The sequence below is a fragment of the Oreochromis niloticus genome, linkage group LG20 (genome assembly GCF_001858045.2).
Source record: "Oreochromis niloticus isolate F11D_XX linkage group LG20, O_niloticus_UMD_NMBU, whole genome shotgun sequence".
Taxonomy (NCBI): Eukaryota; Metazoa; Chordata; class Actinopteri; order Cichliformes; family Cichlidae; genus Oreochromis; species Oreochromis niloticus.
The window spans coordinates 18482818-18552592 of NC_031984.2; the positions used below are offsets into that span (position 1 = coordinate 18482818).

The 69775-nt window shown below is 39.8% G+C and overlaps 7 protein-coding genes across 16 annotated transcripts in view; 2 read left to right on the forward strand and 5 right to left on the reverse strand.

Moving 5' to 3' along the window:
- Positions 1 to 1829: 1829 nt before the first annotated feature.
- tead3a (TEA domain family member 3 a) lies at positions 1830 to 21821 on the forward strand (the record flags this gene model as incomplete). The annotated part of the gene is made up of 13 exons (XM_005478143.2): positions 1830 to 2143; positions 7102 to 7349; positions 13108 to 13172; positions 13496 to 13558; positions 16184 to 16195; positions 16615 to 16725; positions 16825 to 16868; positions 16981 to 17042; positions 17125 to 17258; positions 17365 to 17535; positions 18048 to 18188; positions 18341 to 18493; positions 20067 to 21821. Coding segments are annotated over 13 exons (1632 nt in total), but the record flags the coding sequence as incomplete, so codon positions are not given.
- Positions 21822 to 25178: 3357 nt separating this feature from the next.
- On the forward strand, positions 25179 to 38342 carry pkp1a (plakophilin 1a). Its single transcript, XM_003448269.5, has 15 exons — positions 25179 to 25674; positions 26453 to 26574; positions 29606 to 29779; positions 29873 to 30057; positions 30208 to 30337; positions 30878 to 31085; positions 31630 to 31798; positions 31985 to 32102; positions 33513 to 33674; positions 33756 to 33920; positions 34981 to 35134; positions 35236 to 35422; positions 35524 to 35608; positions 36231 to 36330; positions 36486 to 38342. The coding sequence occupies exons 2-14, from the start codon at positions 26551 to 26553 to the stop codon at positions 36300 to 36302; spliced, it is 1833 nt and encodes a 610-aa protein (XP_003448317.4). The 5' UTR covers positions 25179 to 25674; positions 26453 to 26550; the 3' UTR covers positions 36303 to 36330; positions 36486 to 38342.
- An 863-nt stretch (positions 38343 to 39205) lies between these two features.
- On the reverse strand, positions 39206 to 46438 carry tnnt2a (troponin T type 2a (cardiac)). Of its 9 annotated transcripts, none has more exons than XM_025901491.1 (16): positions 46311 to 46438; positions 46089 to 46165; positions 45903 to 45913; positions 45179 to 45193; positions 44764 to 44814; positions 44353 to 44409; positions 43281 to 43310; positions 42994 to 43021; positions 41766 to 41829; positions 41434 to 41550; positions 41248 to 41325; positions 41056 to 41166; positions 40862 to 40971; positions 40314 to 40404; positions 40187 to 40227; positions 39206 to 39453 (listed from the first exon to the last, which is right to left on the reverse strand). In XM_025901491.1, exons 2-16 carry the CDS (start codon positions 46124 to 46126, stop codon positions 39420 to 39422), a joined length of 876 nt encoding a protein of 291 aa, XP_025757276.1. In that variant the 5' UTR covers positions 46127 to 46165; positions 46311 to 46438; the 3' UTR covers positions 39206 to 39419. The 9 variants fall into 9 exon arrangements, with proteins under 9 accessions (XP_025757276.1, XP_019205340.1, XP_025757277.1 ...); XM_019349795.2 differs by having other exon boundaries at positions 45179 to 45196; XM_025901492.1 differs by having other exon boundaries at positions 46089 to 46158; positions 46311 to 46416.
- Positions 46439 to 46803: 365 nt separating this feature from the next.
- On the reverse strand, positions 46804 to 53518 carry lad1 (ladinin). Its single transcript, XM_003448268.5, has 14 exons — positions 53313 to 53518; positions 52443 to 52634; positions 51748 to 52021; positions 50841 to 50914; positions 50269 to 50440; positions 49887 to 49976; positions 49457 to 49500; positions 49332 to 49374; positions 49085 to 49131; positions 48912 to 48978; positions 48668 to 48802; positions 48485 to 48574; positions 47509 to 47633; positions 46804 to 47323 (listed from the first exon to the last, which is right to left on the reverse strand). Exons 1-13 carry the CDS (start codon positions 53348 to 53350, stop codon positions 47541 to 47543), a joined length of 1359 nt encoding a protein of 452 aa, XP_003448316.1. The 5' UTR covers positions 53351 to 53518; the 3' UTR covers positions 46804 to 47323; positions 47509 to 47540.
- Positions 53519 to 54834: 1316 nt separating this feature from the next.
- On the reverse strand, positions 54835 to 59383 carry tnni1a (troponin I type 1a (skeletal, slow)). Of its 2 annotated transcripts, none has more exons than XM_003448200.5 (8): positions 59290 to 59383; positions 57465 to 57496; positions 57354 to 57360; positions 57188 to 57229; positions 56856 to 56987; positions 56577 to 56666; positions 56245 to 56421; positions 54835 to 55651 (listed from the first exon to the last, which is right to left on the reverse strand). In XM_003448200.5, the coding sequence occupies exons 2-8, from the start codon at positions 57476 to 57478 to the stop codon at positions 55547 to 55549; spliced, it is 567 nt and encodes a 188-aa protein (XP_003448248.1). In that variant the 5' UTR covers positions 57479 to 57496; positions 59290 to 59383; the 3' UTR covers positions 54835 to 55546. The 2 variants fall into 2 exon arrangements, with proteins under 2 accessions (XP_003448248.1, XP_005478072.1); XM_005478015.3 differs by having other exon boundaries at positions 57465 to 57492; positions 59290 to 59363.
- A 6616-nt stretch (positions 59384 to 65999) lies between these two features.
- Positions 66000 to 68153, reverse strand: phlda3 (pleckstrin homology-like domain, family A, member 3). Its single transcript, XM_005478017.4, has 2 exons — positions 67317 to 68153; positions 66000 to 66213 (listed from the first exon to the last, which is right to left on the reverse strand). Exon 1 carries the CDS (start codon positions 67746 to 67748, stop codon positions 67326 to 67328), a length of 423 nt encoding a protein of 140 aa, XP_005478074.1. The 5' UTR covers positions 67749 to 68153; the 3' UTR covers positions 66000 to 66213; positions 67317 to 67325.
- Positions 68154 to 69352: 1199 nt separating this feature from the next.
- csrp1a (cysteine and glycine-rich protein 1a) overlaps positions 69353 to 69775 on the reverse strand; it is a 9168-nt gene continuing 8745 nt past the window's right edge. The window contains exon 6 of the mRNA XM_005478020.3: positions 69353 to 69775. This exon is cut by the window's right edge and continues 591 nt beyond it. The gene's annotated coding sequence lies outside the window, so the exon portion shown is untranslated.

Here is a 69775-nt window from a genome sequence, read left to right on the forward strand (position 1 = left end):
AACAGGTTGTGACTGGCTATTTAGCCTACTTGCAGTAACAGAATAGAAAATATAATCTTTTTAAAAATGGGGAACCTCTTCAAGGTTCATAATAGCTATCACTTTTGTTTTGAATTTTGTACCTCCATCTTTATGCTCAGTCACTCTGAAAGCTCAGTGAAAAATGAAATACCTGATCTCCACTTCAGCCGGAGACCTCACTGGGAAAGGATAGCACTTTGTAAAGGCAGGCTGAGATGCAGACATGTTTGCACATGTCAAAATTAAACCAGGGAAATTCAGCCGATGTTTTAAAAAGAATCTTCCTGCTGCTGTGTAGTTTTCTCTCTGGTGTCTATCACCAAGCAGCAAATGTTTCTAAGTCACTGTGACTTGCACAAATCATCCAGATCGGTTTTGAATTCTTAGATTTTTACCATCAGATTTCTGGTTAATGCCATTCTTCCTAATTCATCTACAACTAAAAGATCAAATGTATTCATGTGTTTCCTAAAATCAGAGGGCTAATTAAAAACAAAACAAACCCACAATTTGCCACTTATTTCTTTGGTCAATGCAACTGACAGCTGTCATCCTGTCCTTTTAAAATGCCCATGACTAAAGTGCTACTGCCCTCCAGTGGCCACATGAAAGGACAACCCCAGACCAAAATGCTGTCAAGGGGTTAAAAGTTCTCGTCCCTACTGGCCCTGTGCTTCTTCTTGTTCACCGTTCCTGGGAGTTTTGTTATGTGCAGCCTTTCCTTTTCTTATGTGACATTTCAGCCGTACATTTTAACATTAAAGAATCCAACCGGATACAGACAAGGCAGATAGGTCTTAGGGGGGCAGTTGGGGGTACTGTCCCAGAAATTTCTAAACACTGGGCACTTCATTTCCTGCCTTCTCCGGGGTTTTTGCACACCCATTTGTCCTGCCTCTGTTTTTCTCTAATCTAAGAAAAGCACAAAACACTGACACCAGGTGGCAGGGTAGTATATACTAAATATACTGCATTGGTGCCCCCAGGCACAAAAACCTTAAGAAATACACAAAACAAGGTGAGCCAATAGTTTCCTTAGGGCAAGGCACCTCATCAGATACCAAAATGAATACCAAGCTGCACAAAGCAGCATGCGTCTTCCAATTGTATATTGCGATTCAATTAAAATAGCTCATGTCACTTGTTATACGGGTACCCTCAGTGATCCTAAGGCAGATGCCCATTTGGACCTGGTTGCTAATTCAGTCTTAGTATCTATCTACATTACTTTACATCTTTTCATCATTCTGACTAAGTAACAGCATAGTGGTAAACCGTTTCCTCAAAACAAAAGGGCAACAATTTTGAACCTCCTGGTCAGCTGAAGCCTGGGTTTCCTTCAAAGACATTTTTGTTGTGTTAACTGATTATTCTGAACAAACCATAGGTGTAGATTTGGGAATGTGCCATTGTCTGTCTCTCTTTACTGGCCATGTGATTGACTGCTGACCTCGTCAGGGTGCCCACACTGTCTTTTCTCCAATGTCAGGTGGGGGCACAGTCTAGCTGGGTATATAGTACCTAAATTTGGCACAACAACTACAGAACACTGATAGGCAGACAGAACTGCCATTAATGATATTCAATACTGAAAAAGGTTAATAATATCATACGTGCAGATAATGCGTGTTCTCATATTCAGAATTAATCCTGAATGGAGTTTTATATATTAATGGTAGTGATTTCTCCTGCAGTAACCAAAGTATGAGGTCCGTGTAGACAGGAGGTGCATTAGCCAGGGGCAGACCTAAACCTTCAACCCCGATGGCACGCGATATGTAGTGATTTTTCCTAGACAAAAAAAGTGACATCACGACTACCACCTTCCTCATGTCTCCCAGCTATCCCACCAGGAGTCTGATGTCCGGGGAGGAGTTTGCCTTGGGACCCACAAAACTTTTGCGTGTGCGCGTTTCGACGCCACGCCTCTGCCTCCGTGCGTTTTCCTCCGCGCGTTGATTTCATACCAAACTCATACTTTGCATTCCGCCTTTTTCTGTCAAACGCAGCTGTTTTGCCCTGGAAATACTCCCGAATCACGAGGCTATTTTTCTATAGAAAAAAAGGGCACACAACAAGTAAGCGTGTGCCTGTACGAGCGGGGCAGGAGAGCCGTTGTGAGGTGAGTGTGCTCTCATATAGTTCTTTGTTGTGTGCAGCAACTTTTCATGCTGCAGCAGCTGCTTCGCTTCGAGTGTGCTGGAAGTTTTGGGATATTTGACATATTTCGCATTTTCCCGCTGTGCCTGTAGTGATTCGAGGACTCACGTGTTTAGCAGGGAATTCCTCTAATATTTACTCAAGTATTCGTTTTGTATTCGGCTCGATTAATGCGTCTCTCAGACTTAGTTTGCAGTTTATTGCAGTATTATTAGCTCCCAAGCTAGCCAACTAGCATGTCAGTTCGAGTGTGTTAGCGGTGAGTTGCTTGTTATATATCCACTGAAAAACAGAAAATAACATGTCGATAGCTTATAGTGACTACCACTGGAAGTGCTTGTGTGCGGTTTTAGGAACTTTTATGGATAGTTAGTTGGAAGTTTTTCCGCTTTTGGGATCAAAGGGATATTTTGCCAACTCACACTCGGCTATACCGCTTCCAAGCGTTCGCTGTGATTTCATTTTCCTTCTGCATGCTCGCAGATGGGACTAATTTCTTGCTGCTGTGAAAGTTTTATCAACACGTGAGACTAAGAGTTGTAGGAGTTTCAAAGGAAAGGCTATGGGACAATTTACAGCATATGTGTGTGCTCTGATTGGTTTGTTAAAATTGTGTAAGATGTGACCTTTAGGATCATGTTAAGGTTATCCGAGTGTTCAAAAGAGTCGATCGGTTTACGGTCTATATCCATAAAGGCTCTCGGTACTGTAGTAGTGAGTGTGCAAAGAGTTCATAGAAATCTGTGAAGTTTTGGTTATTCATAATGTCGACGGTGCTCCTCTGGGAGCAGTAGACAGCCCCTAATGTGCATGTCTTTTCAGTGTTCGCTGATCTCATAGCTTTATTTAGCTCAATGCTGTACTGGCCTCCTCATTGCACTAAAACACCTGACCTTTTGACCACGGGTGCTATATTGAAACTGGCAGAGCCAGCAACATATGTGCTCTGTAGCCAGTATCCCAACTTTGCATCACCGCTGCTCTTGACAAATCTGTGGCTATGACAGCTCATCAGATTTCGGAACTCCTAACCAAACTGCACAGCAATGCTCCCAGTGCTGGTAATGCAAGTCTGTGATTGTGGTGTATGTGTTACATCAGCACTAGGTTTGATTATTTAAGCCAAGTTTCCTCTTGGGATTTATTAAACTGGCTGTGAGCTCCCAGCACCATGCTAAAAAAGGTATTAGATGATTAACGCTCCCCCTTAATCAAATGCATAAACTAAGTTAATGTTAGAGTTAACTGTCGTAAACATCATTTTTGTCATTACACCAACTAAGGTCATACTTCATGTTGGATCAACACATTTAGACTTGTGTGAAAAATTTCCGTTTCAGATTATTACACTTGTATGCTGCTTATAACTTTGTATATAAAGAGTATCTATTTTTAAATGTATATTTAAATGTGTATTGCCTGGTAGCCTCACATCCTCCTACAGTACCTTAAACTTATGAAAAAAGTGAAAATGATGAGTAATATTTTTTGACATTCCATAAATGTATTTTACAAAGTAGTTAGATTTATTTATTTATTTAGTTTTAGCAGTTTAGTGGTATAGACACTTTACTAGGCAACACCATTTGCTTAGCTGTCTACTATGCCACATATGCTGCAATACTGACAGTATTTTCAATACTGCAGTCAAGTCATTCACATGGACAAACCATGACAAACCATTTGTAAAGTACCACAAGCCTTTTTTTCTGTATACTATGTGTTTTTATCAGTGCATTGGAGAACATAAGTCACTAACAATATGTCATGTTGATATCATGCTGATGTCATGTTTCTGTCATGCTCGTGCTGATATCATATATTGATAAGGCTCTACTATACAATTAGCTGACCTCAAATGTATATAACCTAAATCCCACTGAAGAATATCGGAAACTTCCTTCCTTCTGCCTTATATTTGGGATTGCATCATTAAGGGCATTCAACATAAAAATGACTCAAAATAAAACATGTGGACCTACCACTGTGGAGACCAATTGTGGCAAAAGGAATTGTGGCAGCCAAACGTGTCTTTTATATGTACTGTTACCGTGGTAGATGGTAACATTAAGCATGGCAAAAGTTTCAAATAATGAGAATTGCTTAGGTGTAAGTAATCGTAATCAACCACAAGCTTGGGTTTTAAACTGTTCTAAATGCTTGGTTTCAGACCTATTTCCCCCCCTAATTATGTTTGATTTATGTCAGGGAGAGGGGATATCTCTAATGTGGTCATCTCAAGGGCACAACTGGCTTAGAGCATGGGAGCCCCTCCTGCCTTCTGTTTGGATGGGAAAGCCAATCAGAATAGTTGGCTTAAATGGAGGGTGACCTAAAAGAGGAGAAGGTGGAGGTAGAAGGGCCTGCTTTAGACACGATGAGGGGATGGACTGAGGGGCTACACCAAGGCTCATTTTAAGATAAATAACAGTTGTTTTTCCAAATCATGAGTCATGCAAAGCTACTCTTGTTGTGGTCATTATAATCTTTGGTCTGTGATCATGAAAAGCAATATGACATCATGATGAATATGTTCCAGTCAGGACAAAGAAACACCTTCCCACTTGCAGACGTCCCAGAGTAGAGCTTTCAGGACAATCACATCCCACCTCCCTCGAATATCAAAATGTTCTTTTAGACTTTGCGCTTTCCTGACCACCCCACTAGGCCTTTCTGATCTCTATGGCAACAGCTCAGTCCAGTCAGTAGTGATTGAAACTGGGAAGGCCCTGCACACAGCGTGCAGAATAAACCCACCACAGCAGGGGAAGCTCAGCGACCACACTGATCCTCTGTGGTTCCTCTGTGGCAGGGACCATATTAACCACACTCTGGAAAACATTACACACCAGGCAACATTCATGTCGCATATGTGTGTCTGTGTTTGAAGAGACTTGGAGCATCTTCAACAATAACAAAAGAATGTGTAATTTCCTTATGTGGCCTACACAGGCAGTCGGAGTCTTCTAAAGTTTGTGTTGCTTTAGTATTGCTTTTTAGGCTAGTTTCTGTGTAATGAACAGCTAAGAAAAATGAATAGCTGGTCTCATCTTCACTAAGCGCAGTCAGTTAAATATTTAATGTATTACATCTTGTGATCTCATCTTAATAGTGACACATCCTGGTAGTGTCCTCCTTGACCCTGGATAGTGTCTTTAAACATTTATAAACCCTTAATATTTTAGCTTGTCACTTGTTAGGTCTCTGACCACGGGTGCCAGAACTATTAATACACACCGTACCCATGGACGCTGTAAACAGCTCAAAGTGAATCTGATCTCGCTCGTGGTGTGTAGACACTTATAGTCTGAGAAATCTGTCACTATTCTCAACAGCCGCAAAGTTGATCTCAGTTTCGTCCATCCATCATGATGTCAGTGATGTGGATTAACAAAACAAGGTGTGGGGTTTGATTTTCTTGAACTGCCAGTGTGCCTCAGATTCCTTGTGTTAAAAATAACAAGTTTAAAAAGTTTTTAGCAAAATGCTTTATGCACTGCTGATCTAACTTAAGTTTTGGGTTTTTATTCTGTTCACATGAAGGGATTAAGAGTAAGGAAATAAGCACTTAAACCTGTACTACATTTTAATATGTTATGGGAAAAGTGTCAAAACTTAAAGTTTTACTTGTTGTGGAAACCTTGTTACCCTTCTCTAGGCTACATCTAGAGATGTTCTGTGCTTTTAACTGCTTAGTGAGGTTGTCCACGTTTGGCTTTACAAAATAATGTACATGCATGGCGGCCACACTTAGGCTTGTTTAACTGCTCAGTAACAGAGCTATCTAATCAGGCAAGCGCATGGCAGTAATGCATTTAGGCAAGTAGAAATGGTAAAGATGACATGCTGAAGTTCAAAGGAAGTATTAGAATGGGGATGAAAGATGATTAAAGTGACTGTGAACAGACAGGCTTGTCTGAGGATTTCAGATACTGCAGATTATTGTCAGATAAAGGGAAAATGCCTTGTTGATGTCAGAGGCCAGAGGAGAATGGCCAGAGTGCTTTGAGCTGATAAGAAGGTAACAGTAACTCAAATAACCACTTGTTACAGCCAAGGTTTGCAGAACATCATCTCTGAACATGCAGCACATTGAACCTTAAAGAAGTTGGCCTACAATACCACTTTGAGTGTTTCTATTGGCTAAGAACAGGAAAGCAAGGCTAAAGTTTAACACAGACTCACGTAAACAACATGAAAGCATGGCTCCACCCTGCCTTGTAACAATTCATGGTGTAACAGTCTGGAGGGTGTTTTCTTAGCTCACTCTAGGCTTGAATGGGTGAATGAGGCAAGTTGCATAAAGCATTTCAAGTGCTCAGGTACAGAAGAAAAAGCACTCTATAAGAACCGATGTGATGCTTAAAATTTCCTTCACTGCAAAAATGAATTAGCTGTACACAGTTTACAGTTTGTACAAATGCTTTTTTTTGTATAGGACAAAAAACAGCTGCATCCGTTTCTCTAAATCTTGCTGTTTGCAGTGCAGTGTAGCTGTAAAAACAACAAATCTGTTTCCTAATCGTGTTATGGCTTTCAACATGGAAGAGAACATGTTAAAACCAGGGTTCAGGGTAAGTATTGTAACAAGTATTTGTATATTTTTGTTAATCCTGCATAAGGGCTTTTCCTCAGTTGCCTGTATTTCTGCCTATTGGTTTAAATTTTAAATTCAAGCTGAGTGTAATTGTGTGAATAGTTTAAAAGTGAAAGTGTGCAGAGATGCCAGTTTAACTTCTCTCTGTTGCTCTCTGGCCTCTTCATGTGTGAGGAGGGCAGACAGACAAAATGGAGAAACCTTCTTACAGCCACCACACCCCCCAAAAAGCATAACACTGTAACACGTAACACTAACGTGTCAGATCCAGTTTAGCATATCTGTTTCACATCTTAACATTTATCTTGTTTCGTGTGTTGTAGGTGTGTTGTAGCTGGAGCCGTCATCATTGCGTCGGAGTGGAGTTGCCGTGGCAGCCCTGATGGGGCGCAGGAGGAGGGTCCCAGTCCCACTGGAGAGGGACTGGGAGACGGGACGGACCGCGGATTGGACGGGGATCCTGAAGGGGTGTGGAGCCCAGACATTGAGCAGAGCTTTCAGGAAGCTTTGGCCATCTACCCTCCTTGTGGAAGGAGGAAGATCATACTGTCAGATGAGGGGAAGATGTATGGTGAGGAGCAGCAACTTTCTATCCCTTTCCCCCTCTAGTTTCTTCTTCGATATTGAAATCAAACAAAACATATTCAGAGAAGCTGTAATATATAACTGACTTGTTTGTAAAGGATTTGCCTTTAATTTGTCCGTTTCCTTTTTGGGTTTAAATAATTTTCTTTCGATGACTGCGTAAAATTGCAGATATTTAAATTTAAGAGTCAATAAACATAAACCAATGATTGTAGCAGCCAGTATTACAGAAATGTTTGATATCTGTAGGCACCCTTTGCTTGACCCAACTATTTCGGAATAAGTAAAAATAATAATAATACTAGTAAAGGCTTTACATGTATAAACACATTATTCCAGAAATTTAGTTCTTAGAAGAACCACACCAAAAAACCCACAAATTTTAATCAACTGCCTGCACTTTGGAACAGAGTTGGTTTTTGATCCTTCTGCAGAATCACCTTGCTTTATGAATAGGTGATCAGCTTGCAGGAATTTTCAACAGGCTACATAGTTTTTGGGTCAGAGGACAATCTGCAGTAATAAGGTTAAAGGAAGGAGCATGTTGACTTCTCATGTCAACTTGTAGTTAACTTCTGAATAACTTCTGGTGCTCTGCATAAATGGTCTGTGAAACACCAGGAACAGATTTGTTGCAAATGCACACAAGCAATGTTTCATGTGTTTGTTTTTTATTAGGATTGGTTTAAGATGCTGCCTGTGAAAAGAGCTTTGTATTTTGGCCTTTTTCTTACCTTATGAAAACCTTGTGATCCTTTTTTTTTTGGAAGGGGGGAGTTGAGTGTTTGCACTCTGAATCAGACTGTGAAGCATTTGTGTATTTGTAAGGGTGTTCAGCAGTGAGGGAAGCGGGATATATGATCCCAGGTGACAGAAAGGGAAAGTTTGTTTCAGCATTGTGGCATTTTCTCCTTTTGTGGAAGCGTGGGGCTCACTGTGTTGGTTGACCTTCCCTACTTCCCTCTCCTTTAACGAGGATTGTCCCGTTGATGTATGCTTACACTTACTAAAAAGCAACACTGAGCCTGAGCGTAATACCAGCTTTACAACACCAACCCCCAACCTTGCATCAGTGCTTCTTAATACTGTGAGCTACTAAGCATTTCAACTTTTGCATAATTAGTTGGAACTTTCCAATTTTACTGGAAAATCTGAATTAATTTGTGTTAAGATATTGTTTAATATAAATGATAAACCAGTTTAGAGGATATAAAATGAAAACCAAGGAGATTTGTCAGCTATTTTTCACCTATAGTCAGATGTGGACAGGTGTTCCAACATCACCCAATATTGCTAAATGAAAATACATCTCATGCCTTAAAGTGGTTTGTGTGCATAAACAGTCATACTAGTGTAAAGGAATTAAAACTACACAGTGCTCATTTAGCTTATTGGCACAAGTGTGAATCAACTATTAAACTGTTATGAACACAGCATTAAAATTATATACTGATTTTACAGTAACCTGAATCTCAGTGGGTGTTTGCTTTAATTAACCTTCTTGAGCTAAACTAGGCCAGTTGTAATTGATCCAGCCTCTGTGCTGTCTTTGGCGTCAGTCATATGTTACTACCATGATGTCACCCTGGATTATAGTGCCAAGCAAGTTTTTCTAAATAGGGATGATCAGCAGACTTGGTGACGCAGATAATGCAGCGTGTGTGTGTGTAACAGTAATTATGTTTTAATATTGGATTGATAATACATTTCAGTTTGTTGAAACGTAACACTCGGCTTCTTCATCATTTATCTCTTCATAATCATTTGGCAGTTAGATGGGTGCTGGGTAATTACTCTAATGATTTAATAAGTAATGCAGATGAAAAATAATATACTAACTTTGGCATCTACTCCTTTTAAATCACACCACACCTATATCCATCTTTATTAGACTTTGAAAAACATTTTCAGCAAACGGTAACAAATATCTTGGCTTTTACTTTAGTTTTTTTTTAAGACTGATATATGAATATTTGGTGTTTTTTAAAAATCCAGTGTATCTCACTTATTTATCTTTTCATTTCAGTCACGTGAAAAACTTTTTCTAACATCTGCCGTGTGTAGCGATGAATGAGTCATTACTAAGACATTATGGAAGTTCAGTTAAAAAATAAACTGTTTTATTGTCACAAGTTGTGGATTACTTGTTTACACTCTGCCTGACATTACTTTGATCAGATTACCTTTTTAGTGTATCAAACCTGCAATGCCCAAAGTTGCATTGTACCCTCAAGTGCCCAACTGTGCAACATCAAGACTCAACATGATTCAACTGTGGGTTTTTTTCTTCATTGCATCTTATTTTCATCTCTGTCCTTAATCATCCTAGCATGCTGCACATCCTTTCCAGCCCAAAAGCCACTCTGCCTTGCCACTCAGAACCTCACTCAGAAAAGCCCTGTTCTACTTCCTTAGTATCTAGTCTTACATACAACTCACTATAAACCTTTTCCTTTGTTTTTACCACCTCTCTTTGCTGTACGACCAGCCTTCCAATACTCCTACTTTCTTCATCTACCCAACCACTCCCCTTTGACTTTTTCTTTGCTAATCTTTCTTTGAATATTTTATTGCATGTCCTCATTCCACCATGGAGTCTCCTTTTCATCATTCCTCTGTCCAGAAGATACACCAAATACCTTTTCTGGTAATTTCCTGGTAGCGTCTCCATCCACTCTTAAGTCACAGTATGTTCTTCCGTTTTTTTGAATTATGTGTTGAACATGGCCATTTCCTTCTTTTCCATGAACTTCACTACCGTCTGTCCAAGCGCATTTCTCTCCCTGACACAATACCTACCTAACACCACTTGCTTGTGTCTGTTCCCTACATGTGCAGCCTCCTCCAGTCACCACTCCCTTCTGCTTATACTCTGTATCACTTTATTCAGTCTACTCCTCTTGCTCTTTTAACTGACATCCAGCCTGTGGGATATACACTCAGCACCACCCCTTCAGTTTAAATTTCTGACTGTCTCCACCTATACAAAACTCTCGACATACTTTTACTTGAAATTTTTTCATACTTCATTTCGCTTCCTATCTACACCATGGTAGAACAGTTGGAATCAACCTCTGTTTCTCCTGGTTTTCCTTCCCCTCCACCTGGTGTCTTGCGCGTATCATCATATCCATCATGTCTGCCAGTTCTCTCCCTTTACCCGTCATAGTTCCTGCATTTAAAATTCCTACTCAAACCTCCTCACCCCTGCCTTCCCGTCTTTCTTGCTGCCTTCAAACACGCCTTCCCCCTCTCTTCTTTCTTTGTCTTTGGCCAACAGTACCACAGTTTCCACTGGCACCCACTTAGCTAACAGTACCAGGGGCTATTGTTGTTAACCCAGGCCCTATCCAATCAAGTATGGAAATCGCATTCTTGATGATCCGTGTGTTTGACTAGGCAAAGATTATATTCCAGGTGCCCTTCCTGATGCAACCGTCACATTTATCAGGACTTGGGACTGCCCACTAGGAGTACACTGGTTTGTGCCCTCACACTGTAGCTGGGTTATATTACATATTTATAGTTGTAGCTTATCTTGCCTTCCATATAGCAAAACAGATGTGACATCTAAAGAAAGAGCTTTTACCCTTATGTGGAGTAGTGGTAGGCTGCAGGGTAGTGCATGTGTCCTGTTTTGGGAATTGGAGCAGACTGCTGTGTCTGAGTCAGCCCCTTCTGTTGATTTTGGGAAATTCTGTGCTCTGGTAACTTAACAGCGCTGATGTGACTCATCTGAAATCCCTACAGCGTCACAGCCTTTTCCAGAAAAAAGGATGGTGATGATGATGTTAGTAAGTGTGCTAAATGATTACAGCTGTGGGATCAGTCTGGTCACCTTTATATTTAACCGCTTGCGGCATGCTGTATAATGGGTTACTTCGAAGTTACAAACGACGAGCAGATCATCAGGTGTGGGTTGGAACTGAGGAGAGGGAGAAGGAAAGAGCTGACCAGGCAGTCTGTGCTGACCACATTTTGGAAGTCTGTTAACAATATCATGACCTCTCCTCTGCTTTTCTCTCCATTCCCACCATTTCTTCATCGCTTTTGAATGTCTGCCAGCAAGCAAAACCAAACCTGACTAAAAATTAATACATGCTATTCTTAATAGAAATGTCTTACAGCCTGAGAAAAGGAAAGCTTGACAGATCTTTATAGGGATTTACAAGAATCTCACTACCCTGGAGACACACACAAACACACTTTCACACTTACAACATCTCACCATAAGTGGCATCACATTGAGGTTTTATTTTATGTTTGCAGATACGGGCAGTGGATTCAAAAGTATGTACAGCTTCATTTTAGAACTTGACCAGTAAGTTCGGTACAGTCTAAACATAAATTTGAATGTCACTGTGGCCACTAAACTCAAACAATAAGGACTCAGTCTAGCCGTTTGTGTTACGATTGTACTTATTGTACTTATTGTACTTTACATTGTAAGACACAAACCACAAGACCACAAACCACATTTGGCTTCAGATTCAAGGCAAATGAAGTTTAGCTTAATGTGGAGTGTTCACCCATGTCCTGCCTGTCTTTCAGATTCATATTTGTTTCAGTGAACAAATGGGATGCAACAAGTGGTGCAATTTAAAAACTTTAATATGTACAGACATATATAGGAATGACAGTCCTTTCTTTAAAAAAAATGTATTTGATCAGTTCTGGGTGCTTTACATTACCTTTGTCATACAGCAACCACAACAGTCATAATTAACTTTGGCTTTAAAAAAGTGCGGCCATTTAGATTTGCTATTGTAATTTTCTTTTGATTACTAGAACATTCCTCTTAGGACTCAGGAAATTGCACAGTTCAGTTTTGGAGCTGTGATTCTGTCTATTTTTACAGCATCATAAAAAATTACAGGGTCCTACATGGCTCAAGCAGCATGGCTTTAAGCAGCAGAGGGAGCTACTGGCTGGAGCTACTTGCAATCTTACAATAATACATGAAACCTCTGTCTACCTATCTGACCACAAAATCCTTCTACACAATTGGAGCTGAGCAGCCAAAACTGGCACACAGATATATCTTGGGGCCCTGAAGGTTCTTATCTGTATTACATATTGTGATGTCCTCACGTTGCCTAGTAACCACCTACACGTGGGCTAAAGTGACCCATTTGTAGCATTTATGCACCTACAACACCTTTATTAAAGCAAGCTTGGGATCATTTTCGTTTCTCGACACTTGCTTTTTATTCATATACACAAAGCTAGACTCGTGCAATATATAGTCATCTTGTTGCTTAGCAACCACCTAACAGCCTGAAATAACATTTTATATAGTAGAGCTGATGAGTGAATTGATACTTTTTTCTTAGATTAGATAAGTTGATATGGTTCCTTGATCATATAAAGATTTAAATACATTTTATTGTATATCAATAGTCATGTCACTCCCACATTTACCTTGGTTTTTTTTATTATTATTTTTTTAATATAAACACAATCTACCACTCCTATTTTCTTACTTTTCTCAATGTCATTATGCGAATCAGTTTGCCAACTGCACAAACAGCCCAAACAATACTGGAGCTTGGACATGTACTAGTAATGTAAATACTGGAGATTGGCTGTTACAGGGAGACGTTTGAGTATGCCAATGCTAAGTCTGCTCATAGGGTGTGAGCTATATCTGGCTAAACAGTGCAGTTTAAGAAACACTTTACACTTGTATAATGTGTTTATGTTTATTAGTCATTCTAATTTTATCCATTTCTTTGTCATGTTAGGTCGAAATGAGCTGATAGCTCGCTATATCAAGCTACGAACAGGGAAGACGCGCACACGCAAACAGGTACGCACAGATATTTGTATAGACTACACCACTGATCTGTTTTCTGTAACAGGATTTAAGTGCATCTTGTTTAAATGAATATTTATGGACTGTTTAAAATGATGAAATCATTGTGTAAATGTGTGCTTTCACGGGGGTAACCCTGGGTCCATAGGTGTCTAGTCATATTCAGGTTTTGGCACGTAAGAGGGTACGAGAATACCAGGCAAGCATCAAGGTGGGTTCTCACTGACTATACTCTACTACTCTCTGTAGTCACAGCCTTCTTCTTTTCTCTTTCCTTTTTCCTCCCGTCCCTTTTCCTTCATCCTGTCTTTCCTCAGGTCTCTAGTCACCTGCAAGTCTTGGCCAAGAGAAAGTCTCGTGAGATTCAGTCTAAGCTGAAGGTATACATGCTCACTGACTTTGCAATGCTAGCCGCTTCGCTCTGCATGCTCAGATGTAACTTAACCCAATCTTAGACGTCTTCGTCAGAACTTAGGGCAGATTTTTATGCGTCTCTGCTGGGGTGTTAAACTACTACTATATTTAACTATAACTATATTTTCCAACCATATTCATGAGACTCGTGCCCTTAAAACTCGTGCCTTGTTCTTAGTTCTTAACATCGGCCATACAATTCTCCAGGGAACTGCAATTGCTAATCAGACGATCAATATACATTTCTTAGCCCAACCTTCGTGAAGCCTTTTAGTCTAGACCAGTAGAAAACTTTGATGGACCAAAGTTAAATCCAGTATAGGAGTTTGCTGCATGATTCGAATATAGTCAGTGGGGCACAGAAATGAGACCTTAGGTTTCACAAACTCACGTTTTCAAACTTTTTTCTTTTTTCTGCTTGTATGCTGTATTGTCTAGCATTGCACAGTACAAAAGTTTGTTGTCTTGAGTGTTTATATATGTATCGCTTCATTTTTATGCATGGCTGGTATGTTAGTCATTTCACTTGGATCAAGAAGTTTGTGGCCTTAGACAAATAATTGCTTGAGAGTCAGTTGCTGGCTTTTGTTGACCACTTAGCGGCATGTAACCTGCATGCCCCCATATCAGTAAACATGCAAGGTGTCTTTAATGTGCCCATTTGAGGAATTTCAAAAGTTTTCTCCCTTGATTTTCTGTTTCTTTAGATTCTTGCTCTTGAACATTTCCTACATTTCTTTTTATCTTTTCTCTCTATTTTTTTTTTTCTTGTGTTTTTACCATACTCTGTTCTACACAAAACAAACCATAATTTTACACCAAATTTGTTGAACCTTCTGCTCTCCCGTACACATTTGGAGAGTAATGTTTAGATATAAACAGATATAAACAAAAGGACTCAGTTTTATGATGGAACAGATCAGTAGGACATATCCTGCTCTTTCAGTATAAGCCAGTGCTTTTGATTACAGTTACAGCTGATTTCGAAATTATATAGGCCCTTCACCTTTTGCACCCTTGAAAATTTCATTTAACTTGAGAAATGAACCTAAATTCATTAACTCATGACACCAAAGTTAAAATTGTGTTTTTAGGTTTTTGATTTTATTTATTTAATTTATTATTCATGTATGCACGCATCTGTTTATTTTCTGACAATTTTTTTTTTTTTAAATAGTTGAAATACTTAAATTCAATTCAATTTCTTTATTGTCCCACAAGGGGAAATTAGTTAGCAGCAGGATAAAAATAAACAGAACAATAATATAAAATAATAATGACAATAATAGTGATAGAAAGTCCAAGGACGGTTATTTGACATTAAGGAGACAAGATGCAGTAGGGATAAAAGAAACCTGGAGTCTTTTAGTCTTCCTCACAGGTACTCTAAAACTGCGGCCGGAAGGCAACAACTCAAACTCACTGTGAAGTGGATGGTTCAAACAATTAATAATAGAATGAGCCTTTCTAAGCACATTTTTATTGTAGATGGCCAAAAGTCCATCTTGCCAGCGCCCTGAAATTTTGCTAGCAGTTTTTACCAGAAGTCCCAACCGATTCTTATTCTTCACCGTCAGGTTACCAAACCAGGCAGCGATACATAAGTACGTCAAAGCATTTGGACTATAAATTAAGTTCTTTGTAGACATCAATCACTTTTGATTGTTGGCTGTGCTCACATGGATTGTGCAGTTTATTCTTTCTGGGTCATCCGCTGACATTAGCTGAGACTTGCTTTGATGGTGCCACCAGCACTACTCCCAGACGAATCATGAATCATTTGATTAGTGATTGATAGCTGCTTTACCATTAAGCTCTGATTGATGGAGTCTTGTTGAGATGGTACTCCTCTCTGCAGTTAACTAACTGAACATTGATTAGTTAGCTTTGGGTTCTATCGAGGAAATACTTGCTTCCGTAGTTAAAGATCGAAAACTCTAGGATGTGCTTCTAGGAACACTTATAGCGTGTGCTATCGTTTATGCTGTGGTCTGCTAGACTGGTGGAATGGCAGAGAGGGACGGGGGGAAACTTAAAAAACTGGTCAGGAGGGCCAGCTCTGTCCTAGACCGTCTGCTGAAGTCCGTCGAGCACCCCCTGCATGAGACTGTACGAGCACTGAGCAGCTCGTTCAGCAGTAGACTTTTACACCCACAGCGTAGGAAGGAGCGCTACCGCAGGTCATTTTTACCAGAAGCTGTCAGACACTATAACACAGCTTTGTTCACTGTACATTTCACCAAAATCCCCCCCCCCACCCCATATATATATTTGAACTTCAGTTGCTTATGTATATAGGACCACTTTGTGTCTCCCTTTTATATTTTCTATTCCCCTTGCCATAAGAGCTGTGTAACACCCAAATTTCTCATTCATGGAATAATAAAGGTTTATTCCATTCTTTTCTAACCTATTTAGAAAATACATTTTTGTATTCACACATAAATATGCAAAAAGTGAATGTGTCTTAATGTTTTCTGAAGTGGCTATGTGAACAAGGCATATTCCTTTATTACCTAACAATGATTTTGTAATCTGCTTTTATTTTGAATGTACTGAAGTTAATTAATAAAATGTCTTTTTTGCCATAGGCCATGAACTTGGTAAGTTTCGGTTATACAACTACAGTTTTCTGCTTCAGGCTTTTGTGTTGTGTGGTTGGCATCACATTGCTGCTAGTCCACAGTTGCAGTTTTATTGCCAGACTCAAAAAAAAAAAAAAAAAAAAAAAAACCCTGCTTGTTGCTCTTTCGTTTTAGTGGCTTTAGTTAAATACTGGTGACGGTTAGCTCTTCTTACTTGGTTTGCCTCCTGCTTTGGCTTCCCCTCATGTGCGCTTTGCTTTCTGTGCTGTTTTTCCATATAGTTACTGCATCATGCTTCCGTACACTACATGTTGGCTGGCTTGCTGTCTAAAGTGGCCTTTGGAGTTGGCTGATCTTGGAATGATAACCTGCATTTTATTGTGAAGTTTCAGAGTTTTGTCATTGTGTATTACTTTGTCTCCATCTTTCTCATTCAGGACCAGGTCTCGAAGGACAAGGCACTGCAGACGGTGGCCAATCTCTCATCAGCTCAGATAGTCTCTGCGAGTGTAATGAAACCCCAGACTCCCTTTCCTCCACCAGTCAGAGTGAGACGCTAACACTGACACACACACATCTGTTGTTTTGTACTTTTCGGGGTAAAAGTGAGTAATACGATTTGCTCAATCTGTTTCTTTTTTGTGTAGTTTTGGCCCGGCCCTATGCCAGGACAGCCTGGGCATTCTCAGGAGTAAGTATAGCTGGCACATACCTTGGTTTTCTGTCTTGAAAATCAAAGTTTCTTGCGTAAGCAGGTACATTTACTCATTTTCGGGGTTATTTCTTCTGCTCCGTTTTTACAGCATCAAGCCCTTTGCACAGCCGCCATACACTACACTCCCAGCCCCTGTCCCTGCACCTATCAGTAAGTGTGAACTTGATTTGCCCAGCTTTTTTAAAATAAATATTGTTATTTGAATTGTTTCACAATTTTAAATGTTAAACAGGTTATGAGGCCTTGCCACCCCCTCGCCCTGCAGCTATAGCAGCTCCTGTATGGCAAGACAGAACCATTGCCTCTGCAAAACTACGGCTACTGGAGTACTCTGCTTTTATGGAGACTCAAAGAGACAGAGAGACGGTACAGCCAGAACTTTTTGAACCAAGTCATCAATTTAAAACATGTGCATAGTTAAATTTTTCTCTCCTTTTACCCTCTTGTACTTATTTCTCCTTCCCTCCTACAGCATAAACATCTGTTCGTGCACATTGGCCCATCAAACCCTGGCTACAGTGACCCAGTGTTGGAGTCCATAGACGTGAGGCAGATTTACGACAAGTTCTCTGAGAAGAAAGGAGGCCTGAAGGAGCTTTACGAAAAAGGGCCACACAATGCATTCTTTCTTGTCAAGTTCTGGGTAAGTAACCAATAACACTAAAATCCATTTGAGCGAAGAAAGTCAGCAAGTCCGATTTCTAATCTCAGAAACTGAGTTGGCGTTTAGGACATGCGCACTAAAATGCTTAAGTGTTTACACTAGATTACTTTCACTTTGTTAAACAAATAATTGGGTCTTTTGCAGAGTGTCTTTCATTTTGCAGTCTGAGGTAATAACCTGCTACACCACATGAGGGAAGCAAAGCCAGTGTAACACTAGAGCTTATGCAGGAAATTACTTTTTCACTATTAGTTCTTGAACAAGTGTTTTTAGTTCACTGCATTATTTTTATTCAGCAAATCAAACACGAGTTCTTGAATAGTTTCTAGCTCGGTGTATGTAATGTGTCTTACTGTTGCAAAGAGTAGTTGCAGGAATGAGTATTAAATACTACAGTTATAGTCTTTGGTGGTGACTTCTTAATTTATTTTCTTCTACCCTTTTATTTTTATTGCACTCATTCTGTGTCCATCTTATTCTCCTTGTTTTAGGCGGACCTGAGCAGTGACATCGAGGAAGGTTCTGGCGCATTTTACGGCGTGAGCAGCCAGTACAGCGGAACAGAAAACATCACTATCAGTGTTTCAACAAAGGTCTGCTCCTTTGGTAAACAGGTGGTGGAAAAGGTTGAGGTGAGAAAATTATTCATTCTTCTTTTACAGACACATTTTAATAGTGGATCTATTTATTGAGTATATGTACACAACTCAAATATATTTTATATTAGACCCCACCCGCATGTGTTTTTAATTGTAAATAACGTGTGTGGATTTCTCCTAACCAGACTGAATATGCACATTTGGAAGGAGGAAAGTACATGTTCCGCATCCATCGTTCACCCATGTGTGAATATATGATCAACTTCATCCACAAACTCAAACACCTGCCAGAGAAGTACATGATGAACAGTGTTCTGGAGAACTTCACCATTCTACAGGTGTGTGTGGGTAATCTGACCACCAATACAAAACAATACACTGTTTATAAACTTCCTTTGGTGAGTTCATCGTGTCGGGCAAGATTTGGTTAATAATTCATCTAAACTATTATGTAGATAAAACGTGTGACAAAGAGACGAAGGTTTTTTAATTGGATAGAGTTGAATATCCTTGGGCTTCATTTAAAAAAAGATTGTTAAACTGAGCTTTAAACAGAAATGAAAATGACACAAGGAGGGTTACAATTAACTGTAAATGTATATTTTCTGTACTGTACACTTGAGTCCATAATTTGTTGGACAAAAATCAGTTTTTTTGCTTTGCATATGTACATCGCCATGTGGATTTTAAGTTGAGCAGTCTGTATCTAATTGAAGGGCTCACTGCTGAAAATCTTGTGAATATGATAACTCGAGAACAAGGTGATGTAGGATTCACAAATTCATAATATAGGTGTCTCTACTAAAAATGGCAGATGAGTTTCAACACCAGTGACGTGGCCTCAAGATCAGAGGTCAACTTTTATGATAATAATGAAATAGGTGAGGAACAGGCCTCAACTGGCTGCCATGGTCCTTTCATGACAAAGTAAGCAGACATGATGTGACACTGAAAATAAGTTAATTCAGAGTGCTCAATTTCAGTTCAGTTTTGTTTATATACCGCCAAGTCACAACAACAGTCGCCTCAATACGCTTTTACATTGTAAATTAAAGACCCTAGAAGTGATGAATTTGTATTTTATAGTTTTCACTGTGTTTTTAAACATGAGGCCTAAAGACATGTCAGTGCAAATGAGAGAGGTCTTTATTGCACTGGGGGGAAAAAAAGAAACTGTCGGAGAGAGAAACAAAGTTAGGAGTGGCTAAATCAGTAATCTGGTACATTGTTAAAAAGGAGTGTGCCGGCCAAATATTGACGGACCTAACTGCTCATGACCGAGTAGGCCAGATTAGATTCTGCCAGAAAACTTTTAAGAGACTGCCGGCTCATAATCTGAACCATAACATATCTTTACCTGATCTCCACCAAGTGTACTGAAAAACTTCACTGACTCTCAAAAAAGCAGCAACTGAAACCTGGTGCAGCAAGTAAACAGCATTTGGTGATGTTCATGAGTTTTGTGCTTCAGGCAGTCATTCACTGCAAATGATTTTAATCCAAGTATTAATACCAATTCTTAGATAGTCATAAACGAGATGAGATCTTAGATATTTGTGCAATTCATTTTGAGCCTCTGAAAAAAAGAGCACTGTGTATAAAAATGGGTGCAATTCGGTTATTCCAAAATTTCCGCAAAACCCCTTGAATTAAAGCTTGCAGTTTGGTCACATATTTATTGTTTGATTGATTTTATTTATTTTTAAATCCACTGTAGTGGTGTCCAGAGGCAAAAATGCTAAAAAACAAACAAACAAATTATGAGCCTAACTGTACGCAAAGGTATTTTTGCACCTTCTTCATGTAATGAACTGAATTTGAAAAGTTTAAAGAAAAGGTTTTGCTGCACATTGACAAATTGACCTTCTCCTCCCTCAGTGCCTTTCTTGTCTTTATTTGTGCCTTTCCTAGGTGGTGTCCAACAGAGAAACTCAGGAGACTCTGCTGTGCATCGCCTTTGTGTTTGAAGTGTCCACAAGCGAACATGGAGCGCAGTACCATGTTTATCGACTAGTTAATGACTAGCAGCATGTTGTGTACATGCAGAGACTCTTCACGGACTTTTTGATACTCACACCATAAACACTATTTCCAGCTGAACACTCAGAATTGCTACTCCTCTATTCTAAACACACTTGTTTCAACAGACCAACCGTCACACTGTAGTCACGCCTGTCGTTTATGGTTTCCCATTGCTGGAATGTGTAGGATGCACAGATCTTTTAACAGCATCCCTCTGCTTAAACGTACCAAAAGAGTTGGCAAACGGAAAGGTCTTATATACATTAGATATTCTTTTTCAATTTCCAATTAGAAAAAAAAAAAAACCTTTTAAAGTTAATCAAGTTTAATATGCAATCCTTCGATCAACAATGGAAAACATAGCTGTGTGATGCACTACAAGTGGATATATGCATTTGCATTTCCATCACAGGTGTGACTGATGTGAGATGAGTTTGAATATAATCTATCAAAAAAAAATATTGTTCATGTAACCTGCCACAAACACTATTACTTCTACAGACTGCAGTAGCTCTGCGAGGTACAGTTTGAATGAGTCTACATTGGAATAGCCTCTGTTACTTGTTTAGTATGAAATCGTGGACTTCAGTCAGTTCAATCGAAGGTCCAAGGATACTGCATAAAGTATAAGTGAGCCTCATGTAAAGAAGAGCATGTTGTATTTATATTTGATATTGTTTCAAAGTGTAAAGAGGGAGATCTTTTTAGGAGTATTTGCTTCGTATTTTTTTTCTTTTTTTTTCTTTTTAAAGGTTTCCAGTGGAGGACGTGTTTTCGATTGCCTCACTTGTCTTTTTAAACAACAGAAGAATTCAGACAGTTTCAGACTAAGTTCACGTTTTGCTCTTTGCAGCATTTTTAACGACAGAATCACCTTCATTGTCTGTAGACGTGAAACTGTTTTTACTTTGACTGTGTGGGCTTGCTGCAGTACTTCTACCTCCACTTGAGTTGGGATAAGAATGTGCTTTGATTTCTAAAGCCTTAAGCTGAGGAGCACTGATGTATAGGATACGTACACTACGCTTGTAATGGTACTGTTTTTAAGCCAAACCTAAGGTAAATAGTCCATTTTTGTAAAGATGAACTCTTTTTCTTTCTTTTTGTATTTCACCAGCAAAGCAAAAAGTGTTACTCTAAAAATGTTAAAGGAAGGGTGTTCGGGGTCTATCTGTTTTCATATATATGCAAACGATGTATGGTACAGACCTCATTAAGGTCGCCAGCAGTGCACTGGGATAGATTTTGCCTGATAACACTAACGACTATCCAGCTGACACTTTTTTTTCTTTTATTCTATGTAATGTGTTGGATTATTGGTACATTTGGCTTTTCTCTTTCTTCCTTTAGTAAACCTCACGTTTTTTACTTCGTATTACACTGTCATGGCCTCTCTATGCAGGATTCTTTACCTGTGTCGAAGAGAATTTGTCATTTGACTTTCTATCATGACACTAAGAGCTAGCTGGCTCTATTTTTTTCTTTTTTTAAAAAAAAACATAAGATCATATTTTAATACTCACTGTGTGGTCAGCCAAAAGTGTTTTGTTTTATAATTGCGTGTACTGTTTGGCTGTGCCTCACTCCTTTGGTCATACCTGCTCAGTGAATTAAAACTGGCTATACGCTGTACCTATAAAGTTATGTGTTGGTGTCTTGATCATAATGTTTAGACAGTTGAGAGAGGAAATGAGCCTTCATGGGTCATTCCTACACTACATTTGTTAAATGTAGTGTAGGAATTAAGTAAGACTTTTTTTTTTTTCTTTCAAAAATAAGGAATTATGGGCATAAGCAATACTATAAGGTTTGTCTAAGAATACGGGGGGGGGGCTGTTTGTGTGGGGTTTTTGGGGGGTGGTTGTTGTTTTGTTTTTTGTCCTCCTTTTCAGTTTCCCTGGTGTTTTAACAACTAGGCACAGTTTGAATCACTTCTATGCTCATGACAGCGTTGACCCAGAGGTTGCAGTTTGTCGTTTGCCCTACTAGATGGCGCCCTTTGCTCAAATGTAAATGTTTAAATGAGTATCCAAAGTACAGGAGGCTTTTACATCGCGCTTGCATATCAATTTTGTCCCACAACTTTTTCACTTACACTTGCAACTGACACTCCCACATAGTTGCATAACACTTGAATTATGTTTACGTAACCCCTCTGTGCTACAGTGATATTGCCTAAATATTGTAAAGCACTGCTGTCTCAGATAATCATGGCTCAAAAGTGCAGATGTGTGTAATTTTCTGGTTTTAATTACTGCAGTTTGTCAGTTAACACTAACATGAGGTGGGTGGGGGTGGGGTGTTCACCTTAAGGACACAATTATCTATAAGAAAAATCACGTCTTCAAATACCAGAGCTGAACTGAAGTCACGTGTATAGCTGTCAATTTGAAATTAAGTCACACACCTCCTGCGTGGGCTATCCAGTATGTTAATCCACTTAACCTCTTAAGCCCCAACGCCCCCTGATATGGGGGCAAAAGGCAGGAGATCAGGTAGGCTTGGGGCTCAAAGTCACGCCAATAGACTAATGTACAGACAAATGAAAGGAAAAACTAACATCGTAAACCTTAGTAAGGCGATGCATCACCACTTGCTGCAGTAAGTGTTTCATAGTACTGTTTAACACGTTGGTGCAAAATGTCTCACAGTTGTTCAATTGGGCTGAAGTCTCGTGGCTGCGAAGGAGAGGAATCCCATCTATTTTGTACATATTAAGCTATCCGTGTGCCACATGGGTGCTGATAAGAAGCACCCTTATCACTGCTGAATTTTTTTTAACAATTGATAAGCTTTGTGTTGACTTGCAGTAATGGTGCTATAAGGACACAAGTGGAACCACAATGCACCGGGACACAGCCGCCAGATTCCTCACTGCAGACATTCGGAGTTCAAGTTTTCGTTTAATTTGTCACCTGTCTGTATGTGTGTTGGCAGCCTTCCAAGGCACACATGGGAAAGTAAGAAAATGATGAGTAAGTTTATAGAGCTTTAACTTAACATTTTCTGTTTTTCTGTCTTTTTGTTTTTTTTCTTGGATTGGTGTTTTGAGTGGAAAAAAAACAAAACAATTCTTGTTATAATTGATGATAATAGTAAATAATGAAATATAGTGAATGCCGCACATGGGTAAATACTGTCCTAGGTAGACAAATGTGGCAAAGTCAGATGTTCCTGTAAGTTTGTCAAGGTAATGAACAACTTGTCTTTAAGTAGCCCTAACACACTTCTGAGTCTTCCCTCGCAGACATTACTCAGCTCAACTGTCGCCATGACAACCACCCCACCAGTGACAGTGACACGCATAAGCAAAGCCTGGGTGTGGTCCTGACAACTAAGATTGTCGTCTAGCAAAACACAGGCTTGGTTAACAAGGGTTCATTTTATATTTCCAGTGAAAACACTTAATTGCTCATTTATGGAAAAGCAGTGCAGGAGCTTTGGTTTCAAGCAGAACTTCCCAGCACTTTAAAAAAAAAAATCCGGGTGTCAATGTTTTTTCAAATGGTAGTTTTACCTTATCAGTATATCAAATAAAACTTTAACTAATGTCCCTCCCACTTTCTTTTTTGGCTCATATACTTTGGAAGCTCTAAGTTTATTTTAGTGAGTTACCGTTTTCCTCATAAATACACTCGCATTCATTCAGTACAAGCACATGACACACACTGCAAGAATTTACTGCAATTGCACTGTACAACTGAAGGGCGTGGTGGGAAAATGTTACCTGCAGAAACTTTGCCATAACAATCCGGTTATGCAGCGAGCATGTGCTCATATTATTACTCCCCCACCCCACTTCCTTTCTGTGCCTGTAGTTTTTCCATTATCTTAGAAGTGTGCTTCTGGGTATCTCTTTATTGACTCTTCCTTCTTATCCTTTCCCAATTATTTTTGCAGTTTTTTTTTAAATGGTGCATATTAAATAAAACATTATTACTGAAAAAAAAAATCGAAATTTAGCCTCACAACACCACCCTGTTTATTTATTTATTTCTAGGCTCCTCATTATCACTGACCAACACTTATTATTATTAATGTTATTATTAACATCTGCAGTGGTTAATATTACTAACATCTGCACTACCAAATGAAAATCTGTTAAAGAAGAAAAAGCACTGTGACTACACAAAGCAATGTCCTTTTCAGATAATGGATAATTTAATGCATAAATTGCACAAAATGTGTTAAAATTTAGTTACATGTGTGGACTCGAAAAGGTTTGCATTTGTTAAGATTCTATCATGTTTTGTGTGCAGAAAAGTTTGTTAATCTGAGAATAGCTATAACTATCAGGTATAGTCCAGTACAGGGAAGGGTTTTCATCTGAAATGCAGTGCATCCAAATGTATGACAGCTGTAATATTTGCAGTCAGTATGATTTGAACTTGGAAACAGGAATATTTCATTTTTGCCTCCACCGAAGAGGTTGTTTTCAGTACTGTTTGCATGCATGCACGTCAATCTCAAGTTTTAGTATGCGGATTCTGATTATTACTTTCTGATAAAACTTCATAGGGGTGTCGTGAAATTTGGCAAACACCCTGGTTAGCTTGATTTATTGATCGAAAACTTACAAAAAGCCTTATAACTTAAACTATGATTCTCTGTGGTTTGTATTTTTAGCATACAAAGTACCATTTAAAGATATAAAATAATGCCACATTTGACCTCTGACCTTTCCTTCAAGGTAAATTTATATGTGTGTGTGAGAGAGAGAGAGAGAGAGAAAACTACTTAATAAAAACTGTTTAAACCTGATAGTTGTTACTAAACATTTAAACGAATTATACTACACAATGAAATTACGTGCTGGTGGAGACCGGCCAGACCCACACGTCTCAGCGTGGTTATAAACATTTCCTTTTCCAACAGGTTTAGGGCTAACCCTAACCTTAACCCTTGGCACGATGCAAGACAGGCAACTTTTCCACAAGTGGCAGTGGCAGTTGCACCGCAAAACAGGCTGAACATGCTCCTGTATGGTTGTTTGGTTTTTAATTCTGTATTTTCAATTTTAAGAAGAGCTACATTAGCGCTTTTCCCCCCTTGCATGTATACCGAGTACTGCGCAGTGGAATTCCTGCCTTTCTGGGCTCCTCCTTTCACACCACACCTTTCTGTGAACTCTCCCGACCGGGCGCGGTTCCGAGGGTGGAGTTATACCGCCACTGCTCCGAGAACAACTACAACCAATCTGCATACTTGGCACGGCCGTTACAGCTGTCGGTGCACTTTTTATTTTTCCTCCGGGCCTGCGCTTCTCTGGAAGCCCGTTCAGTCGATCCGTTCACAAGAGGGGCGCCGAGTTGGGAAGATGATGGCTCCGGAGCCGCTGCGATCAGCGACGACCATGGGGGCGCGGAGGATACTTCGCTCGCGCTACCCTCCGACAACAAGTTGCGGTTGGGACAGCAGCGCGTGCTGGACCAGGTTCACAGCATTAAGAGGAGCAAGTCCAAACACGGCAAGAGTGTCAGAGCTCCTTCTCCTACAAGTATGGAAATAAGTTTCTACAACTATAATACCGCAAAAACCCAATGTGTCTGTGGGGCACGTTAACTGAGCGTTGTGTTACCTGGGTAAGATGCGTCACACAACTTCCATTGAAGTAGCACCGCTTAACGGGCTCGACATGCTTTTTTTTTTTTTTAATGTGCCACGTTTTCCTTTCCTTTTTATTTCTTTCCTTTTTTTGGTTTTTTTGTATAACTTCACAGGAGCAGTATAATTTGTAGGTTGAAAAGTAGGGGTTTAAATATGTTTCAAGTCTATTTGGTATCAAAGTGACAGTTTTGTTTAAAAAAAAAAAAAAAAAAAAAAAAAAAGACCCGCAAGGTGACACTAGCGAGTTCTAGCAGGCGTGAGAATGGTGTAACGACGATTGCTGACGTAAGAATTTCTTCTGAAAATGGGGTGAAACTGGGCTAGGAAGATTTTGCTTACCCTTTAACAAACACCCGATTGTAAAGGGTGAGAAATCAAAGCCGGAGTTGCCCACGCACCTCCGGTTATCAGGTTGCCTTCTTCAGTGTGCAGCTCCTTTTGTAATGTTTAAGTTACTTCTAGGTATCTTAATTACCTTCAGTTTTTGTTTGCTGTTATCTAAAAGGACGTGTTCACTTGTAACCTCCGTGGGAATGGCGTGTGTGACACTCAGTAATAGTGTGTGGGGGTGTGTTTTTTCTTTTTGTCATTATACATATATATATTATATATATATAACACAAATTATTATTATTTTGTAAAACTGTGTGTCTCTTGTATCTCAACAGGTCCACCTCTGCAGTCTTTCACAAAACAAACAGATTTTGCCTCATTCAAGTATTCTCCATCCAAAGCAAATGGCAACTTCCACCGCAGCAAGTCCACTATGTCGGCTGGCACCATGAAAGAGGTAATTTCAGCAGCGCATTTTGTTGTTCAGAGCACAAACCTCTTTCCCAGCAACAGACGCCGTGAGACACTTCACCGCTTGTGCTCAACATGTTTTTTTGCTCATTATGTTCACACAGAAAGCTTAATTTTGCTGCTTCCCTGTTAGCAAGGTGGCTGCCACAACAGATGGATCTGCATATTTGATTGAGAGCTGATTTTACTTTATTTTTTTTAAACCAGATGCTCTTTCTTTAAAATTTGTGTCTCTTGCTAGTCTCGTACTAGAGATCTTTGCTCATGCCTATCAGAGCCAATAATATGAATAAATCTACATCATATTAAAGATACACTGCTGAATTTTTTCTAAACTAAATGCCTTTTGGTTTCCAGCTTCTTTAAACAGATAGATGCAAGATTGTTTTTGGTTATCTTGTAATTCTCGACAAGAAAAAACAAAAACAAAAAAATAGATGCATCCCCAAATGTCTGGCCATTTCCAATGTGTGCTTTTACAAGTCAGGGTGTGTTTGTGTGTGTGTGGCATTTCTGTGCCCCACCCTTCAAAATGAGGGGGTTTATGTTTTGAAACTCAACTGTGAGAAATTTAGGGTTGATGGAGCAATTGGATGCAATCTTAAATTCAAGGAGGATGCCTATTAGTCCATATGTTAGTGTTGACACCAAATGGGAGGGCACGCTCAGTCACTGGTGATTTACGACATTGTTTTAGGAAATGATGATACTGGCTGATGACTCTGTAGCTACATGGGTCTCCTGGAGTTCATGCCTGAGGTAATCTCAATCGATACAATGTTCTCTCGTACCGAAAACCCTGAAAAAAATATGCACCTTTTTTGCAAAGGCATTTTTTTTCTTCTCACAAACCGGAGTGTATTTTTGCGCAGCACAGCGCTGGTGTTAATTTGTTGTTGTTTTCGAATGTCGTTCTGTGAGTCTTGCCAGGAGCAGTCAGGGTGAAATAACTCATTTACAATACTGAACTATTAGAAATTCCATGGCTGAGTGGTTTGTCGCTGTGTGTGTGTGTGTGTGTGTGTGTGTGTGTGTGTGTGTGTGTGTGTGTGTTAATATTTGTTTGCTGCGTGTTGTCCTGATTTGATCTGACAGTGAGTTGAGGAATGTCGAGGGAGTGCGGTGATGTGCTCTTGCTGATGAAGACTCATAATCATCACATCATGAAACACTTAGGTCGCAAGGTCGTTGCCAAATAATCCACAGAACAAAAATAACACGCAAGTTACTTAGTTAAGAAATTGTATCCAGCAGTTTGAATACAACGTGTTATCTAGTACAGCATTTACAAGTACTGCTTGAATGAGATAGCTTACGAATACAATTATTTATGTCTTTATTAAACGAAAACCTAGAAAAAAGTATAACAAACTGAATTACTCACAGTTTTTGTGTTTGTGCAGTTCTTACATTTTTATTAGCTGAATTTGTCAACTATGCATTACCATGTTATCATGAAACAATCCTGCCCATTAAGTTGCAACATTGCACGCAGTGGACGGACAGGGCCACAAAGATAGAAGCGTTAATGTCTTTGATGCAGATAACAACTTTTTTATGTATATCGGAAGCCACCTCAGAATCTGTTAGATTTTAGATAGGTGTAGAATAAAGTGCTTGTATGACTGGGTATGAATGGGCTCCAGGAGGTGTGTTATATAAAACGCTTTGCGTGCTCAAGTAGAAAAGTCCTACATAAGAACCAGCCCGTTTACCCTTTTTTTTTTTTTCAATTTCTTTTGCCGCTTTTTTTTTTTTTTCCAGGCAAGTTCGCTAACCTGTTGACGTATAACTCGGTGCTGTTTGATACGGCTTCTTTCTGGCAACACCACATACAATAAAGTTTTGTTAATCCCAGGTATAATCTCTCCTCATAACAGAAAACAATAAAGCCATTTTTTTTATTAGTATAATGCCAGAATGGAAGCATTGTGTTGTTTGTCTCTGTATTCTAGACTTGCTGTGCTGAATTTGCATTTGTCCACATTGTCCTGTGTATGAAAGGTTCTCGTGGCTCACTCAGGCTGTAGCCGCATGAAGGGAGCACTGTGAGAATAAACACACTATCCCCTCTTATCAAGTGTACTGTTGACATATCTTTCTTTCACCATGTTTTTTACTGCCTGGTATCATGGCTGACGTATGGATGGTAACTCAGCAACCAGTCCGGTTAGGAACAGGAACGAGCTAAAGACCAATAAGAAAACTCATATGTGTGTGTATCCGGAGCACCTGCTTCACGTGTAGCAGGTCCTCATTCCTAATAAACTCTGCGATTCAAAAGAGTGAGCTGAGACTGTTTGGTTTTGTGGTCGTGTAAAGGCAAGGTTTTTCCTGTCCTCCTTTCCGTATTATTATTATTTTTTTTTATTTTTTTTCAGTTTTTGAAACAAACCAATAGGAGACAAGCATTTAATTGGGTAGATGACTAATCAGTAAAGCATTAGTGAGACATGTTGGGTCCTTACTTTATGGGAAAGCTCGCCAAGTGTGTTTTTATATGTGAACAAACGCACACACTGCCATGCCCATGCACACACAAACTACACTTCATAGATTGCAAAAATAAAAGGATAATAAATGAACTCTTAAATGATGCACAATTACGAGATTAAGCTGGCAATTACATCAAAATCATGAATACAGGTTTAGCAGGTGCTCAGTCTCACTTGTGCACACAAAGCTCCTCTGTTTGAAATTGCTCCAATGTATTATCAGTCTTAGAACAGAAATGGCTTGGGTTAGTCTCAAATGACGGATATTTTGTTACATTAGCATGTATGGTCGTTTGCTTTATTCTACAGGTTTCCTCAGTGTAAACCGAGAAAAAGAAGGACAGGAAGCGGCATGCAGGCTTTGTGTCAGATGAAATTTCCCTGTTTTGTTGTGGAGTTTTGCAGTGTGTCATTTGTATGTTTTCAAAGTTTGTAATCCTCTGGAAAACCAACAATGCAAATGTTGCTTGGACAGTAAGTAAATCTCCTGCGTCAAACATTCTCTCTCTTTTGACAATGCAGACGAGTCGTACTCTATCCACTAGAAATTCTGGAGGAAGATATATGAGTACCTCCGGTGTTTGGGAAGAGCAAATCAATGCCTCCACCTGGCCAAAGAGTCCCAATGGGATAAAACCCAGTAAGAGTGACCCTGCCTTGGCTCCACCTTTTTCTCCTGCCACTGGACCTAGCATGGTGATCATTTTGTGTTTTACATTTTTTCTGTTATGCCTAGTTCACATAGAAGTACCAAAAAAATGTTCTAAACTATTTTTTGTTGCTTTCTAGAGAATAAAAGGACAGATGGCACAGGGCCAAAGCACCTTTCAAACTCGAACAAACAGACACAGTGTTTCGTCAGGGACTAACGGTAATGCGATAACCAGCAGCCAGTCACGCATAGTCCGGATGCCCTCCACCCAGTCTCAAAATGAGGGCAAGATGGGTACCATGAAAATGGAGAATAAATCAATGTAAGGTCACCTTTCTTTCTGGCATTAAAATGTAGCTTATTATATATTTTAAAACTTGAAATTAAATCCAGACTGTTTACCAAACTCAGAAGAGCGCATTTCTTTTCGAATTTCCTACCCTTGCTTACATTCCTGGGTGTGTTTCTCCAGGATGAACATTCCAGACCTGACCCTGAAGGAGGCTGTAGAGTTTTTGAGTAGCAGTGAGGAAAGTTACCAGCAGTGGGGAGCAACTTTCATCCAACACACCACCTACACCGACGAGTCTGCCAAATCAGAGGTCCGAGCAGGCACACAAAAGATTACTGTACATGCTTATTGTGAAGATAAACATGCACATGCTCACCAAGCGTAGTCCTTTTTTGCAGGGATTACCTTGTATAGTACAGGGTTATTATAGTTTTGTATTTTCTAATTAGCTGTTATTTTTATTATATCTTGACTTGCTGTTTTTAATTCAGTTTAGTTTCAGTTAGTTTTGAGAGTAATGAGGCTTTTTAAGAAAAAAATTCACTTCAGTTTTTATTGGTTTCCATCCTCAGGCCAGAAGTTATAAGAGAGAACATCCTGGTACTTTTTTACTTAAAAAAAAATATGATCCTCTCATGTTCCCATACGCAAAGCTTATGCACACGTGTGATGCACTTTAAATAAAAATGCATGAGCATCTATTCGTTTCTGAAAATAGGTGAATATAAGCAATGCTAATACATGATTTACATACTACTAATTAATAAGTAATGACCTTGTAACTAATTTTGCTTTCATATCACATCAAAAAATTCTCTCCACTTCTCTGCTTTGTATTTCTGTGTTGCAGGTTTTCCAACTCGGGGGTATTCCTACTCTGGTGACCCTGCTGAGAAGCGGTAATCCTCAGGTGTGTCAGGTTGCTGCTGGAGCTCTGAGGAACCTGGCGTTCAAGAACCAAAATAACAAACTGGAAGTTCAGCGCTGTGGTGGTATAGCTAAGGCCCTTCAGCTGCTAAAGGAAACAGATTCTACTGAGACCCAGAAACAAATTACCGGTAGGAACTTTTACTGAGATAGAAGACACTGACATATCTAACAAATCCCCGCCCTTTTTTAAAATTTTATCTGAACTTTATTTTGAGAGTTTTTATTAAAATATATAGACAGGGTGACTAAAGGTAACAGGTAGTTGTTAGTTTATTTCACATGGAATCAACTAAACCTGAAGAAAAAAGTGGGTATTTTCCCTTGTCTTCAGGGATTTTTCTTCCTTGTTGTATTTTATTTTTTATCATTCAGTACGTTTTAGGTCTTATGGAAATAACTTGACTGCAGTTTCCTTAAAAAATTTGAGAAAATTTGCCTTTTAGAAGGTCCTTGTCATCGCCTGTGTATTAGACATGCAGCTTGTGCATTTAGTAGAGAAACAGAAATGAAGTAGTAGTGATTCCAGTAATAATACAGACAAAAAGTGAAATAGAGCAAACCAATTTGATGATGGATGAAATGCCCATAATATCAAATGGACTGTCTGGCTTTAAAAAAAAACAAAACAAAACACCGGTTGCATGTATTCTCCCCTTGGTTGCCATATTATAGGCCTGCTGTGGAACCTGTCCTCTGCCAACGAGCTGAAGCAAGAGCTTACAGCTACAGCACTGCCCGCCCTAACTCAACATGTGGTGGTGCCTTACACAAGCTTGTCAGACACCGGTCCGAGCAGCTACATTGACCCCTCTGTCTTCAACTGTGCCACAGGGTGCCTGCGGTAAGAATAGGTCTTTGTCAAGGATTTGTAATGCCAGCGATCAGCCAGTTAATATCTTTTATACAGTGGCTATAAAAGGGATTTATGTATGTTATAACATCTGTTTTCACTTAATTTAAGGGATCACGTATTTGCTCTTTTTATATGTATGTACACGCTGCAATGATGATTTAATGGTGGTTGCAGGAACTTGAGCTCTGGTAAGGATGGACAGAGGCAGACAATGAGAAGCTGTCCTGGCCTCATCGACTCCCTCATGAGTTACATGAAGTCCTGTGTGGCAGAGGAAAACCCTGATGACTCGGTAACCACTTAAACACACAGTTAACTCTTTTATCACCAACAATTCAACGTTTTCCCATCAGTTACAAGTATTCATAACTTTTTCACTGGTAGTCTAATGATTCCCATATAACAGTACATAATCAGGCAGTGTAGCCAAAATGGAGAGTTTGTTTTGTGTACTATCGTCATCGCATCAGTAAAATCAGTAGAGCTGAAACAGTTGATTGATTTTTCAGAGACGTCAGTGACAGAAAGTTAACCAGTAATCGATTAATGATAATTTAGCAAATTGGTTATTGGTATTTGTTGATATATTGATTATATTGTTTTTGTCATTGTAAACTGTCTTTCAGTTCCGCTTGTAGAGCTAATCAGTATTGAAACGGATGCATCACCAGCCTCATAATCATTGGGGCCTTCTTTGTCTTTGTGGCTTTATTGTTTTTCTGGTTTACACCAGTTTGTTTGTTTAAATTGTGCGTGAGTGAGGGGTTTTCTGTTTTTGGAATCATATCTTGTGACGAATCCTTGTGTAGTCAAAGTTGTACAACATTTATCTTGCGTCTCTTACAGAATGTAGTCAGTCCAGATTCTAAATTTGTCTTTATGTTTGTTTTCTTGAAACCATACCCATGTGAATGTACGTATGCTCGCTAAACTACAAGCTTATTATAATTCTGTGTGTATCTGTAATTTGTGGACGTTTCAGGTGTGGGTGTGTCCTTAATTCTATGTTTATGTTAATGCAGAGTTTACACAGACTTCATGAACTAAAGCATGTAATTGGCGAAAGTGCTTTGTGTGTTCTGTAAGGGACAGGCAGAGATTAGAGCCATCTCACTGCACAAACAACATAGAGAAACGTAGGGTTACCTTGAATACGGCTTCCCATTTGATCCAGTTGTAAAACGGTGACCTCATAATAGTATATAAACACAAGTATGTAGTGTTTTTTTTTATGAAACATGCAAACAAAAAGCACCTTTATATTTACTATTAATTATGAATTGATGACTGTTATTAGATTGCAGTATTTCTTAGGCTACTGTAGTCTAAATATGTTGTCAGCAGCCTGAAAGCATGTCTATTAAGCCTTTCATTTTTCAAACAATTTGCTCGATGTGTTTTACTAGTTGTGTGTTGGCCTGTTGTCATTCTTTAATGGCTATACTGAAAAAGATAACATTTACATGAACCAAATGTTTGTCAGTTTTTATTTACTATTTTTGCACTTGATACAGTAAAGGTTGTAGCTTCTCAGACAAATTTAACCCCCTGGGCTAGTGTCAGTCTAGTGTCTTACGCTAAAACTGTTGTCCAGTTCATCAGCAGATAGGTCTGCTATGCTGTTTATGAGTCATAACAGACAAAAGTATGAAAATAAAACCTTTAATGTACTTTTTAATGTGAACTCGCTCCTGTTCTTTAGTCCTTGGAGAACTGTGCATGCATCCTCCATAACTTGTCATACAAACTGGAGCAAGAGTCCTCTGGGAGTTTCAGCAACTACAACCCAAGTAGAGATGCCCAACCTGAGAAAAGCCCCACAATTGGATGCTTCAGCCCTAAGAGCAGCAAGGCGCAAAAGACGGTGGGCATTAAGCAAAATGCCTGTAGACTATTTTGTTTGTTGGAGTCTGTCATTTAAACTTCGCTTCTCTGCTTCTCTCAGTTCTCCTTTGATACTGTAGATGCTAGCCCCCCATCAGGTGTTAAGTGGTTGTCCCATCCTAACGCTATAGACACCTACCTGTCCCTCCTGGAATCGTCCGAGAACAAAGCCACTCTAGAGGCCTGCTGTGGTGCTCTGCAGAACCTCACTGCCACCAAGGGAAACGTGAGTACAAAGAAGTTAATTATTAGGATTATGGTGTTACTCTGTAACTGGATTATCTCAGGTTGATTTATGAAAGAGGAAAGAAAAACAAGAAAACCTCTTGACTACGTTTTGTGAGAAAGGGTGGAGTTTGTAGATGATTTTCACTTGTTTTACAACACAAAACATCTACACATTAGTTAACCGTGTAAGTCACAACATAATGTAATGGGCTATTGATCATATTTATACATATATACATGCATGTTTTTCTGATCCTTTTAAAAGAAACTGCACATGCAGCAAATGGCAAGTTGTCTTGTGGTCGTAAAACCCATGTGACATTCATATTACAATCGATATAATTCCTTGCCGTTTAACTCTTTTGAAAAGTTTTTTCAAGCCTCTTCAGGCATCAGTTCTAAGGTTCTGTTTTTCCCCTTTGTCCTGTGCAGAGCTCTTAAACCGTCTTATCGTTTTCTTTTCTGCCTCACAGTGTAAAGGTGAATCTTGTTCAACCTCTAGCAGTTATTCTCCCATATACAGCGATGTGTGGTTTTGTTGTGTTAAAAGTGAAGAACGCTATATTCCAGTTATTAGTCAAGATTAACTGGTGACAGCAGTATTTAAGAACAGCTTCAGCTGGCTTAAACTTTCCTCTGCCAGCTCCTTAGTGCAGATTGTGTATAACGTATCAGTGTGGGAATATTTCTGGAGAATTCACAGCGAGTGGCGATCCAGCCTCCTCCACACTGGCCTTAACTAAACAGAGATTTTCAAGTAATGAGAATATGTCTGACACAGAATGTTTCCTTCTGAAGCAAAGAGCAACTGAGGCCAGTGTCCCAAGCTGATTCTCCCAACACTGTCTAGAGTTCATGTGTGAAAATGGCACATGGTTACAGACACTACTAAACATTCTGAAGTGGTGCTCATAAGTCTCATATTTTTAAGAAAGGCCTTTTTCGCTAATTCCGTTGTGGGTGTTGTTGATGTTTTTGCCCCTGTGTTAAATAAACACAAACATTAAATAAAGTGCCTCATAAAGGTTTTTTATTCCTCTTTGTAAAACCATTTTCAGGCGTCAGATGCTGTGAGCCAAATTTTGGTTAGTAAGTCCAGAGATCTGAGTCAATTTGGACCTCTGCTGAAGCCATCTAACCCGAAGCTTCAGAACACTGCCTTGTCCTTGTTGGGTAACATGTCTCGGACCAGCAGTGTGCAAGGCACCATGGGTAAGAAGTGGGATAATGATAGCGCACGAAAGACTTTGACTATCCAGTTTCCAGATATGCAAGTTTAGTCCACATAAAATTGATTTGCTGTTTTCTTTTAGCAAAGCAGATTTTGCCTCAGCTCGGAGAACTCCTGGAGGGTGGACCCTCTAAGTTCGGAAATTCTGACGAGTCTATAGCAGCAGCTTGCAACACAGTTGTAAGACTGATGTCGGCAAACAGTGACACCAGCAAGAAGGTCATCACTAATGCTGTCATTCAGTCACTAACTGACCTCAGTGAAAACAAGTGAGTGTTGTTTTTTTGTTTTGTTTTGTTTTTATATCATTTGCAGAGGTGGCAAGCTTCAGCTTGTTTCTATGACCGATGACGACTTCTTTTCTTTTTAGGAAGTTTACCAAGGGCAGTAACGCAGCCTCGCTGCTGCTGTACAGCATATGGCAAGACAAGAATTTGCAAAGCGCTATGAAAAAGGTAAATTAGAAAAGGGAGAAATGGGCTAATGGTATAGCTGAGAGTGCGTTTAATTATCTTAAGGTGACGTTTCAGTGATGTGCTAGTTCATGCTCAAACTTCCTTGCTGGGAGGGCCCAGCTTTATTGGTGGACAAATGGATGGGGGTTTATCATGACTCCTCAGGCTCTTCACTTTCCCTTCCCTTCTGCCACACCCAAAACATCAGTGAATAAAGAAACATGAGACTGGAATCCTGGTAGACTTGTTTTCAGTGCTCACTGTTTCATGCGGGAGGAGTAATCCGTGGAAAATTGGGGATGTCGCCCTGATGAAAGCCTGAGGTGGAGGATAGAAGGAATATGAGACATTTTCTTCAGATTCATGCACGAGTAAAAAGCGAAGCAGCTATCTTCACCTTATTAACACTATCAGCACTATTTCTGTCAAAGATTAATGCGTGTCACTAGTAAAGGAAAAAATGTGACAGATGAATAGAAAACATTTTTCACTCCGCTGCTCTGAGTTTAGAGAGCAGTACTCCTCACAATTATTGCAGGGGTGTGTTGCAAACACCACGTGTGTTTGTGGACTATTGCATCTCTGCAACATCTTTAACTGATGGGATCTATTTAACCCACAGATAGGGTTGACCAAATCAGCCTTCATCAACAACAACATAACCCAAGTGGTCTCGCGGCTCGAAGGACTGTGAGTGGGATCGGCAGCAGTAACTGTAAAAGGTACGATTCCAGTTTGCGTGGCTGTATTTGTTCACATTTTCAGACCAGTTGGGGTCAAAGCAATATGAAATCTGAAGACGTCTTTTTTTTTTTCTCTTTGCCACTCTCTTTTCTTTCTTTTCATTTCCCCTATGTGCTTGTGTCCGTGCTTGCAGATAGAAACCAACGTGTTCAGACACTGCTGTTGCCACACCCTTTCAACGAAGACAACAAAAAAAGGGAAAAAAATTATACTTTTTATTAATAACATCTGGATAGAGCCTGACAATTGCTGTTCATTGATTGATGCATTGTACATATTATAAAGGATAGAGTGCTTTTAATTTTACAACTAATCCTGTGGTCTGTGTGTTTGGAAATGTTTGCCTGTATCTAAGTAGGTAGGCTGAGAGTGCTTTTTAGACGTGTGTGTAGTGTGTGCTGAAACTGGCTTGTTTTAGGCTGCAAGTCACCGTACACCAGACAGTGTGGATTGACAGTGTTACCTGCAGCAGAATGTTACTTGCGGCAATTATTTAGATTCACGAATGCCATCACTGTCAAATGTGTCTGACTACATAACTAAAAGTTATATACAGAGAGAGATCTGAGCAGCCAAATATGAAAGCTTTCTGACAAAAATGGAAAAAAAAGACTATTTGTGGTATAATTGCATTAAGTTGAGAAATCTGATTTAAAGAAGGTGTTGTCTTTTTTTTTTAAAGAATAATAATATATCCCCACCACACCCCCATTTTATGTTCTTTAGTGAAGGTAATAGATTTTCATGTTGAATGTACTAAGAATACATAAAGGGTTTTATAAAAAGGACCAACAAATATTCACTTTAGCAGTACTTTGATTTTCAAGGTTAGCAAAGAAGCACTATTTTTAATGTACATTTCTAAATGCACTTTTGTTTTTTATCAACATTCTGTCTCCTTAAAGAGTCAACATTTAAATGTGCTGTCTTGCTTTCTTTGACATTAATATCATGCTTGTTTGTACATTAAATAGAAGCTACAACTGGCAGTTGGTTAGCCTAGCATGTAGACTGATAACAAGCTCAGAGAATAACTCAGTAGTGTCTTCATTATTCATTAAACCACATAAAACAGAATTGTTGACAGTGGAGGTAAATTACCTTCTCCTGTTTCCAGGGTTTCTGTTAAACTAAGCTAACTGACTGCTGGTAGTAGCTTCATTATATACAGGACAAAGGTTATCCAACTTTTTCAAGCAGCTATTAGCAGTGTGTTCAGTTTTGGACTCTTAGTACTGAGTGCCTTGTCAATATTCACATTTTTTTTTTAAATGCTGTATATATTTCTTTTTTAAGTATTGTTTTGTTTTCTTGCGGGGAACAGGGGCATGGAAAGACTGGGACGTAGCACACAACATCTGGGCACCCATCACTTTGACTCACTCATGAACTATGTGTAGAAATTTGAACCAGCAGTAAATTATCAGTCAGCACTATGAGCAGTTAACTTGGTAGCTGGGTGCCGGCTGAACTCTGAGTGTTCTTTGACAAAATTCAGATAAATGTTGTGGAGACGATGAAGGGGTCGTGCCTTCTAACCAGCGTTTTAATGAATTATGAACTGTGCGCACCAGTTGAGGGAAGAGGAGCTGCTTTTACAAGTGTGTCATGTTTAATAGTTGTTTTTATTTAAAAACGGCTTACAAAGAGGTCATTTACAGGATATCTGCCATCATAACCAAACCGCCCTGTTTATTGAACACAGTTTTAAATCTTTGTAAAACTGAAATGCTTTTGGAAAAAACAGCATTACACATCACAAAACATACCTGCCATGAAACACAGTGGTAGGCAGCTATGGGGCTTTCCCAGGTTCGGACGGTACAAGGCAGGGGGATGTCTTTCTGCTTGGGAAATTGCTGTATTGAGGTTCATTTGATCAATGTCAGTATTTGCTTAGAATGTATTTTTTTGGAGAAATGTGTGTGTGTGAGGCGCATAAGTAGGAGGCTTCTCTGTCACTCAGAATAAATAAAACATGCCAAAAATATTGGGAGTTTTGTTTTTTGTTATTTTTCCAGCAGCAGCAACCTTTAAAGTATGTGCTAAATCTATGCATGATTTTCAAAACCGTGACTCACTGAAGTGAATGCGATATTCAGAATTTACTATTGTGAATTAGTAATTTTTTTTTCTGACTGTGCCTTTGTTTTCTGCTCCTCCTGATTCTGGATCAGGCAGGTTTCAACAAGGCTCTTTTGGTCACTGAGTAAAACACAGGCTTTTTTTTCTTTTCACCCTTTGAATCCCCAGAGGTTTGTGGGAAAACTGAGACACAGTTTGGCAGGGCGAGATCTTGTTTTTTGTTATCAGTAATAACATGACAAACCATTGTTGCTTTGCTGAGGAAAAGCAGTGGAAAAACATGACGTGCATTTTCTTTGCTCCTGTGACCAGTTATAAACCACATGGACATCATAAAGAAGTCCTCAGTGTCTTCTTGTGCATATTTTGAGTATTTTCAGACTAAATAACTGGCGGCTTTGGACTTGTATCTGCCTATTTGCTGAAAAACAGCAGTTTTTCTCATATGAAACTTGGTGATACACTTGAGAAGTTGAAAGGCAGTTACAGGACAATCTATTTCACAAGAAGGATTTTCCCATTTGCAATATGCATAATGGAAATTATTCATTCTTTTTCAATTTAGTGTGGGTGTGTTCATAGGTGAACCTTGGGTGGATGTCTGGGCGTCAGCCCAAAAAGCATCATGTCAGCTCCAGTCATGTTAGAGCCTGTCTTTCAGTAAGAGGATGTCTTTTCTTTAAGCTTTCTGTCATCGGGTCTTGCATGAGTTTTTTCATTGCCAACAAAGCAACACATGCACACTATGGAAGAGCAAAACACAAGTCGTTAAAGTGAGACTGTTTATTTACACTTTTAAATCCCCATTATCCTGAAAAAGTAGAGAGAGAGATAAGGCTGGAAAACTGGACCCAAGTTGTGCTTAAGGCAACATTAAGAAGATAAGTGTGACTTGGGTGTGACAGTAAAGCCAGGGCTTGGTTTGAGGCAGTGGCTGCATGACAGGGCTGATGATAATACTTGTCACTCAGCACATCAGCATCTATTTCCTCAATCCTCTCTTGGTCCTCTTTGACCTGTTGGAAAAAAAGAAGCGTTCGTGAGCCCAGTGATTCAGGCAAAACTGATGTGACACAAATAATGGCGAGGTTGCATAGTTAAATTTTGAAATCTTCCTGCAGCCTTTTCAAAAATAACAGTGACATCATGTTCTCTCACTTTATCTCTGACAGGTATGACAGCTGACCTGTGTGCCAAACCCAGTCAGCTCGCCCAGTTAGGACAAGGCGGCTGTGAGGTTGTGAATACACAATATTTTGTGACACTACAGGGAACTTTCCAGAGTCTGAAAAAAAAAAAAGAAGCTTTTCCACTTGGGCCTCAGAGACGGTCGTTTCTTAACATAAAGCTTCCCCCACAAACACTGGCGTGAGTCAGAGCAGAAGGGATTAATGGAAAATTCTGTCAAGTCACTCTAAGGGAGATGCATGACCTGAAAGTTCAGGGGCTTTCACTCATAGCTGCAACTAAAAGTCAAGCTGTCCTCACTCATCTGAGCCGCCTCGGGCCTCTCCAGTGGTGACCTGCTTTTCTTTTAAGTTCACTCATTTAATTATTATATATGATTTTTTTTTTTTTATTTCTCCTCACCTCTTAAAACATTTATTTGTCAATTATAAGTGATATTATTCTTATTATTATTTTTGGTTATTGTTACTAAGTGTCTTTCCCATTCCCTCGCTCTTTCTTTTAACCCCTTCTCACTATATTTAAGTTTAACTCTTAAATTCCCATGACCATAATGCTCACGTTTTCTGATGGTCGCTCACACGGTTCCTCAGCACATTAATCTGGAACGAAGAAAGCATTTATGTGTCACTCTGACCAGGTCTCACTGATGCCATGTCTTGATTTCTGCAATATGTTGAGCACGCACCTCATATTTCTGTCTGGTGAATTGGTACTGCAGATCAAACTTCTCTGCCTCCAACTGCTGGATCCACTCCCACAGCTCCTTAGCTTTCTCTCTGGAAAACAAATTATTATAACGAGAATTATTTTCATTGTTTTATTATTTTAATTTGTGTGTCGTAAAGAAAAAATGCAATAGCTATTGGGTGATATAATGAAACATGGAGTGGGAGAAATAATAATTTGATGCCCTGCTGAATTTGTTTGCTTACCTGCAAAGAAATGAAGAGTCTCTAGTTTTTATGGTACTGTTTGGTTTAATGGAGGGAGGCAGATTATTAACTAAAAATCCAGAAATAAAACCTCCACATTACCAAAACGTTATCAATTGATTTGCATGTCATGGACAGGAGTTCTTGATACAGATAGGGAGTTGAGATCAGGAGGTAGTGGATTGATTAATTTTTGGTTCATATTCGTCTCTCTCCATTAAAATGAAACTACCATAAAACATTTCTTTGTGAGTGAACAAACCTACAAATTCTAAATCATATTTTCTGCGTCTGAACCTACTTGAGTCTTTCCTGACTCAGGTTCTCGATGTCCAGAGATTTGCGCCTTTCATTCAGGATCTTCTTCTTCTTTTCTCTCTCTGTCTGCCTCTTGCCACTCCGTTTGTCTGTCTTTAAAAACAAAATAATTTCTGTTATAAAAGTTACTATTGTAACTTTTTGGAAACCCCCACTGTTAAAACTCTGCTGACTCACCAACTTTTGCATGTAACCTCCAAAGTGGAGGCTGGTGAGGGTTTTCTTTTTCTTTGCATCATCCTCTGCCCTCTTTTTGGCCTCCTCCTCCTCCTTGCGAATCCTCTCATCCTAGAGGACCCCGAGAGAAAGACGAGGTGAAATGTGTGCCACTTTATAAACTGTGTTAAAGCGCCTAGAACAGGACTCTACCTCAAGACGCTTCTGTCGCTCTTTATCTCGCTCGCTGCGAATTCTTTGCTGCTCTGCTCGCTCAGAGCGACGCTTCTCCTGAGCAACAGATCATCACATCTCATCAAAACAGATCCTAAAGCAGATCTGTAATGTTTGAAGTGGGAAGTGGTTTACATTTGACTGGTTATAGTGTGGTGCACTCACAATCCTTTCTTTGAGCTGAATGAGCTCTTCTTCTTCCTTCTTTCTGCTTTCGAAGTGAACCTCGATTAAAGTTTGAAGCTCCATCAGATCCTTCTCCATTCTCTTGCGATGTATATCCTGTTGGATTCAGTGACCCAGTGCTATGTTATGCTGATGCACATATTTGTTTTTGGTCCTAAATTGAAAGCAGGCTTAGAGAAAGTTAGAAATATACAGAGTGAAAGCTGTGAAGACATGTCTACTCCACCCTATGACCTGTACATATTTAACTCTACATAATACACCAGGATACAAAAGCCCATGCACAGTAAGTACTGTATTGTGTCACTTACATCAAAATCCACCCTCTCGCCGTCTGGGATCTTAGGGGGAATAAGGTTCGGCATGATAAATGGCCTGAAAAAACAGGAAAAGATATTAAGTTAACAAGCGTGGGTTAAATAAGAACAATTCAGTAAAAAAAAAAAATCAATAACTGGAAAATTTAGTTGTGATGACAGTTGGTGTCAAATGAGGATCAAAAACAATAAGCATGTGCCAAAGAAATGTCCCCTCTGTGTTTCCACGTGTTGCTGCCTGTTGCTGCTCAGAAGTACCTGCATATCTGTATTTTTCTACAAATCAAAACTAATGTTTCAGTATAGTTTTGTACAAACTGTGGTAATACACTATATGTAGACAAAAATTGGGATTTTCTTTTCTTAGTGCCAGACCAGAGAAACGCAGTCTAGAGATCTCTGAAAATGTACTTTTCTGCACACTGCATTTATTAAATTAAAGTAATTAAATCTGAACAATCAAGACAGCTGTTAAAATACAGCCAATTATGGTCAATTTAACTCTCAACACCAGGGGTCCCCAATCTCAGTCCACGAGGGCCGGTGTCCCTGCAGGCTTTAGATCTCACCCTGGGTCAACACATCTGAATCACATGATTAGTTCATTACCAGGCCTCTGGAGAACTTCAAGACATGTTGAGAAGGTAATTTATCCATTTAAATCAGCTGTGATGGCTCAAGGACACATCTAAAACCTGCAGGGACACCGGCCCTCATGGACTGGGATTGGGGACCCCTGCTCAACACAAATGTATTTGTAAAGCACATTTAAAAACAACTTGTGCTGAGAAAAGTGCTGTAGAAAAGGTGGAATGGAATTTTTAAAAAAGGCACAGGATACACAGTGAGGAATCAGACAGACTCAAATGCCAGTGAGTAATAAATTTTAAGTCTAATTTTAATAGATTTAATGAAGGGAGCATATTTGGCAGCGAGGGGAACGATGTTCCACAGAGTTTAAATCTAAGGGGGCGCTTCCTGGATTTAAAAACAAAGTAAAAACAAAATTACGTGTTGACTTTTGAGCTTAAGATGTTGATGTAGAAGGATCTTATCAAGGAACCTCATCGAGTTGTGAAAATTTAACTGGTTTGCTGCTGGTATGATACATAACAAAAGGATTAGAGTGGTGTCAGTCCTCTCTTTGGTTATTTATGCATCGTATGTTTGTTATTTATAACCATGCTATCATAGAACGTGTTTATCCGTGGGTGTTACTTACTTGAATTTTGGCTTGGCCTCCTCCTCCTCTGTTAATGAAAGAAAGTCAAGCAGAAAGTATGGATGAGTTAGTGCAAACCGCACATTAATAATGAGACCACACAAAAACACAAATTCTGCCAGTCTGCCTTGGCAAGTTATGGCAATGAAGTCTGTTTCCACCATTTGTGCTGATATTAATTATAAAAGTAATACAGTTTTTAATCACTTTGATCGAGCGTGATTTATATCAGGGCGGAGAACATCCAAGAACAACAGAGCCACAAAATGAAATTCTCGTTCGTTTACCTTCTCCCTCCTCTGCTTCCCCTTCTCCATCTGAAACCAAAATAATATGCTTGAGAGAGGGTTTGTGATAGCACATCTCAAATGACTGAGCATTACGCCACAGTAAACGGCAGTCTTTTAGTGAGTGATGATGGCCCAAATGACAGATGAGTGTAAGTGAGAAGAAGGGAAAGACTGAAAGAGAGCACCGAGGAAGTCGGGCGCTCATCTGTGAAGTGTTGCATCATGTGTCACATTGCATGAATGCACTCGGGACAAGCGAGACATTATCCAGAGATGCATGCACTGATAGCAAATGGTGCCTTACTAAAGAAGGTCTGGGATCAGTGACCTTTGAATGACCCAAATAATTATGAGTGAATACCATAAAAATTTTAGTTTAACAGGCTTTCTGCAAAAGATGCAGCTAAGTTCTTTTTTTGTTTTCGTAATAAGACTAGAGCACAGCTAAACTAGCTAGACCATGCTCGAAAACAAAAAAGTCGTCCAGCCAGCTGATAGACCCAGAACAGTCTCCTATGCTGCCAACTTGGTTAATTAGACACTGAACTGGAAAAAGGGAAGGGTGTAGTCGTGGGTTGTTTTTTTTTTTTTGGCACGCCAACAAGTCGCCTGCCTTTTGTATTTTGGAAAGTGACAGCTCACACAGTGTTGATTTATCAGTATAAAGGAGCCAAAAGGTGAGAATAAGTCTAACATCCCTCCCATTTCAAATGATCTGGCAGCGGGAGCAGGTGAGACACCGAAACAGTGAAAAACACCTAGTTCTGACTAAGAAACAAAAGCCTTGGGGCTGGGAGCGACTGGAGGACTACTCTCAGCCCAGCTGGTGCTTCTGGTGTGACTAAGAAAAACTGCATGCTTGATCCTCAAGTGCAGACTGTCACATACCAAAGTGAAATGTGACTGAGATAGCACGTTATCTCCCTGCCTGACTATGAGTGATGGTTACTGGTAAACTACATTACTCATCGTCACTGTGTTGTCAACACAGGCCCAAAGCTATCATTTCTCCCATTAAGTAATCGCTGACAAATTCCCTGACCCAGACTTTACTTTTAATAACGTCTACCTTGTTCTTCGTTGGCCTCCTCTTCTGCAGCAGGCTTGTCTTCCTCCTGTGGAGCCTCTGGTGGAGAAGGAAGCAAATAATGACTTATCACAGAAAAAATGTTAACTGTCACTAGGTCTGAATAATCACTCTCTCTGATCAATAACCTCTATTAGTACAGTCACAGGGAAAGAAACAAGATGAGTCATCCTGTAAACATAACTGATATCTTCTATCTTGTCTGATTCTGTTGAATGTTTTGTTTCCACATTGTTGTGTTTTGTTTTTCTTGGACTGAAACTGCTCTATAAACAAGCAGGCAACGAGCAAACACGGTATATGGTTTCCATATCAACAAAATCACCCTCGAGGTTGCTATCAATGAACTGTGCTGGGAAAGAAAACAAAACATTAAATCTGCCCAAGTAATACCTTCCTCCTCCTCCTCCTCCTGCTCCTCCTCCTCATCTACCCCTTGCTCCTCTGATGAGCAAAGCAGAAAAGTAGTTAGCAAAGCGATGAGCAGTAGGTGAAGTAAGTAAACAGAGTAAGTAATTAAAGTAATGTAAGGAGGTTAAATAAATAAGAAGAATAGCTGAGCAAGCAAAGTAAGTAAGCAAATACATCAATGAATCTCTTTCAAAGTGAGATTAATCACAATTACTTTAAATGCAGTTATAAATGAAGCTCAGTCACAGCTCTGTTATTTATCCCAGAGACTCTCAGGATAGCTGCTGTCCACCACTCCTCCAAATCACACTTGATGTGTGCTATTGAAACGTGACAAAAGCATTCATCAATGACCTTGACACTCATTTATAAATATCGGCGCCTAAGCCGTCAGTACCTTCAGTGGCCTCCTCTTCTGTGTGGTGCAGCCAGGGAAACCGCAGAGAGAAACATGTGAACAATCTTTTCACATAATCAGAAGTGCAAACGCTACAAACTGTTGTTTCTAGCACACAAAGTCATACCAATTATTCATACTAACTTACGAGTAATCAGAATATAAGCATTTGATGAGCACGTTGGACGTTTGGTTCGCTCATTTTTAATCCAAATTGTGATCCTTACCTAAGCCACACCAAGCTGCAACAAAAAGGAATAGAAAAGAAAACTTTCTGGCAGGAAGCCCTTAAGGCAAACCTTTCCCACTAGCAATTCCTGACTTCACATAGAATTTGTGTTTTTGTGTTACATTATAATTAGACTTACCATGAAAAAAGTTTTACACCGTAATTCTGTAACTCTCACACGTACATATAATAACCTCCTCCTACACTTGACTAGGAGTTGACAAACAAGCAGAACATTTACATTTGATTTATAGATGATCTTGACATTTCATTCAAACTAGACACAATTAGCAACATGTCTTTACATTCCTCTTAAATCCTTGTAATAGCACATTGAGTATACAGTACAGCAGTTTTGTTTTTTTACATCACGCTCGTCGGATTAGCCAAGAGAAAGCATTTGCCTGAACAACAGGGTTTTCATTTTAACCGCTGAGCACATCGTTCACTGCTGTGACTGCACTGTGTATGATGAGTCATGATGAGAGGTCTTACCTTCCACCTCCCTGTGAAAATGAATCACATAGGCGCGTTACTATTATGATCAAAAAGACAAATGCATCACAGTATAAAATTATCATACAGTTTGCTGCAAAGAAACTATGTGTCAGTGACAAATGGTGGATGTACTCTCGGGATACATTTAGAAGTATTTTTAAGTAGAAACAAAATCCAACCTACTCCTCATACTCCTCCACCACTTCTTCGTTGTCTGACATGATAGGGCGCGTTCAGGTGTGCGGCAGCAAATCTGATTACTTAGAACAAAATGCCAATCATGAATTTTCCCCAGATGATATTCTCTTTCACTTTCTATCCAAATCAATAAAAACTGCAATGTTTTCTGGTTAAAACACTTTCTTTCGTGTGCACACGTGTTACGTTACAGTTAGTAAATCGTACCTGAGGCTCAGATGAAGGGATGAAGAAAGAGGATTTGCAGCACAAGACAGGTCCCGCTTTCACTAACGGGAGCGTGGGGTGAGTGTCAGAGGGTGAAGGACGGACTGTGTTGTGCGGATGAGGCTTTAGGACCCCTTGTTGTGTTATTAATAACTTTCTAGATAGCATGTACTCTCCATTATCACCATTTCCCAAAAAGGCCGCTGTGTGCATGACTGTGGGCTGCAGAGCCAAAAAGATCACAGACAGCTGATTCACACACACACACACACACACACACACACACACACACACACACACACACACACACACACACACACACACACACACACACACACACACACACACATACATTCTGGTTTCCTTGTATGGCACCTTGTTGTAGACGAAACACAGGCATGGAGCACTTATCTATATCCACCCCGGTCTGAGATAAGGTAAAGTGTGTTTATTCATCTAAGACTATTTAAAAATAAATAGTCACAGACAATTATAGTAGTAAAACATTTTATTACTTAGAAAGGCAGAATCTCGTCCACAAGTCCGGATAAAACCAAAAAAAAAAAAAAAAAAAAAAATTACATTGGCAAATTAAACAAGACACACATATTACAACTCCAGCAATCCCAGCAGTGTAATTCAGTAAAAGATATAATCCTTAAAGCCTTCACCTGTTTAAAGTGCTTAAAAAAAATTACACAACGTTAAGGCGAACAAATAAAACATCACTGACGCGTCTTTTTGGGGGTATTTTAATGTTAAAAGTAGGTATACTTATTTTTAAAGAAGCAAAGCAAAAGTGTATGATAGAAGCTTTTTAACTTTAAAAGCAGTTTCCTCCTTTTCAGTTCTCTAAAGCTACAACCCAACAGGCCATTTCTCTCTCTTCCTCCTGCATGTTTTACATTTGTGCTTTGACGGTAAAGGGAAAAAAAAAAAAATCACTCAGTCATCAAATCCGTTAATCTTCCAAATCTCTGCCTCTCCCTTCGCCATCTTAAAATCCTGCAATCCTGCAAATACAGACACAATAAGAGCAATTTATAATTGAAGGAACGCCTTTAAAGTTCAGTGAAACATGTATGGCTTCCTCGTGTTTGCTTAATTTGTGGAGTTGGTAAAACTTCCTCCACAGCAGTGGCCAGACATGTAAGACTATATCAGTAGCACTTTGTACAATATGGGGCTGTATCCTTACCTGTCAGACATTATAAATAAACTTCCTTCACTTCAGATTTTTCCAGGGCTGGTTTTTGAGACACTGTCTTCACCTCTATTCTCAAACAGGCTCCTCTTACTAGAAATGTCCACATGTCTCAAATCCTACAAATCAGAAACAGAATCATTATCACAGTTCTTTTTACAGCGAAGAGAAAGAAAAAACACACTCCATATGCTTTAAATCTGGAGTTTTGAAATATTTCTGAACCAGGGACCTCTCACGGGGCAAATAGTTTTTCAAACACACCCTAAAATGGTCTTTATGTCGTCTGACAATTTGGACCAACTCAAATATTTCTTCATGCTCATAGCTGCTAAAAAGCCAATGGCACAAAGCAGGAGGAACGGGTCACTCTACTCTGACAAAAGTGAGTGATGTTAGGACAGATTAACACAAAGTGTCTGTCATGTGAGTATTTCTGTAGGCGCCACAGATAACAAGTCAAGACATACTGAGAGAGACCCTCTGCTTTAAACAGTGTGCTTATGAATTTCACCAGATATATATTGTTTTTGCTCAGATATAACAAAGATAAGATTTCTGCAGCCAAAAATATCTACTGCTAAAACTAACAGCAAGTTGGGTATATCATATGAAGCTTTTTGAACAGCTTAATTAAGTTAAATACCCAACTCTAAATTCTTAAGATCAAATTCTTTGAGCTACTTTTGAAATTAAATTAAAGTGAACTTTCCCATTCATTTAATGCCTAAATGACTTTACTTAGTTTACCAGAGTAGAAAAAAAATCTATGTTTAAGAAGAATTAATCTATCCGAACTTTCTTCATCATTAACGACAGTCATAAGTTTTACATAGTTACCTACATAATGGCAAACTCTTTAAAAGTTAATTTAATGTAGGCAACACAAACAACAAACTATGTCCTGCTCAACCAGGACTTACAGCTCAAAGAGTAACACTGCCCCCTGGCTTCCATATACTGCACTTACAGCAGGACTGTGCGCAGACCCAGCTTTGTTGCTCTTGTTGAGCCAGCGGTTGATCCGCTCGGACATTCCTGATGTCAAGCCTCTAATTTCCTGAAATCAACAAAAGTTACAAAATCATTTGTTAATTAACGCTACACACACATCTAATACTGAAAAGAGCCTTTCGGCGAATGATGACTGTACCTGTCTGGAAACTCCGGGACTGGTGGGGCTCTGCACCTGCTGCTCCTTCTCAAAGAGCTCTCTCTTCCTGGACACTTCTTCCAACAGAACCAGAGTCCTCTGGGTGACATCTGGGAATCGCGTCAGCTCAGACTTCTGTGGATGAAGAGCCAAGAGAAGACCATTGGCGACTGACAGCTGATATTTGCTACAGAACACAGGAACATAATTTCCCCTTTAGTACATGGAGGGCTGAGAGTCTGACCTGCGCTGCCTGAGCCAGTCTCTCCATCTTTTCCTGGATGGATCTAGATGAAATCCTCTGCCTAGAGCTGGGAAGACAGAATACATTAACGTACTTGTACATGTGTAATCGGTTACACTCAATAAAATGTAAACAAATAAATAAAGATTAAAAAATTGGCAATACAAACTCACTTTCTCTGGAAAGACGATGCTTTGTTTTCATCCTCATTTTGGTCCGGCTTCAAAACAAAGACAATCAACACTGTAAATTATCTATGAATAACATTGTGTCAGTAATACTAGCAGGTCTACAGATATCAAAACCTTATAACTGTAAATATAATTGTGTTTTTGTGAAGGTCCAAAAAAAAAAGGATAACCAATGAATGATTACTGATTATCAATTATATTAGGTGAAAGTAAATTAAAGTTATCTTACTGTGTTGGATTCAAACTTCTTGGAGGCCATCCTCACACTTGAGCTACAACAGAATAAGTTGTCAGCAAGTCAGCAAACAAACTAAGCGAGGCTGATACAAAATGAACACAAGGGTGTTTCCTTACCTCCTCTGGAGCGGCGAAGCATCCTCTTCTTTCTTTCTCATCATCTGTGGAAGACAAGGATGTGTTAGCGGCACTTACAGTTGTCCAAATGTCAGCAGCAAGTGACCTGCTCAATAATCCTCTGCACTGGGATGTGTTTGGGTGTTAACAAAGCAACCAGTCAGCAGTAAAAGCTTGTCAATATTCATGTAGCTATTAACATGAACTGGAAGCTTGACTGGCACAAGCAAATTATCCTGAACTGATATTCTGAAAACTGATGGCAGATAAAATCGTGTTTTAACAGTCAAATTGGCAAATGTTCATGCTGACGTTTGCCAGGAAGAATGCCTGAATGGTTTTGTGTCCTCGTGCATGTGCATGTATTTGTGTGTGTGTGTGTGTGTGTGTGTGTGTGTGTGTGTGTGTGTGTGTGTGTGTCAGTGTTTACCCTGAAAGATACAGTCCTGGAGCTCTGTCTGATGAAGGCAGGTTTGTTTCCCTGTTCAAAGTTTCCACTGGTGGAGCTATTCGCGCCGGTCTGAGAGAAAGTAAAATAACTTAGGTTTGCTGTTTAGGTGGGCTTTGGCACTTTGGGGCAGCTGCAGGTATCTCTCTGGAGCCAAGATTGTTTTTACCAGCATAAAGAACCTTTACTCTTTTTATACACCAGAGGGTGCTGGTGCCCTGACTGGATTGACTGGATCGTCAGTGCTTAGCGGGCCTTATACAGCATTTGACAAGCAAAACTTGAAGCTGAGACGAATATATTGTCAATGGTCCATCTGTCAGTTTATTTGTGTATTTATTTGTGCGTGTGTGTGGTGAGCTACCTCCTCCGTGTGCCCATTTTGAACAGGGCTTTGAGATCCCAGAGGAGAGGGACTCTGGCAGGGTGAAGTGCAGTGTTCGCGAGGTGACCAGGGGGCTGATGGAGAACCGGGGCTCATGGGAGTTGTGCGCCCACTGACAGATGGACTCTTGTCAAGTGAGATGGAGACAGAACTGAAAGGCAAGAAAGAGAAGTGAATTTAAGGAGAAGTTGAAGAGAAGTTGAAAGGAACTAGTGACCAGCGAAAGTATAGTTTTCTCCGATCTGTTGCCTAAATTAAATCTTAAAGTACGTCTAACATGTGAAAACTGAAGGCAGACTTTATTTACTGTTCCATCCAACGCATATCTTATCCTCTGGATATCTTATGTGGTTTACGATCTATACAAAACAATTTTATACATCCTGTTTTCTCTTTTATATTTCTACATTGTTCTGATGCTTTCATTTTCCATTTGTGGAATCAGTAACCTTTATCTTATCTAAATAAAATGTTCAGCATGCATTTGATCCTTTTAGGTGACTATCCAACAAAGAACAACAGAGCAACAAAAAAGAAATGTCACTGTTAACCTGACAAACTTGCGAGCTGGGCTGGAGGAGGGTTTTGGATCAGGGTCTTTGCCCGATGACTCTTCATTTTCATGCTGACAAAGAAAGAAACAGCGCAGACAATCAGCATGAGCACATAGCATACAAGCTTTTGTACAGACGACACACCTTGCATTACATAACACGGCGCGGTTATGGCCTCATTTGCAGATACACAGAGCTAAAGCGGCCTGCGAAGGTAATAAAAGATAAAGTTCAAATTAGGGCCTCAAGCACGTCTTATCAAAGTTTTAGAGATGATTTGCATGGTCACTTGACTCGCGGGGAGAGTTCAAGTCCGGAAACAAGACGGGGAGTAAAGGGTTGACTTCTTTTTCTAAAACTGAAAGTTTAAAGTAGATTCTAACTTCTTCTTGTGACCACAAGAGGAAAATGCCTACACCAGCGTTGATCTTTAACAGCAAAAATGACATCATATGCTGCACTACAAAAAACGGTGTTAAGTTTGTTGTTGTAAAATCTAGAGAATAATTAACTCCCCCTCTGTGTGGGATAAAAGTTAACTATACAGGGTGCTGCTACTGGTACCATGACTTAGTTGTGTGAGGGAAGATTGGTGCTTTCTTGTCAAAGGATTTGTCAGTTCATATTTTATCATTTGTAACATTTCTCAGAGAATCAACAAAATCTCTCTGTTGGTCATTTAATCAAACTTTAGTTATGACCTTATTTTTTCCACTCCAGGTGGACAAAAGTTCAAAATAATCATATGAAAAATCCAAGATTTACATCATTATTTGGCACGTGAGTTAGTACAGATTTTCACTGTTGCTGTCATGTGATAACTCAAGCACATTCAAAAGATCTTTGAGATGTTTTTTTTCTTTAGATTTTCTTCCAGAAAGTTAAGGAGCAACTTCCTTCTTACTTTTTTGCTTGAGATGCTGGTTCTACTTTTGCTGCTGGTGGTGCTGGTGGGACTGTGAGAAGATGTTTTTACTGGTGGCTGTGGTTTGTCAACACTTTCCTTTTCTTTATCCATGTCTCCCAGCAGCTCTACCCTGGCACCTCCTTCTTTGCTGACCTCAGCTTCATCCTCCCCTTCCTCCTTCTGTTGTCTCAACGTTTCCACGTGCCGCATCCTTCGCCTTTCATCACGCACTCGCAGCATCTCCACAAAGTCAAGCTGTACCTGCTCCATGCTGGCAATAAACAGTACATATGGGCACATTAATGACCAACACATGTGATGAATGGTCTCTTGAGAGACCTAAAAAGATCTGTCGGTCCTGCATCTGATCGGGTTTCTATTATAAAAGGCTCTTTGAAGACAGGTACTCAGCTGTCGGGGTTTCTGACAGCGTTTCATACTTTCCCTGCATGGGTATCAGGTGTTTTCATGGGTTTGAAATGTATACAGAAACACTCCCATGGGGCAAAACTGTGAGAATCATCCCTTTGCTAGTTTGAAACCACTAAAAAGGCCTTCTTACATGTCAGAAACCAAAAGAACAAAACAGGCACACAGACAAAGTCCACAGTAGTAAAAAGAGGATTGTGTTTAGACAGCGTATGAGCCAAGTCCAACGTGACATATTTGTTTTACTAAACTATGAGAACAACCTGTTGGAGCCTTGGGACATTTCACTTGAGGAGTCTGTCCCAAAGGCGCTGTCGCTGGCAGATGTGTTTTTAGGAGTGGGAGTGGGGCTGGAGTCATCATCTTGGTCAGCATTGGTGCTTGAGCTCTTCACCCTCCTCCTCTTCTCCCTCTCCACCTCCTCCTCGTCCTCCATTGTCCACTGTCGTGCAAGGCTGAAAGCAGAATCAAAACAATCAGCGAATATGGATGTTCAAACAAACACAAAAAAAAAAAACAGGCCGAGGCTCAGTGAGGATACAGGTGGTGGACATATGTAAAACAGGGTGCTATACATGAGAACTTGATAAGTGGATCCTCCACACTATTTGTTTTTGGTTTGTACTTTAAAAGAAAAGATTAATAACCGTTACAGGGAACCTGCTTTACTTGTTCATCAACCGCTTTTTTTGGCTGTATTTTGCATCCTGTTTAAAAAAAAATATTTATCAGTGGATTCAATCAGCCAGCTGCAGAGCGACAGGCTGGTGTTTCCTTTTTGACTGAGCTAATTAATTCAAGGGCAAAACAGAACAAAACTCTCCGTTATCTCTAGACTGTAACCGGCAAAAAAGACAGAAGTGACTGTAGTAATAACAGTGACACCAACCGACACAGAAATGCCCAGTTTGACTACATGTTACACGGTTACTATATGAATGTAATAAATCATTTCTTTCAAATTAGGCTGCTTTGTTGCCAGAGTGAAAACCCTGCAAAATATGTTAATTATGCGCGTTCCTAAACATCCAGCATCTATAAAAAAGCAGTAGGCGCGGGCATTGCTCTGAAACACAGGTAACACAGGTAACTAGTCTCTTTAGAAACCCAGGAGTCCGGGGAGGTAATCTTACCTGGACAAAGCCGACCAGTTTCTCCGACTCAAAGACATATTGAAAAAATAAAATAGTTTCCAGGTCAGCTACGATCACAGTCCGAGAAAGTCGACTGGCACTCTGAGGGCGGCAGTCAAATTACAGTCACCGCAGCACAAAGCAGTCCACCTTTACCCTGGCGCACAGACGCGTCACGTGACCACAAAGGTAAGCTCCCCACCTGACAGACTGGGAGTGAGGGGTGGGGAGAGCGCGCGCCAGAGAGCACCTTGTATGGTGGAAGTGTGGAAAACGTGATACCTGTAACTGGCACTACTTTGGGGCCATTTCCCGCCCCTGGACACTTAGCTTATTCAGGCAATGGCAATAAAATATCCCAGAATAATTAATCTTACGCTTATATTCATTTTGTTTTTGTGTATCTTACAGGCTGTGCGGGAATCTATCTAACCTGTACTAAGTACAACAAGTAGTGAATACCAATCAAACTCTTATTAAATGATAATAATAAAGCATACAAATATATATTATCCTTTCTTGTACTGGACTCTCACTACAGTCTGAGTCAGCGTGTTTGCTGTGTGAGTCCACACCTTTCTCTGGAGCCCATGTGTGTTGGACTCTGACCTAGACTCAGGTGCACACACACTTTATACCACATCTGTGTCTGTTATACTCTGTGCAGTTCCTCAGTAAACAAAGTTAGATATTATCGTAACTGATAACTGAGGCATAGCATAAGATGCATATCAAGACTCTTTCATGTTTCACCTGTGCATGTGCATGTGCTTGTGAAAAACAGAGTCTGCTTCGCTTTTATTTAAAGCAGAGGGTGTCTTATGGCATGCATTGTTGCTCTATCATGCATCTGCTATCTTATGGAAGTAGTTTGCATGCCACTGCCTGCACCGGTGCATTTTAGGTCCTGTAATGAACTCTGTGTTTTTATGCATCAGTGTCCATTCAGTCTGTTATAATGTTCCTGTGTCTAAAATTAGCCTTACATTTTCAGGAAAGACCTGATCAAACCAACGGAAATAAAACAGAAAGACATTCCCGACAAAAGTTATATTTACAGACACAAGACTATTGCGGGTGCTTTGCATCCATTTGGATAAGGCGATTTATAAAAGTACTGAAGCAGAGTGTGCTTTATGGGCATGCAAAACAGACAGAAGTGCTTTACATCTGGACAGCATGCACACAAAGCATATCAGTTAAAATGTACAATTTGCTGCTTTGTTGCAGCAAACAGTAATCCTTCAAACTAACAAGTAACTGTAACCAATATTGAAAAGCTATTAGCAGTAGTGATGCTTGCCATTTTTAAGTATACATTAAGTTGCAGAGCAGATTCATCGGATCAAAGTATGAACTTTCTTTTTGGGAGGTTGAGCACAGCAAGGTACTGTTCCCATTAATCCCCAGGTGTCCTGGGAGTCAATCCCAGTCCTGTATGATCTAGCAGTTAGATGTCTTAACCATATGGGAGTTGTTGGCAAGGTTGGCATCACAGACTGAACAAATTGTGACTTCAGACTGGAGTAGAAATAAGCATTTTTTAATAGTGGATAATGTTTTAGCCATAAGAACAAACACAAACCATTTAAACTGCATGTGTTCATCTGTGCATTTGCTCTATCTGCTGTCTGCAACCTGCAATAAAAAGCTAGTCCTACTGCAATAGGATCACTGAAACTCAAATTCTCATAATTTATAAAAGCATTTTACATATCTGAATACAGCAGTTGATCAAAGAACACACATGAAGGAGTATCACACAGAAAAACATTTCATGTAAAGTGTACTTTTAATATTTTATTCATTCTTTTTTCCTTTCAGTCCAGCTAATGAAGTGCACCTTTTTTAACCACTATGATTTGATAATCTACATTACAAGGTTAAAGTTTATCCCCAAGCAAAACAATCACATATACAGTTTAATTTGGCACGTTTGTCCGCCATACAAATATCAGGCCGATTGTCTGGGGCTATGGTGCAACATGGTGTGAAAAGTACAAATAATCTTACATAACAGAGTCATTTTAACGCCTTATCAAAAAAAAGCTAACAGAATAGTTGAAAGCCTTTCAGGGGTGTGGGGGCATATTGTCACCTCCATGGCAGGAGCATACGCAGGGACATCAGCGTGAAACAACAACACAGATGCCACAATAGACCCAAGAAGAATAGGACAGATTCAGATGTAGGGGAGTGATGTCACTGATGTGACCCCAGCCCACCTCCTGGCTTCACTGCGCAGGACCTTTAGCAGCATCAAACATCTTCTTCCTTCCCTCCATCCCTGACATGGCTTCCACATTCTTCCTCCAGTCACTGTCCTCCACTGGCCTCTTCTGCAGATAAGGCAGACAGTTGGATTGTGCAACAGAGAGTATAAAAGACTAAAAACAGAGGCTGCAAAGTAGAGCAGGTTCAGAAAATGTTATTGTTGGATCTAAGCCTTTGAGACCTGCTCATTTCAATAGGAAACCCTTTGGCGAATTGTTTATTACCATACTAGTATAACTGGTTTACCTCAGACTTGGAGAGACACACATTCATTCACAAGTATACACACACCGGAACAAGCTAATCTGCACATGTGCATGCGCTCAGGAGTTGGGAGAAGTGGTCACAAAGGCTAATATTCTGTGTACAATGGGATCATTGTCTTGTGTTCTGTGCCTTCTCTCACAAATACACCGTCCCCGCCCTGCAGTGGCTTCCTACTCGGTGTCTTAAACACACCTTTCACACACACTGAAAACAGCGTTTTCAGGTGTTCCATGACATCTCAAGCGCTGACATCATGTCTGTATCTGAAACCTTACAGTAGCTGAATGCATATTTGTGCTCTAAGGATGGCACAGACATTGCTCGGGCTGGTTTCATTGTATTCTGTGTGCACATGCATGATTGCATCTTCTCTTTTCCCATTTGCATGCACCTTTTCAGTGTCCTCTTTCTTGACAGACTTGAGATTGGCTCGCAGGTCCATGGAGACTTTGTGCTTGGAGCCCAGCAGCGAGCGAAGGATGGCATCAGCTGACACACGGACACGTCGAAGATTAGGCCTCTTGAATTTCCCCCTGAGGTCCAGTACCTTGATATTCAGGTCTTTAATCTGGTTGAGTGACACAGAATGGAGGGAGCAGGATGTAGCAGTTTCTCATGGTGATCATAGTGTTGCATAATATACGTAAAGTATAACTGATATGAAACATTTCAAATTCTACTTATTGAATCAGGAAATGCGCTGGGATAATAAAGCGTACCAACCTCGCGTGTGTTGAGCATGACTTTAGCTTCAATGTCATATCGCTCCTCATCAACTACATCTATCTTAGCATGGAGCTCTCTGCAGAGATCCTACACATGGACAAAGGAAAACTTAGTATGAAAGGGATCATGTGCAGTCCTTTCTTTACTTGATTTCTTGTCCTGATTTACTTTTTAGAATACAATGCTGTATTGACATAATTTGGGAATGATCTAAGTTGTCGCTGCAAAGGATGGAAAGAAAAATGGGAGATTTTAGGGAATCTGTAGGGAACATACCTGAAGCTGGCCAAGGCTCAGGCCACTCATATTTAAAGGAGGAGCCCTCTCAGCCAGGTACCTATGTTTCTCCTCCTCTTTGACTAAAATCTCCTGCTCCAATTCCTCCTTGGCCTTTGCCACCATCAGACTCTGCCAAATCGACATAAAATAATGTATTACATATGCGTTCGGATTCTTTCAAAACACAAATCACATAATTTTTTTCACATGACAGATGAAAAATTCAGATGCTGGCTTTCTCTCAGTTGTCTATATCTGCTGCCCTCCTGTGGGCTGAACACATGTATTACACTAATAAATCAAATAAGTCTGCCCATGATTTCTCTTACCTTGAGCATCAGCTTCCTTGAGGCTGAGATCTTGGGTTTCCGCTGTATGGTTAAGATGAGTCACAAGATTATCAATAAATATGAAGTATATGTAGTTTACTAGGTTAACTTAGTTATAAAAATAGTTGAATATTGTATCAACAAGTTAGCGGTCAGATGGTCTTACCTCTTGGCTGTAAAAGAAGAGAAAAAGACATAATTTAAAATGCTTAAAGACATACTTGTTTTTTTTTATGTCTGTGTATCTATAATAAGAATGCAAAACCTGATCACTCACACATGTTCAGGCATCCTGCTGTTGAGATCTCACTGGAAAAGAGACGGGAGAGATTAGAAACACACGCTCACACAGAAACACACCCTGAACCGTTGGCAGTATTTGTTTGATCAGCGGATCAGATACATATCATTTGTTTGGGCTGGATCATCTTTCTGCAGTTCTATAAGAACGTTGAGTCGGTTTCAGCGCTTGTAAACTGTCAGCAGGCCAATTGTACAGTATCATACTTTATTTAAGTGTGTCCGCTTTTGATGGCACACTGGAGAAATCCCTCTTTGTTCTGTGTTAGCACTGCAAAACTGACAACATCCTTGGAAGTTTGTTGCATCGGCAGGTTGGTGCAGCTTCACTAAAAATAAACGTAACAATCTAAATGAATCTAAATATATCCTGTGACCTCAAAATATACAAATCCATGTGCTGATGGATTATAAAAGTTAGCATTTACGCATATAAGTTAAAACGGTCTAAAATAGTCTAAAACCGAACGATATAGAAATGGAGCCAAACAATAGGTGGGGGAAAATTTTAATAATGAATTGGCAGAGGATAAGAGGTGTTAAGCAGTCTTCACCTGTTTGGACGAAAGGAATTTGGAAATTGCTGGTCTAGGCAACCTTAAATCCATTTTTAAGTCTGAGGTTGCTGAAGCTTTATTGTTTTTTTAATGCATGTTTAAGAAAATGTGTTTGTTGTGCATGAAAATATCATACAGGCACAAAATGTTTGGGGAATCAGTGTCCTAGTTTTTCACAGAACTTACAGAGTGCAGTTTTGCCTATAGGAACCTTTTCTACCATATAAACATTCCATAAAAAACAGTGACACATTAACGCCAGTAAGATGCTTAATTTGTCTTGACATCTCAATGTTTTAGTGTTGTTTTCACTTTTGTTATTACCTGGTCTTACCTTTCCTCCCCCTCAGTATCTTGCCCTTTGTCCTTTATCAAATCTGCAAGTGATTTGCAGCACTCACCCTTTCACTCTTTCAATTTAGGCCAGCCTTTCTCCTCATACCTCCCCCTCTCATTTGGTTCTATTTGGTTCCATTTGAGAATGGCACCACATAAGACCACCTAGCACGATGGGGTTACAATCTGCTCCAGCGGATTAGGAAAATTCCAGACAGATAGCCGTCCCTCATCCATCTCTTCTGTCCCTTATCCCTGTCTTTCTCCTCAGGATTATCTTGCCAAGAGGAATTTAGAGTGGCCTGTCTCCCCAAATAGACCAGGGAACAACTGATAGACAGCTGTGGTGGGTGACTATGCTGTGGGGTGCCCAGCCTGGATCAGGGATTTATTGCTAGTAACTCATGGATGCTTATGACCCTCTGTGGTGCGGCCAACTTGGCAATGAAAAAAGAAAACCCACCCAAGGTGCTTTGGAAAGCTTACGTCAACCTCGGATTTGAACATAGTTGCTTTGGCTGCAGATTTAAACTCCCCAGTTTGTATTATTTCAACTGATCATCACTGATCACTACTTTATGATAGTACAGCTTTATAGTGTACATACAGTCTGTGCCCAAAGATGAAACTGGGCTGCTAACAAAATAGCATTGAAACACTTATTATTGTCTATCTCTCTGCTATGCTATGTCCCCATTGTTCACCAGGTTGACATACTGAATAAACTAATACTACTAGATCAATCTGTATTCTCACTGTACAGAGATGTCTCAATTTGAAATCTGCATGACACATTTTCAACAAATGCATGGCTGGACTCAGGCATGTATGTATTCCTTTACTAAGAATCCACAGATAGAAAACTTATGCCTAATGCTACAGACAGACCGTTTTATCAAGGGAACTTACCAGTGTCAGAGGCAGGAGAGATGTGACCACGGATGGAGCTCGATGGACAGATCAGAGATGAGCCCTCTATTTAACTGCACCGCCCATTGTCTAGATCTCGCTTTCTTTTGTGTGTGGACGCTATTATTAGTCAGCCACGTCCTTCTTGGTACATAATCTTGCTCTGCTCATTTTTCCTCTCACATGTTCATGTAAACAATGGCAATATAGTTAGAGCCTGAAGGCTTTGGTTTTGGATCCCACATGATGATGAGAGTAACTCAAATGATGAATTGTAGGTAAACATGTATATCAACTATAAGCTGGCCAGAGACTGCTTGGAAAAGGAAATTCTGTAAAAAAAATCAAGGAAAAAAACCACTTGTAAGTACACTAAGTAGAAGTGGTGATGATAGCTGTGCAGTATAATGACAGGGGTCCTTTATGTGGTTACGCTGAAGGCTTCGTGACTTTTTAAGCCATGCCAGTGGCAGCTGTATAAAGGGCAGCTATGGTTTGTCATTCCAGCACTTTAATCCACAGAGAATCGCCTCAGCTGATATTGGGTGAAATGTCATAATATTTTATGAGGAGATTTATGGTCAACAGGGAATTAATCCTTATGATTTTATTGATCCCGTGCCTTTTCTTTGATCCATGATGACTTTGTGTCTTCTGTGTTTGAGTCAACTTAACAGGTGTGGTACAAACTTTGGGGCAGATATTTAAGTTCCCTTTGGAGGAATTTGAACTTTTCCTCTTGCACCATGATTGGGTCAAAATTTAAACCAGTTTAATGCTTTTATTCATGACTAGTTAGTCTCTTGATCTAAGGTGGAGTTTGGGCCGTGCTCTGGTTTGCTGTTCTGTCCGTGGGTGGGTCTACCTCGGCTCCTGAATGCTGCCTGCACGCCTGCTTTCCATTTACTGATCACCTCTCAGGGATAAAAGGCCAGTGTACGTTCCTGCTCTTTAGCTGGTTGTTGTTGCCCTTGTGGTGATAATAAGACTCTCAAATCATGACTCATTTTATGTGTGCTTTCTGGTTATCTGACCTTTCTCTCTCAGCTGGATTTATGTTACCTACAACCTGAAGAAATTGCTCACTGTTTCCCTGTTCACCTGGAAACATCATGTGCCTGCCTGTCCTCTAAAACCACTGCATGCTTCCCCTCAACTCCAGTCAATCCTCGATAAAAAAATTTACTCTCAAGACTCATCTAAAAATGCCACGAATCTGTTTTATCCTCTCCTGCAGTCTTCTGGTACTCCGTTGCTTAAACTTCCATTGGTCTCTTGGGTCTTGCTATAAAGTCCACTTGTTTTTGTAATTATGACACTAATATGGCACTAGCAGACAAAGGCACAAATGCAAATTGGTCAATCACCTCTTAGGAGTGTCAAAGATGCATTATTAACAGACTGCAGGTAGCTGTATAGTGCATACTGCAGACGACAATGCAAGCAATCAGTGCAATAAAATGCATGATGTCACACTGACAAATGGAAAAATATAAACAGGCATTAGTGTGCTAAGACGTCTGTCATCATATCAAATCTACCCCATATCAGATAAGCGGTTCTGAGTGTCCCAGCATGGACAAGGCCGGGGGTAATCTGAACAGGGCAGGGGTGAACAGACATTCTTCCAAGGCAAACTAAATATTGGCTCTATTTATCTGGTTTTCAGGATAATCTATAACTGGATACCTGCAAAACTGTAGACCATGCTATTAGCTAATTAATCCATCAAATATGCCTAAAATGAATTCTCACAATGCATATTAAATGAAGATTTAATAAAGGATGCAGTCTGTACTGTTCCTTCTGGATCAAGGCATGCATGTTGAGGAGGGATTAGTCCCAGACTTCTCTATGCAATCATTCTGGTGATAATAATAGAGCTCAGGCAGCAATGATAAACATTATGTTAACATTCTCATATTAACATCTTAGCACGCTCACGCCATGCTTAAAATATTTAACTCATGATATTGCCATATTGAGTACAGCTACATGAACCAGGAGCATGGCTTTGTTTACTAACACCTAAACCTCGAAGGAGAGATTAAAATGCCAGACATGCATGTGAGGACGCCTTTCAGACAAATCTTCTTGACGGACAAAGTGAAACCTCGCCACACCGTCTGTAATCCAAATGAAGACAAAAGGGTGGCTGCACCCACACAGTCACACCACTGAAATTCTAAACACATGTCTGCTATTACTTGTAAATAGGTTGCCTAAGTTTCCTACAGATATGTACAAAGATATTCATATTGTCTAATAATGTACGGTGCTGTCTGATGAGATGATTTTATGTGTAAAATGTGTAAACTGAGAGATAAATAAACCTTAACTCAAGAGTCAGAACGAGCAATGCTCAGTGAAATTGCAAAAAACCTAAGAGCTGTGACTCAGACTCTACAAGCCTCAGTGAGAATGTTGAAGGTTAAAGTTCACGACAGAACAATTAGTAAAAGGCTGAGCAAATATGGCTTGTCTGAAAGGAGACGGCTTCTGCTCTCTAAAAGGAACATGGCGCCACAGCTTAGGTTTTCAAAATGACATCTGAACAAATCACGAGGTTTCTGGTACAATGTCCTTTGAACAGATGTGACCAACTATGTTTAGGGAAAACCAAACAACACAAATGCCTCACACCTCAAGAATGACAGTGGAGCAGTGACGGTTTTGGGCTTGTATTGGGCCCAGTAGAGCTGGGCATCTTGCTGTCACTCCTCTAGAGTTCGTGGTTGATTCATAGTTGATTATGAGTCAAATGTGAGGACATGTCTGACAGCTAAAGCCTGGCTGAAACTGGTTATTGCAACAAGACACTGATCACAAATCTACAGAAGAATGGTTGAAAACAAAAAAGGAATGAGGCATTGCGATGGCCCAGTTAAACTCTAGACTTAAGTTTGATTAAAAATGCTGAGGCAGGAATGTTGGGTCTAACACTTAAACCCCGCTGACTCAGAGACCAGTCACTTGTGTACGAAAGCAAGACCACAGCGCTTTTGTCTTTTACTCGCTGCAAGGGGAAAAGCTCTTCATCTGATCTCAGCCAACTCCAAACTCCGGCCCCCTCTCACAGTCCTTTTATTAACATCAGTATTTACACAAACATCTCATTAATCATGTGACAGATAAAACACTCACATGTGAACATGTGACGTGTGTGTCTGCGACGTGTGATCATGTGATATGTGTGTATGTGTGAAAACAGAGGTGAGCATTCTTGCTAAAGATCTAATCAGCTTGCACAATGACAACTACATTGATCCACGATTCTTTAACAAGGACCTTAAGAGTGCTGTGTACAAACAAATGCCTGGAAACTGAACTGAAATAAACTGAAACAACATTGCAAGGAAGAGAGGGCCAAAACCTTTCAACAACAATATCCAGAAACTGACAAAGTCAACCAGAAAACTATTACTTTAATAAAGTTTAAACCATGTTCTACACATGACTATGTCCATATTTTGAATGATAACTTGTTGAACTATCAAATGCCACACACACACGCACACATGCACAAATACACAGAGGCATTCTGTTTGCAGTCTTGCACAGTGTGAGACAACAGATAATGGAGAATGTAAACCAATGGTAGAGGGGAAAAAACACAAAACGTTTTAAATACACAGATTATCTGAGAACTTAGATAAGCCTGAATCAGATTCATGCACCCACACAGTTGTGTGTACACACAGACGTTTTCCTCACTTAAAAGTTGCGAGACAGACCTCTAGTGGTGTAATATTTACACAGCAGCTCCATCTCTTAGAAGCTGAGAAGCTGGAGGCTTGCCAACGATTTTTGAAGTGAGCTCTGGTCAGTGAAGAGCGCACGCCAACATAGACTAATCAACAGGCTGTCCCATTGGTGGCGCATTAGAGTCAACATCAGGAAAACATTATGAGTCCACATCTGACACCACTCTAGTTCTTACTTAATTGTAGCTCAATTTGCGTGTTTGTCAGATTCCCTGGAAAGAAGTTATGAAGTTTAGACAGAGAATTTGACTAAAAACTGTGATTAAACAAACATCGGATTTAATGATACACTAAGTATTTTTTTAGGTTATTTAATAGAAGAAAAGAATGTTGTACTCATATATATCTATAAACTGATCAGTGTGTTCTTAAATCTTCTAAAAACTGATGTATTCTGAAAAACTCTTTCAAACTATATAAGACTATTTAACATTTTTATATGTATATTTTCATCATCTCTTTCTCAGTACATCTTTCTCCTCTTCATTTCCCTCTCCTCTCATTTCCACCTCATCTTCTCCTCCCTACCTTGAGCCTTATCTCCTAAACTGAAGTCAGTGCTCAACCACACAAAAACGTGCATAAACACGATTGATTATAGTGGCCCCGAGAAAACAAACACACTGCAACTTAAGAAAACACCAGAAAAGGGAAAAATGGTGCAATAGCACAAAGAACACAATGGAAATTTAAAGCACGTAGAACGTTGAATAAAACTAAATTTTAAAAGACACAATCTAAGTGCTTTTGGGGAGACATTAAGTTGATGGAAGAGCTGTGGAAGTGACAGAAACCAAAAATATGTGAACGATTGCACGGAGACACGCTTGAAAGAAGTGGATAATACTTTGGTGTCGTGAAGGAGAAAAAGATGCAAGTTAATGTGTGTTTTCATATAATACTGAATACATGTTTGCTATTAGCTGTTATTCTGTCACTTTCATAACTGTCCCATCACATTCTAGTCTCACTTTGTTTTTTTTAATTGATTTATTTGTATTTATTCTAGATATTGGCCCAATTACTTATTGTCAGAGGGTTATAAATGTAATCCTACCATCACCAGGCAGCTGACTAGCTAGCTAAAAAAAAACAATAACAGCTGGTTAAAAGCTAACTTTATGCAAGCTAATGTTAGTCTCAAGTTTCCTAAAAAATAAAGTTTCCCTCTGATAAGCAGTTTAGTTACATTCTCACATCATATTAGAGTCTATTTGTTAAGTGTCCGAGTCCAACCATGTTAGATTCACTTCAGAGAAAGTTTCACAAACACCAGCTACAAGCTGCTAACACCTGCAATGCAGCAGTGCTTACTGACAAAAAAGTTCAGGATATCCTTCAGAACTCACCTCAGTGCCTTCATCAGACAGAAGTGAGTTTCACGGACTCATCAACTTTACACTTTAAGTTTTACAGCCTCCTCCAGAGTAAACAGAGGTGGACACAGGTATATTGACAGCTGAGGTAAACAGCGGACTGAAAGCCTACACCAGGGCTATCAAACTCATTTTACATCAGGAGACACACACACCTAGTTACTTTGGTGTAGTATTAATGACTGTGGGGAGGTCTTTTTCAGCAGTAAATGCTGTAAAACTAAGAAAAATGCAGAAAATACACTCCACAATTTAAGTCTTCCTTTACATTTTACAAAGCCATCCAGTAAACCAGATTAGAGTTCTTGCTGGGCCGATTCTGGCCCCTGGACCTCATTGTTTGACACCCCTGGATTACACTCACTACAGATGAACAGCCACTATAGAAAACACAATTCTGTGGACTGCAATCTGCTGACCTCTAGTGGTGAGATTTTACACACTGTACCTTTAAAGATGTAACCTCTCCACGGCTCTACTTCACATATATTCTGTGTAAAACCTGCTCTCCACACAAATCCACACACGCAAACATACTGCTTAATACAATGATCCATCTCTGCTTCTTGCAGCACTCCTTGTCCTTTGCTGACTCATGCGGTGTGGCAATGGGGGTTTTCCACAGGAACACGAGAAGTTGCTATACAACTAGCCCTTTATTCTAAAAGTGCACCGAGCCACACAGCTAAACATATCACACACAGACTGCTATATTCTTGATATACACACAAAAACACGCACAAAATGATTAAATGAACAATAAATTCTATGTCTCCTTGACAAGACTCTGCTGATGCTTAGGCCTGGATGAACTTCATGCTGGGTGTGCACATACGTTCCTGTAGGTGAATCTGTGTGGGTGGATGTTTGTGTGCACATGCCTCAGGCTCACTGTGCTTCTCATTAGTCCTCCAAACCTCTCAGAACAAAAGGTGCCCTGACTTCAGCACACACGCAATAGCAGGAAAACCATGCCACTGTGTGTGTGTGTCTATGTGTGTCGGGTGTGTGTGTTTTCCAGAGGCTATAACAGCAAGGTTAACACACAACTGGAAACAGATGAGCTTAGCAATTAATGTTTTGAATCTAAAATAAACTGCAGCTGACAGTTAAGTGCTAAAAGACTTTAGACTTCCTAGTGAAGAGTGAAATGAAGTGAAACACCATTTAAAAATAGAAGACCAATTAAAATATGTCAGATGAATCTGATTACAAAAATTTATTATTATTATTATTATTATTTTACAGTTCTAATACTGTACATGGTTTAAGCAAATATGTAGTATACAGAGTGCAACATGTCAGAAACAAAATACTTCATTTCCATCTTTAGAAAACATCAAAGATCTGCTCATTCTGCAAGTTAAAGTTTTCAAAGTAAGTCATACCAGTCCTTCAAAAACAAGCCTGCAGAACAAATTGACTCCTGTTTCAGCAGCGTCAAAAACTGTCACAAAATGATGTTGAAAAATGAAGATGCTACTGAAACATCAAGGCACAAAGGGTAAACTGTTCCCAGAAAACGGCTTTTTTTATGCAGGAGTCTCCAAATTGTCCTTAAGCAATGAGATCAGGACAGAAACAAAGTCTTTATCCACAGTTTATCAGATTCCTATACTTTGAATGACTGCAAGTGAATGAGGGAAGACAAGTTGAGTTTCTGTGACACTTGTTCTCAGTCGTTTGTTCCATATTCACTGATGACCTTTCTGTGCATCCTCTGGATCTGGTTAGTTGTACCCCTTTTCCCCTTCTTATTGGTTCCCTCCAAGGAAGCAGGAAGGCTGAAGAAAGAAAAAAAAGATTTATTTTATGTTTTTTTATGATAAAAAACATAAAATAAAAAAAAGATTTTAAAAAAAATACACACACACACATGGTTGTTAATGTCTATGTTCAGCAGCAGGGTCGCTGAAAAGTGCATTTGTAATGAGTTAAATTGCACTGTTACCACGGCTCCTAAGTTAATTTAGGCACTTGACTAGAGGAGCTCTCTTAAAGAACCATCGCTGCAGATTCCTAAACTGTGAGCTCATAGTTCAGACTCACACATTTGGGTCACGAGTTCATTTGAGATGACCGGTTTCATTAAATAACTCTGTTTCCATTACAGGGTGATGACTGTACCCTTGATCTCAAAAGTCACAACGACAGATAGCTCTTAACACCCTTAATGTCCCACTGCTTCATGTCAACTAAACTCATAAGGAAAGTCAGTGTGTGTGTGTTTGTGCATGTGTTTAAAAATACTCGACTGCTTGGTGAGGGAGGGGCAGGCAGATGTTATTTTGAAGGCTCACGTTGCATCTTAATTATGTCCTCAAGTGAAGCTGGTTTGTGTCTACTGAGGTGTAGTACAGGCAGATGACCATAGTAAGGAAAAACTCGGAGAGGACTCTAACTCGGTGGAACATCTAAACACTGAAGTGGTACTTGTAAATAACCTTCAGCACGAGCTTAACGTGAGTGCTTCTCAGCTCTGTGTCACCTCATTCCCAAGAGTCTGGATGTTTTCATTCCTTTTCATCCAACTATTGCAACAACTCGTTTGGTGATTAGCACAGAAAGGAAATGACATGTTAAGTCAGGTGTGTTACTACTGGCACACATCTGTGCCTTAAATTGCCAAATGCTTGAAAAACCAACAATAATAATAATAATAAAAATTATGTTTGTTTAGCTGAGGCATTTGTTTGGGATTCACTGCCAGTCTCAGCTACTGGGAGTGAACTTGAGGATATTTGAGCAATGAGAGGGTGTGGTGCCACTCTCTCCAAAACCCAGATAAAATGATTTATACATAAATTAAATAAAAGCTTTCCCACGCCAATAAGTCACAATTTGACTTCCAGCTATTTCAGTCCAACCAGACGACAACTTAGGATACCTTCGAAAATCAGAGCTCCTCGTCCTCCCCAGTGCTGCCCAGGTGTCCCGTAGACAGGTGCCGGTTCCTCCCGGTCTGCACGGCCTGTAGGTTCTTATAGTGCACCAAAGCCAGAGCAATCTCTGCGTTCCACGCTGTGCCGTCCTGCGGACACCGAAAGTCAATTTCCTTGCCCGTAACCATGACCACAGTGAAGTACACCAGCCCACGCTTATACTCCACGCAGTCCACCGTGACCATGCGCTCAAAGCGAAGCTCCTTGACTTTGGAGCTCGACGCCAAACCCGGAGCATCACCGCCGCCTCCTTTGCAGTTGTGCAAGCGCAGCCCGTCCTCAGTGAGGACGCAGCGCTTCTTCTTCCACAGCTGGAGAAGCCCACTGCTGCGCTTCTCCAGCAGTCCGTCTCTCATCGCCTTGGCCGCGAACGACATTTCCACGCTGAAGGAACGTCTTCAGTACGAGACTCTAGGCAACTTAATCCTCAGCAGCGACGTGTTTCAAGATGAATTTAATAAATACGCATCCCGTGTCTTGCCGTATCAACGTCCCTCGGGGAAACAGATCAGCTACAGTAAAGATGATGTTAAACACATTTGTCTATGCCACACAGTTTGGGAATAAGTTCAGTCTGTGCGCAATGACAGGACACCGTGCGGGTTGGTAGGCTGCTCTGCTTGGATATGTTTGAACATGCCCGGCTCCTGTCTGGACCTTCTCCCCCTTTCAACTAGCACCCCGCCTCCTTCTCAGTGACGGCAGGAGAAGATCCGGGCTGTTTATGAAATTCCCAGCTTGAGTGTGTGCGTCAGCGTACAGTGCGCGCGAAAGAAAGACAGGCACAGAGAGTCAGTTAGTGCACGCTGACAGTTGTGTTTTACAGCACTCTGCATAGCAGCCTTTTTATGTGATGGCGGAGAGAGTGCTCAGATCTTTAACATAGCAACACCAGGGTAAATATACTTAATCTTTACGACTTAGCTCACTCAAGTAAAAAGACAGAAGTATTAAAGAAACAAAAGTAGTGCAGAATGGCCAATATCAGAATAAAGGATTATAATTACGAGTCCACCAGTGTGTTCATGTTCATGTTTAATGCTGCCAGTGGTAATTATGGGCCTAACTTGATCATTGGTTACCATTTTTTTTTCCTCTGTTAATTCGATTCATCTTCAAAGTAACTCGTCACGTAATTATCAACGTGAAAGCTGAACGTGAAACATTTTTTAAAAACTGATTTCCACAACAAGGGTAAACAAAAATACAGAGTAGATGGGTGCAGGCCTTACTATCTCCCTTTGAGGTCGCAGTGCACCTGTAGAAAAACCTGCTAACACACCTTTCTGTATAAATGAGTAAACTAAAATTCTAATACGCTTAAAGTGCAATAAGCTCCCATTTATAAGCCTTTAAACTCCTTATTAGAAACGATGTAATCTCGCCTCTCTGAGAGCTGGAATGTGAGTGGGTGGCATGGCGGATAAAGTTGGATAAAGAGTTCAAACTGTTGTATGACTAATCAGTCAGTTAGTGATCATCACTTTCTGGAAACAATGTCGTTAGAAGGTAGGGCTACACGCAAAGATGTCCAATTTGCCTCATCTACAGATTTCACATTAAAAATAAAGTATTTACAAGTAGTGAAATAAAAATGACAAGTATATTTCATTTGATTAACAGATTATGTTTTCATAACTTTAGAGCTCCGCTTATTCCTCCGAGCTTTCACTTCTCTGTCAAACTTCTGTGGGAAACATCAGTGATGGAATTTGTTGGTAAATTCTTTCTGACATTCTTACGTGATAGATAAGCTTTGTGGGTGGAGTGTATCTGTGATTCCCCCAATTTTACAAGATACTGGACTTACCTGGTCCCAGTGTGTCGCGTGTTGTGAGAGAAATGTAACCTGCACGTGTCATTTCTTAAAACCAAAACAGAAACCACCACCTATGATACTCGCCTTAGACGCAAACCGAGACACGGAGGCCGAGGAGGCAGTTTCACTTCACTTTGTGCCAATAAAAACAATGACATCAAATACATTCTCTCTGTAGTTTATTTATCATCATGCTATTCAGAAAGCATACCGTAATTGTCGAAACTTTACATAGATGGTTGTATAGGTTATCTTGTGATGCACACGTGTCGTGTTAAAAGGTGATCGTCTGACAAAAAGTGATTTCCGTTGATTGTATGTGTTTTTTATGTATGTGTGTGTGTTGTTTTTTTGGTAGTATCTCTGTTTATATTGAAAAATAGTCTGCAGTCAACACCATTTACGAAGTTGTTATATATAAAATAAAAAGGTCATCTGTTTAGCAGGTATCTTTTTGACATTATTGTACACACTCTATATTCTACAATATAATCAATCCAAAGCATCTTTGTATAACTGTTGTGTATTTGGTGCAATCTCTGGTGCAGTGAGAGTTTTACATTCGTAATTAAAGGATGTATAAAA

Bases quoted from the DNA above. Each gene is read 5' to 3' on its own strand.
- pkp1a (XM_003448269.5), top strand. From the start codon at position 26,551: ATGTCGGCTGGCACCATGAAAGAG. The intron at 26,575-29,605 runs GTAATTTCAGCA...TTGACAATGCAG, and splicing joins CGGCTGGCACCATGAAAGAG to ACGAGTCGTACTCTATCCAC. The intron at 35,135-35,235 runs GTAAGAAGTGGG...GTTTTCTTTTAG, and splicing joins CAGTGTGCAAGGCACCATGG to CAAAGCAGATTTTGCCTCAG.
- tnnt2a (XM_019349795.2), bottom strand. From the start codon at position 46,126: ATGTCAGACAACGAAGAAGTGGTGGAGGAGTATGAGGA. The intron at 43,022-43,280 runs GTAAACGAACGA...TTTCATTAACAG, and splicing joins GGAAGCAGAGGAGGGAGAAG to AGGAGGAGGAGGCCAAGCCA. The intron at 40,228-40,313 runs GTGCGTGCTCAA...TCTTCGTTCCAG, and splicing joins TCACCAGACAGAAATATGAG to ATTAATGTGCTGAGGAACCG.
- lad1 (XM_003448268.5), bottom strand. From the start codon at position 53,350: ATGTCTTTGAGTCGGAGAAACTGGTCGGCTTTGTCCAG. The intron at 49,501-49,886 runs GTAAACACTGAC...TGTCTTCCACAG, and splicing joins CCAGGACTGTATCTTTCAGG to ATGATGAGAAAGAAAGAAGA. The intron at 48,979-49,084 runs GTGAGTTTGTAT...CTGTCTTCCCAG, and splicing joins GCATCGTCTTTCCAGAGAAA to CTCTAGGCAGAGGATTTCAT.
- tnni1a (XM_003448200.5), bottom strand. The intron at 56,667-56,855 runs GTATGTTCCCTA...GTCCATGTGTAG, and splicing joins TGAGCCTTGGCCAGCTTCAG to GATCTCTGCAGAGAGCTCCA. The intron at 55,652-56,244 runs GTGCATGCAAAT...CCTTATCTGCAG, and splicing joins AGAAAGAGGACACTGAAAAG to AAGAGGCCAGTGGAGGACAG.
- phlda3 (XM_005478017.4), bottom strand. From the start codon at position 67,748: ATGTCGTTCGCGGCCAAGGCGATGAGAGACGGACTGCTGGAGAAGCGC.